Source organism: Hyla sarda, chromosome 6 (assembly GCF_029499605.1).
Source record: "Hyla sarda isolate aHylSar1 chromosome 6, aHylSar1.hap1, whole genome shotgun sequence".
Taxonomy (NCBI): Eukaryota; Metazoa; Chordata; class Amphibia; order Anura; family Hylidae; genus Hyla; species Hyla sarda.
In genome coordinates, this window is record NC_079194.1 from 179,987,741 (window position 1) to 180,059,829 (window position 72,089).

The following is a 72,089-nucleotide window of genomic DNA, read 5'->3' on the forward strand; positions in this document are numbered from 1 at the left end:
GATCTTCTGTCAATGGTTAGACACATCACATACACCACTAAGGGGGATCTCAGACCACTCAGCTCTTATGCTTACTCTTTGTTGGGCCCTAGTCGTTCCTCTAGATTTTGGCGTATGCACCCTGGCTGGTTGCAGGGGGAGGTGGTGGCATCAGCTTTGCTTGAAGCCCATAATTATTTTTGGGAACACAATGGGTCCCACCCTGAAAAATTAGTGCAGTGGGATGCTTATAAGGCACAAGTTAGGGGTGCTTTCATGGCAGGAGTTGCGGGGCAGAGAATTGCTTATTCTGCTAGGGAGAGGGCATTGCAGGTGGAGATTGGGGCTTTGGAGGCAGAAATGGTGAGAGACCCCTTCCCCGAGGTGAAGAGCCAGTGGGCTAAAGCGCAAAGGGCTCTACTGATTAGTCAAAAGGAGAGAATTCAGAAGAAAATGGTGGAAAAGGAGGCAGCCTTTTTTCATTTTGCTGATAAAAATTGTAAACTGTTGACATAGTTAGCTAGAGAGAGTAATATCTATTCCTTGTATTAAGGGTGAGACTGGGGTGTTTTAGACGGACCTTTTTGATTATTAATGGGGTCTTCCGGGCCTTTTATAGTAATCTATATGCCTCCCGTTTTTCATGTCCCAGAGGGTTTACTCTTGTTTTTGAGGGGACTCCCGTCTCCCTCTTCAAGCTTTAACTGAGGCACAGGCATCTGCTCTAGATGCTCCTTTTTTTCTCACAAGGTCTCTCAGACTATTGCTTCATTGCAGACAGGGAAAACTCCGGGTTTATATGGTATGATTGGAGATTGGTACAGGGTGAATGAGGAGCGGCTGGTCCCTATTTTGCAAAATCTTTTTAGTGCTGCTGCAGAGGCTGGAAGGCTTCCGGACTCTATGAGGAAAGCCCTCATTGTAGTTCTCCCCAAGCCAGGAAAGGATCTGACTTTACCGGATTCTTACAGACCTATTTCCCTTCATAATGTTGATATTAAATAGAGATTAGTGAACTTTTGAAAAATTCGATTCGGCTGATTCGCCGAATTTTCTGAAAATTTTTTGGTTAGGAACTAATTTATTTGCGGCGAATTGTTACTAAAAATGGCTATTTCTGCCCTACAGAGAGCTTCAATAGGGGTGTACAGCACTTTGCCTTGTCCTAATACGCATAGGGAGTGTGCTGTGTTAGTGAAATAATACTGTTATTAAAGGGTTATTCCAGGAAAAAAAAAATGTATATATCAACTGGCTCCAGAAAGTTAAACAGATTTGTTAATTACTTCTATTAAAAAATCTTAATCCTTTCAGTACTTATGAGCTTCTGAAGTTAAGGTTGTTCTTTCTGTCTAAGTGCTCTCTGATGACACGTGTCTCGGGAACCGCCCAGTTTAGAAGCAAAGCCTCTTTTAAATTGGGCGGTTGCCGAGACACGTGTCATCAGAGAGCACTTAGACAGAAAAGAACAACCTTAACTTCAGAAGCTCATAAGTACTTAAAGGATTAGGATTTAGTAATTTACAAATCTGTTTAACTTTCTGGAGCCAGTTGATATATAAAAAAAAGTTTTTTCCTGGATAACCCCTTTAAGTATGACATGCAGATTACAGGCATTGCTATTAGAATCACTGCTGCAGAGCGTCGATGTGGCAGCAGGGAGACCATATGGTGTCATAATTGAAGAGAATAAAGAGATTTTTTTTATTTAATTTATTTACATTTTTTGAGTACCCATTCTGGTGAGCATCGAGCTGGCGGTCCTCCGCCAGGCGAGATACCACCTTTTCCAGCCCCTGCCTCTCAGCGCCCCCCTGACCATGAAAGTGCAAATGTTTCATTTAATCAGTTATGCTTTGTTATCGCTCTAAGCTGTTCCATTGGTTTCTTGTGATAATTCCACAGATAATATGATGCAGATGACCATAGGGCCTCAGTCTTGAAAAGATTACATTGATTGTTTTAATTTAGATTTATATTAGATTCCCAAGTTTAATGTCCCAGTGTTTACTTTGAACTAATACTGTATGACCACAAAACCCAATCTAACAAGTAGTCACATGGCGGCACAATGACAGAGCCTAGAGGTGGCAGCAGCATGAGGAGACCATAATCTGGCAGAATAACACAGCCTGGAATTGGCGGCAGCACGAGGAGAACATATAGTGTCAGACCCAGTCTGGAGGTGGCAACAGCCTGGCAAGACCATAGGGCCTCACAATAGAGAAGATTAAAGATATTTTTCAAATTTTAAATTGAAGATTTTAGATATATTAAAACTTTAAAAGTTTGATGTAAGGTGCCAACAGCATAAGGAGACCATATGGTGGCACAATGACACAGCCTGGAGCTGGCGGCAGCATAGGTAGACAATAGGGCTTCACAATCCCTAAGATTAAAAAATTAATTTTGAAATTGAAATTTAAGATTACACTCCCAAGTTTTAATGTCCAGGGCCCCGGCTTGTGGTTGCAGAAGACCAAATCTAACAAGGTGTCACATGGCGCCACAATGACAGAGCCTGGAGGTGGCATCAGTATGAGGAGACCATATAGTGTCTGAATGGCACAGCCTGGAGGTGGCTGAAGCATGAGGAGACCATATAGTGGCTGAATGGCACAGTCTGGAGTTTGTGGCAGCATGAGGAGACCATATAGTGGCTGAATGGCACAGCATGGAGGTGACTGAAGCATGAGGAGACCATATAGTGGCTGAATGGCACAGCCTGGATATGGCTGAAGCATGAGGAGACCATATAGTGGCTGAATTTCATAGCCTAGAGGTGGTGAAGCATGAGGAGACCATATAGTGGCTGAATGGCACAACCTGGAGGTGACTGAAACATGAGGTGACCATCTAGTGGCTGAATGGCACAGCCTGGAGGTGGCGGAAGCTTGAGTAGACCATATAGTGGCTGAATGGCACTGCCTCGGAGTTGGCTGAAGCATGAGGAGACCATATAGTGTCTGAATGGCACAGCCTGGAGTTGGCTGTAGTATAAGGAGACCATATAGTGGCTGAATGGCACAGCCTGGAGGTGGTGAAGCATGAAGAGACCATATAGTGGCTGAATGGCACAGCCTGGAGATGGCTGAAGCATGAGGAGACCATATAGTGGCGGAAAAGCACAGCATGGAGGTGGCAGGAGCTTGAGTAGACCATATAGTGGCTGAATGGCACAGCCTGGAGGTGGCTGAAGCATGAGGAGACCATATAGTGGCTGAATGGCACAGCATGGAGGTGACTGAAGCATGAGGAGACCATATAGTGGCTAAATGGCACAGCCTGGAGTTGGCTGAAGCATGAGGAGACCATATAGTGGCTAAATGGCACAGCCTGGAGGTGACTGAAGCATGAGGAGACCATATAGTGGCTGAAGGGTACAGCCTGGAGTTGTCTGAAGCATAAGGAGACCATATAGTGGCTGAATCACACAGCCTGGAGGTGGCTGAAGCATGAGGAGACCATATAGTGGCTGAATGGCACAGCCTGGAGGTGACTGAAGCATGAGGAGACCATATAGTGGCTGAATGGCACAGCCTGGAGTTGCCTGAATCATGAGGAGACCATATAGTGGCTGAGTGGCACAGCCTGGAGTTGGCTGTAGTATTAGGAGACCATATAGTGGCTGAATGGCACAGCCTGGAGGTGGTGAAGCATGAGGAGACCATGTTGTGGCTGAATGGCACAGCCTGGAGTTGGCTGAAGCATGAGGAGAAGATATAGTGGCTGAATGAGACGGCCCGGAGGTGGCAGCAGCAGTATCAGGAGACCTGAAAGTTAACCGGTGACGATGAGTGGTGCGGTGGGTGGCAATACCAGTACCCAGTGACGAAGGTGGGTGAAAAATGGTCTGATGCGGAGGAATGTTTGTAACTGGGGATCAGTGCCTTAAATCTGTTTGGCACTATCCATATTTGTGAAGTGTTGGTGTGGTACCATGGTCAATCTACTCTGATGCATCAGGCATTGATGGGCGGAAATCCTGGCTGATCCATGCCTGATTCATCTTCACAAAGGTCAGTCTCTCCACATTTTTCATCGACAGACGAGTTCTCCTTGGGGTGACAATGTCCCCGCCTCACTAAACACTCGCTCTGATGGCACACTACTGGCCGGGCAGGACAGCTTTTTCAGGGCAAACTCTGCTAGTTGCGGCCACAAATCAAGTTTGGCTGCCCAGAAGTCCAGTGGATCTTCAAGGTGTGTTGGCATGGCCAAGGTATGCCACCACCTGTTGGTTCAGGTCCTGCTCCAGGACCTGCTGCTGATGAGTTGCTTCACTATGCAGGTGAAGAAAGGTACTCATCAGCGACTGTAGACTCAGGCTGCTGCTGATGGAGCTGGTACTGCTCCTGCCACCCCACCCCTCCCCAGCAGCCATGGCAGTGGAAGGTGAGCGCAGAGGACCACCCGAGTCAGACCTGCGAGAGTATGGGTGATGGCCCTGATGGGCATCAGCCAACTGACTAAGTAGGATGTAGTAGGTCAGTTTGTCCTCCCCCTCAGTGGGTGTGAAAAAGGCCTCCATTTTGTGCCAGTAACGAGGGTCCAATAAGGTGGAGAGCCAGAAGTCATTCAGCTGCCAAATGGTGAAAATTCGGCTGTCACTACGCAAGCAACTGAGCATCCATCGTGCCATTTGTGCAAGTGACTCTGAGGGACTCCCTGCCTCCATCTCCACTGCATACTGCCACGGTGTGTCTGGGTCCTATGTCTCACCTTCCTCATAACCCTCTAGCTCCTCTGGCTGCTCCTGTCAGATTACTAGAAAAACCGCCCATTTGGCGAAACCTAAACTGTGCTCCATTGTGCCCCACCCCCCTCCTCCTCCTCCAGTTCAGCCCCCACAGGGCTCATGTGGCCGTGAGATGTAGGCGCCACGTCTCCATTGCCCTGACCAGCCATCGTTTCCAACAAGTGTTGTAAGAAATGAAGCAGTGGAATGACGTTGTTCATCCCGTAATCCTGGCGACTTACTAATAATGTGGCTTCCTCATAGAGCTTGAGCAAACTGCAGGTGTCACGTATGAGCTGCCACTGGTTGACATTGAAGTTACACAGGGGGGTACCTCTATCCGCTTGAATCATCAAGAAATCAGTTATGGCTTTTCTCTGTTCGTATATTCAGTCCAACATATGGAGGGTGGAATTCCAACATGTGGCAACGTCGCAAATCAGACTGTTGGGGGATACCGTTCTGACACTGCAGTTCAAGGAGGGTGTCCTTTGCGGTGTACGGGTGGCTGAAGTGCATGCAAAGTTTCCTTCCCATTGTTAGGACGTCTTGCAAATGGGGGGAACACTTCAGGAACCGCTTAACAACCAGATTGCACAAGTATGTCATGCAGGGCGCATGGCTCAGCCTTCCCAGTTACAGCGCAGACAAGATGTTCTTCCTGTTGTCAGTCACCATGGTTCTCATTTCCAGTTTTCGTGGAGTAAGCCATGCACCGATTTCTTTACGAATGACACAGCAGTTACTCCCCTGTGTGACTCCATTCGCCAATTCAAACCATGTGATGAACAGCGTGACATCGCCGTGCCCTGCACACATAGCATGCTAAAGTGGCCAAGTTGCTGTTGTGGCTGTACAGGAACCACATTCACCCAGTGAGCGGTAAAGGACATGTATTGTCCCTGACCATAGTTACAGCTCCAGACGTCGGCGCTGCCGTGCACTTTGGTACACACCAACAGGCTCAAGGACTGGCCCACCTTCTCTTCCACAAAATTGTGCAGGGCTGGTACTGCCTTCTTCGCAAAGAAATGACGGCTTGGCACTCTCCACTTCTGCCAGGCACAAGCCATCAGTTCTCTGAAAGGTGCAGAGTCCACCACTTGAAAAGGGAGGGACTGCAGCACCAGCTACTTCGACAGGAGCACATTCAGCTTCTGCGCCGTTGGATGAGTGGGCGCATACTGTTGTCTCTTGGACATGGTTTCGGCGATGGATTGTTGGCAGAATGACTGACTAAAAGTAGGAGGTGCAGGAGCATCTGGAGCGACAGAAGGAGAGTATGACACACAGCTTCCTTCGGCTGAGGTGGTGGAGCCTTAGCTGGCTGAAAGAGGGAGTGGCATGCCACTGGGTGATGCAGCAGGCTGGACCACCACTTCGGAGCCACTGTTCTCACAGGCCGCTTTATGGTGGTGAAGCATATGTTGACGAAGGGCCATGGTGCCAACATTGGGACCCTGGCCACGCTTCACCTTCTGCCAACACATCTTGTATGTGGCTATGTTAACCTCCGGATGCTTAATGAATAACTGCCACACCGCCGAGTAGCTGATTTTCCCACCAACAGTCCGCACTAATTGACTGCTACTGCCGCCGTCTCCAGGAACCCCTGTTCCACTACCTCCCGGGAAGGTAGGCTGTGGCTAAGCAGGTGGTTCAGCCGGTGATTACTTTTGCCTGGCCTTTCACAGTATCTAGGCCCTTGACAGATTAACTGGTAGAAAATAATACACTACTTAGATGTAGGTATGTGGTATGCACTTATGAGGGCAGAAAAATGTGCTACAGTACGCTTTAAAAAAAAAGATATTTTTGCACAACACCAGCAGTACACAACAGTGCTGGAGCACACAAAAGCTGGGTACAAAACCCAAAATTGCACTCTGTAAAAGACTATTAGGAATGGACTGCTGGTTATACCGTCTACAGACTAGTATAACCAGCAGATGATTTGTTGTGGAACAAAGACACAGAATTGCTCTGAAAAATTATTCCTGCCTCCTCTGCTAAGGTTTATGAAGTTGAGGCAGCTTGTTGAAATGTATGAGGCAACACACAGCTCTCTGCCCCTCTCTGTAATACCATGCTGTAAAAAGTGACTGGGAGGTTAATGGCTGCAGTAAAAATCCTTTTCAGTGGAAAAAAAGCACTGCTCTCTGTCCACCAGAACGCTGATGTGACTAGGAGGTGAAACGCTGCTGGAAAAAGCTTTTCTGTGTAACACACACAAACAGGCTGTCCGTCGTATCTCTCTGCAGTGTAACGAATTAAGTGACTGGCCGCAATAGGGCTGTGAAATCACTGCATGTGATTCAGGGTCATCCCGCCTACCACTGTTCCAGCCTTCCCAGAGTTCCTTGCCCTATGTCATCACATGTGGATCCGTGATTTTAGATGCCCTGGAGCCTAGACCACACTAAATAGAGTTTAATTAAGCGATCGCACGATAGAATCGTGGCGATATTCGCGTTCGTTGCGAATCAAATTTTCCATGAAATTCGTAACAAATTTGGATTTGTCAGCTTCGATTCGCTCTTCTCTAATATTAAACTTATGGCTAAGATTTTAGCTAATCATTTGAAGGGGGTCATAGCATCCATTGTTCACCGTGATCGGACAGGATTTATGCCTGGGTGAGCCACAGACATTAATGTTAAAACGTTTACATCTTAACCTCTTAAGGACCAAGGACGTATGAGTGACCCCACATCATATCACGGCGGGCCCGGCGTCATAGTGAAGCCGGGACCCGCCGCTAATAGCGCGTGGCACTGATCGCGGTGCCGCGCGCTCAAAGCTGAGCCACGCGGCTTAAAGTGAAAGTCAAAAGTGCCGGTTAGCTCAGTGGGCTGTTCGGGATAGCCACGGCGAAATCGTGGCATCCCGAACAGCTTACAGGACAGTCGGAGGGTCCCTACCTGCCTCCTCGCTGTCCGATCGCCGAATGACTGCTCAGTGCCTGAGATCCAGGCATGAGCAGTCAAGCGGCAGAATCATCGATCAGTGGTTTCCTATGAGAAACCAGTGATCAATGTAAAAGATCAGGGTGTGCAGTGTTATAGGTCCCTATGGGAGCTATAACACTGCAAAAAAAAAGTGAAAAAAAAAAAGTGAATAAAGATCATTTAACCCCTCCCCTTTTAAAAGTTTTCCCATAAAAAAAACACAGTGTAAATAAAAATAAACATATATGGTATCACCGCACGCGGAAATGTCCGACTTATAAAAATGGCGTAGGCGCAAAAAAATTCCAAAGTCCAAAATAGTGAATTTTTGGTCACTTTTTATATCATGAAAAACATGAATAAAAAGCGATCAATAAGTCCTATCAATGCAAAAATGGTACAATTAAAAACTTCAGATCACGGCGCAAATAATGAGCCCTCATATAGCCCCATACGCGGAAAAATAAAACAGTTATAGGGGTCAGAAGATGACAATTTTAAGCGTATTAATTTTCCTGCATGAAGTTATGATTTTTTTCCAGAAGTACGACAACTCAAACCTATATAAGTAGGGTATCATTTTAATCGTATGAACTTACAGAATAAAGATAAGGTGTAATTTTTACCGAAAAATGTACTATGTAGAAACGGAAGCCCCCAAAATTACAAAACTATGTTTTTTTTAAACATTTTGTCTCACAATTTTTTTCCGTTTCACCGTAGATTTTTGGGCAAAATGACTGACGTCATTACTAAGTAGAATTGGTGGCACAAAAAAATAAGCCATCATATGGATTTTTAGGTGCAAAATTGAAAGAGTTATGATTTTTTAAAGGCAAGGAGCAAAAAACGAAAGTGCAAAAACGGAAAAAACCCCGGTCCTTAAAGGGTACCTCTCATCAAATAAACTTTTGATATATTTTAGATGAATGAATGTTGAATAACTTTCCAATAGCATGTTAATGAAAAATATGCTTCTTTCTATTGTATTTTTCCCGATCAGTCCTGTCAGCAAGCATTTCTGACTCATGCTGGAGTCCTAAACACTCAGAGCTGCCAGCCTGCTTTGTTCACAGCCAAACAGACTGTGAACAAAGCAGGCCGGGCGCTCTGAGTGTTCTCCTTTGTGAACAAAGCAGACTGGCAGCTCGTAGTGTTTAGGACTCCAGCATGAGTCTGAAATGCTTGCTGCCAGGACTGGTAGGGAGACCCCTAGTGGTCATTTCTTCAAAGTGGAAAATTAAATAGAAAGCATATTTTTTAATAACATGCAATTGTGAAGTTATTCTGCATACATTAATCTATAATATATCAAAAGTTTTTTTGATGAGAGGTACCCTTTAAGGGGTTAATATTGCTGCTGCGGAGACTGATACTTCTGCGGGCTATGTGGTTAGTCTGGATGTGTATAAGGATTTTGATTCAGTGGAATGGCCTTATCCCTGGGCTGTGCTGAGAATCCTTCATTTTGGTCCAAGGTTCAGAGCATGGGTGAGGCTGCTTTACGATAACCCGAGAGCTAGAATACGTACAAATCTAGATATCTCTGACTCATTTCTACTGGGAAGGGGTACTAGGCAGGGATGCCCGCTGTCCCCGTTTGTTTGCCTTAGCAGTGGAACCATTGGCAGCGGCCATCAAAGCTTCACCTTATATCCATGGGGTCCCTTGAAGAAAAGGTCTCCATGTATGTAGATGATACTTTAGTTTATTTGGCGGATGTCTGTGGTTCCCTGGGGGGCATTATTTAGTCTACTGGATGACTTTGCTACCTTCACCGGCCTGAGGATTAATTGGGCGAAAGCTTCCCTGATGCTTCTGTCGGTGGCGGCTGAGCCTCTGCCCTCTCTTCCTCATGGTTTGCAGGTGGTCACTCAGTTCAGGTACCTGGGTGTGGAGGTGACTGCACGTTTGGGGGATTATATGGCACTAAACCTAGACCCTGTGCTGGTTGCAACGGCTAGTAGATTGGCGGGAAGAATTTATATTTTTAAAATGATCTATCTACCTAAATTGCTGTATGTCTTTCATTTGTCCCCTTTGATCCCTCCTAAGCGCTTCTTTGTGAAGTTGGGTGGTATTCGAAGATCCTTCTACTGGCAAGATAAGCCTCCAAGACTGGGTCAGGTGCTGCTCCAGGCATCAAAACAACGGGGTGGTCTTGCTGCGCCTGCCATGCATAATTACTTTTTAGCATTCCAATTGGTGTATGCTGTCTGGTGGATTGACCTGGATCTTGTGAATGCAGCCACGGCACTGGCAGGAGCTGTTATGGGTTTGTATAAGACTCTTATTAATACCTTATACAGATGCACCCCATCTTCTAGGTTACATCTCCTATTAAAACTATAGCAGAGGTGTGGGCGGTGGTCTCCAGGCGCTTCCCGTTGCCGTCATTGTGTCCTAGAGCACCCCTATGGGGAAACCTCACTTTGAGCACCTATGGGAGTTTGAGGTGACCGTCTTCTGGAGCGATCATGGTATCAGGTTTGCTGTGCACTTATTTGGGGAATTTCCATCCTTCCCCTCCTTTCACGACTCGTGTGAGCGCTTTCATGTTCCGCGGAGTACCCATTTTAGGTACCTCCAGTTGAGACATGCAATTGTGGCACAATTTGGCTCTCTTGCTGTCACTCCAGCATTTTTTGATGTGGATTTGCTGTTGGGCACCACCGACCCCACCAAACCCCTAACACAGGCTTATGCTTTACTGCAGTCGGTGGGTCCTGATCCCTTTGCTTTGGCGTTTGTAAAGTGGGTGATTGATATCCCAGAATTGACAGAGGATGATTGGGAGGAAGTTGTGAAAACGTATTATCCTACTGTGGTGAGTGCCAGGGATATGCTTATCCAGTCTAGATTAATACTTCATCTATACTATACTCCTGTTAAACTATTTCGTAAAGGTGTCTCCTCTTCTAATACTTGTTTCCGTTGTCAGTCGGATGTGGGCTCTCTTCTTCATGCTATGTGGAGTTGTCCGTGTGTCGAACCCTTCTGGAGGGCTGTTATGCAGTTCTTGTCTGACCATCTAGAGTTCCCCTTTGTGTTTTCACCAGTGGCTTGTTTGTTGGGAGTAGTCAATGAACTGGAATCGGGTTTGCATAAATGCCTGCTGATTAGTTTCCTATTGTTTTGTTCATGTAAGGTTGTGATCATGGCGTGGAAGGAAACTAGCATTCCAACCAATTTCTTGATGGTTTAATCTGGTCAACAAATATATCCCCTTGTACAGAACATTATGTGATAGTGTGGATGCCATGGTTGATTTTAGGTGAGTCAGTGGTCCATCAGGAGTGAGTTAGTTCTTCCCAGTAATACATTTTCCCTTTGAGGCCAGGGCTGGATGGGGGTGCTTCTCTGGGTGTGTAAGTGGGGTATGTCTGGATGTCTGTATGTTGTGCTATTGTGCTGCCCAGTGCTGGGCTTCAGGATTGACCGCTATTTTATATACTTGTTGTATATCTTTTTTCTGCATTTATTTACTGGTCACGATGCTCGGAGGAGCTCTGTACTTGTAGTACTGTTTTTGTCCACTGTTGTTAATTGAAAAAAGTTTTAAACAAATACTGTAAAAAAAAAAAACAGATATAAAGACATATTCCCTTTTAAATGGCATCTATCTGGATGTGGACCTGCTGTGCTACTCAGCCATGCTTCCCCCAAAGCACTTCAGTTGTACATTGATGGCAGATGGGCGTAAATAGGTAAAAGGTTACTTCTTGGTTATTGTGATTGCTTTACCCTTGCCTGTTGCCTCTATGTGCCCTTTAGAGGTGTAGCAACCAGTCAATTATAGTGAATAACCCTATTTGTGTATATTTAACAGAGGTATCACTTATCATATTGCTCTATTAAGATCACGACCTGTAATTACAAGTGCTAAAACAGTATGATCACATTGGCACGTATAGCCACCACCCTGGATAATTGCATGCCATGCCCATTTTGACCTTTAAATGTTGTGACTGTTGGAAGCCAAGCAATTCACCTATCCTATGCCGTTCACCATTGTCAGTTTCTCTAATAATTTATTGCATTCACTATATTATACAGATGTCATTTAAAACATAGTATAATGGCGAAAAGAGTAGTTGAAAATATAACTGTGGACTTGACCAGATCAATGTCTGTAGACACCCCTTAACAAAACTTTGGATGAGATCCTATTGCTTAAGAAAGTGAAAATAGCTTAGAAAAGGAAAGGTTAGAGATGTCAGACCTGCAATACAACTCTAAAGGTACCCATACACATTAGAGAAAAGTCAGACAAATTCACAGATTTTGTATGAACAGCCAACTAAGTTTGTGTATGGGGGGCCTCCAGCAGGTGATGTTAGGGGAAAAAAGGACTGAATATGTTATATTTCGGTGACCAAATATTTCCTTTTTCCCAGAGATAAGCTGCTTCCAGAATCTTTCTCCTCATTCAAAACATATACAAGCTTGGCTGCACCTGTTAGGATTCGGCAGGTTGGAGGTGGATCCTCTGTGTCAGAGAGGGATTGGCATGGACCGTGTCGGTGGACCGGTTCTAAGTTGCTACTGGTTTTCACCAGAGCCCGCCGCAAAGCGGGATGGTCTTGCTGCGGCGGTAGCAACCAGGTCGTATCCACCGGCAACGGCTCAACCTCGCTGACTGCTGAGAAGGCGTGGGACAGAAGGACTAGGCAGAAGCAAGGTCAGATGTAGCAGAAGGTCAGGGCAGGCAGCAAGGATCGTAGTCAGGGGCAACGGCAAGAGGTCAGGAACACTGGAAATGGCAAACAGTGATAGCTTTCTCAAGGCACAATGGCAACAAGATCCGGCAAGGAAGTGCAGGGGGAGTGAGGTTATATGAGCATGGAACAGATGCAAGCTAATCAGACTGATTGGGCCAGGCACCAATCATTGGTGCACTGGCCCTTTAAATCTTAAGGAGCCGGCGCGCGTCGAGACAGCACAAACGGGGAACGAGTCTGGTAAGCGGGCCGGGATGCGAATCGCAAGCGGGCGTGTCCCGCATCGCGGATCGCATCACGGCTAGGGAAATTATTGCAGCGCTCCCGGTCAGTGGGTCTGACCGGGGCGCTGCGAACAGGAGAACGCTGCGAGTGCTTCGGGGAGGAGCGGGAACCCGGAGCGCTCGGCGTAACAGCACCAAGCGTGCATGAGCATTTTCGGGTCAGGGAGAATTGTTGTAAGCTACACAAGTATTCAGCTGACAGCTTTTAAAGGTATATGGAAACCTACAATTTAAAAAGCGTAAAGACTTATTATAAAAGGCTGTGTAAGAGAGATGAACTATTGTTCAGATTTCAGAAGTAGTGTCTACAAAAGGGTACAGGAAACCCACAGCCCTGTTGGCATACCTGCACTACAACTCTTTCCATCCTGAACATATTAGAGCAGCAATTCCTTATAGCCAGCTGCTACGTCTCAAGAAAATTAACAGTGACCCCGTCGACTTCAAAGAGCAAGCAGATGAATTATGCACCCACCTTAGTAAAAGGGGTTACCAGGACTGGTTCTGCATAGTGCCACAGAGAAGACAGATGCCCACTCACGTAATGATTTTATTAATAAAACCTATCGTACCAGAAGGTTGCAGGAGAAACGCTTTACATTCTCTTTCAAGTACAGCACTGTGGCTGACGAAATTCGGAGGGCCATCTCCAAGCATTGGCATATCATTGAGAAAGATGCGACACTGAAAAATGTGGCTGTGAACAAACCGCTAGTAACTTTTATGAGGAGTACCTCCCTCAAAAATTAATTAGTGAGCAGTAAGTTTTCCACTATGAAGAGAGGAAGGACCTGGCTGGAGACTTCACCCCCAGAGGGCAAACATAAGTGCGGCCAATGTGGCCAACGGAAAGTTCCTGATGTCATCTATTGCCTTACTTCCCCATGCGGGTGTTTTTACATGGGATCCACTATACGCCCTTTGTTGAACAGACTCCGTGAACATATATATCTCAACAGCAAAGGGTTAGGGGTCCCAAGGATCGCTCATCACATCAGTGAGGCCCACAGAGGCTGTGCAGAAGTGCTTAGATTCTTTGGCATCACTGTCGTGAGGGACCCACGCCCGGGACTGGACTCTATCACTAGATTACGGCAAGAAGAAGCCCACTGGATTTCCAGGCTGAGAGCAACTGGCACTCTCTGGCTCAACGAACGGAATGAGCTGAACCATTTTAACACAGTCTATTTCTTTTAACACTGTCTATTTCTCTTATGCGTTACTTGCCTACATGTCCTTCGTGATTTGCCTTCCCCCTTTTCCCTTTGTTCCCTGTTTTTTGTCTTTTCCAGGTTATGAACTGCATGCAGATGCTCTACAGATTGAATGCTGTCAAGGAGAGCTCCCCTGTCGGGTTGAGCCACTTATTACAGGCGAGGAATATGACACCTTTCTGTTTACCTGTTGCCATGACAGCACTGCTCGTCAGCTGTCAGACGCCCCGCAGTGACCGAGAGTACTTACTCGGAAACTGAGCCGTCACCGCTTCTCTGAGCTCGGAGGAGCCCATATTGTTTTCTTCTCTCTGTCCCTGCCTATACCTGTTGTAATGTTTTCCAAATAAAGGATCTTTGTTCCTCTGCACTGTTGGGGAAAGTTATGGTTATTCCTATTTCTATGGAAATTACTTATTATAAAAGGTTTTGAGGAAAGTTATGGTTATTCATATTTCTAATATACAAGTTAAACTTCCCATTTGAACCTATATTTTAAAAGCATGAAAAAGCATAACACTGTATGTATAAAAAACAACAACAACACATACGCTAGATAAAGATACCTGTTACCAGTATATGGAGAAATATGCACTTTCAGCTTCTACATGCATAATTCACTGCTTCTTGCGTGGGATGCAAATTTAATGAATCATTGTGTGATCTGGACACTTGCAGGTAAGTGATACCACATAAGTATCCTTCACGCTTTCTTGCTCTTGCAGAATCCTCAGTCAGATTCATTACAATCAGTGATGTTTCTACAAGTGTCTGCTTTTTACCCAGTATGTGGGTATTAGAGCCTATAAAAAGTAAGTAGATACATTAAAGTAGTTACCTTAGATACTCTATAGTTAACAAATCTTTTACATTCTGGCATCTTTTCTTTTTAATTCCCAGCAGTGTTAAAAAAAATTTTTTTTTTAAATCTCTGGCTACCTGGAAGAAGTCAGCAGGCACGATAGCTGCTGGAGACCAATAGACCAAATGTACCATGACATATGGAAAACAGTCGGGCTACAAATGGAATTGAACAAATTAAATGAGCTGTTTAGAAAACTCATTTTCAAGTATTAGGGACATCTTAAGTAATAGAGGGGTCTCCCAGTCAGGACACTCAGCTATAAGTGAGACAAAAGCACTTGACTTGATCTGGTGAACCTGGGACATTTGTATGTTATATAGACAGACAATTTATTTATTTTTGGGGACTATGCAATGCCTCATTTGCCCTGCAATGGTTCTGCAGGGGAACTGACCACTTTATTCCCTATTCCCAGATTAGGTAGGGGGCCCAACAGGAGAAAAACGTATCCTCAGGGGACCTTTTCAACAAATCATCTACTCACCATTGTGATGTGTTGGGTAAATCCATACTGTATGACCTAACTGTTGTTTCCTTTTGGTCAAATGAAAAATAGGCAAATAAAATAAATAAAAATTGGAGAGTGGTTGTAGACTGGTATAAATACACATTACTTCAATAAGTAGTTTGGGTGTACTTGCGAAAATCATGTAAGTGACAACAAAAATATAACCCTGCCCCACCTAGTTTACACATAGGCCTACCATAAACAATATAGTAAATAGAGAAGACTGAAATTATGTCATAATAATAATACACATATACCCTGATGTAATGTGAAGAGTGTAATAAGCATTTATTAGATTCAGACGTTTATCTGCCTGAAGCCGATGAGCATTAACTTGTAGGCTTCTAGTGGGATTTATCTCCTGACATCTTATCACGGTGTTGAGTTACGGTTTTGAGTGCATTAAGTGGACTTAATCACAAACATGGCCCTATACAGAGTTTATCTATGGGTCTGAACAGGCAAACGATGTGAGAGGGTCCAGAACATTATGCAAGTAAAGTCAGGCTTGTTCTGAAAATACATATGTTGCATATTCAGTTAATTGTAGATAATTAGCAGCATCTAAACTAAGAATAACAACCTGTTTGTCCAGTTTCCCAGTACTGTATATTCTGGCATTAGAGTAAATCACTGCCTTTGTGCTTACAGCTCAGGCTGTATTCGTTCGTAGGTCAGTGTGTCGTCTTTTTCTTACCAGCTCTACCATGAAAGAACTTCTCAAAAGATTTCTTTCCAGTGAAATGCCTTCTCCCAATCCCTTCTGTTAAAAAGCCCTTGCTGTTCCTAACAGGGAATTCCTGAATTCTATTGTATACTGGTCAGGAATCACAGGCTTACATTTTAGGGAAGTGGAGTGAAAAACTGTGTATCCAGCACACATGTGTATTGATATGCATTCAAATTGCATCACATGAAAAAGACATTAAAAAGGCATCTTAGATACAGGAAAAATTTAAGATTGACTTTTTTTTTCATAATCACTCACATGTTTCTCTCGTGTCTAATGTGCAAGTTTCATCAACTTTGTGTGCTGGATATATTACATTTTTCATCTTTGGAGGATTTGGAATCCGTAGGTGAGACAGTTAGAACTGTTGTCTTATTTAGATTTTAAGGACTATTATTGCAGACAAGAATGACTTGCATCAGTATTAGGCAAACCTTAGTAGACAGCAGAGCCCACTGGGCTTAGAAATCCCATGGCCATATAAATATTCATTCTCATTGCCTTACAAGAAAAAACCCAAACAACCCTACAGATTGCTTTTTTAACTCAATAAAGTGGGCATATCCATGGGTTCTTTTCTCAAAACTCTACAGATTTGCTTTTAACAACTACAGCAAAATGCAGTTTTTTCTGCACAAATCTTTAAATGGTCAGAAAAATCCACCATAATTGTGTAGATAGGCAAAATGAATGTGCGTTTTTATAATTTTTATGTCAATAGTTTAAAGTGTACCTGTGTCTTCAGAACACATGTTCTAGAGACAATTTTTCAAGGTGTAAGAAAAACACGAATAGAACAGCTGGAATACAACGAAAATACAAAAAGGGGCAGAACACATTCACTTCATGTGCATGCAAGCAAATAATAAAGCCATCGAGGGGGATAAAGGACATGCAAAATATAAGAGGATTATAAAAAGGAAGACACCAAAATTAACCCACTACACGGAGGCCTAAGAAGGCAATGTACCAGTCAGATTGCTTTGATACATCTCCCCAAATGTATTTACAAATTTACACATGTACCTTCCAGTCACGAGAGTACACACTCTTTGAATTTTATGCTTTTATATGACATCTGGTCCCTGGGTGGTCTTAAAATTAGGTAACTACAGCATCATATGAACAACAACACACAACAGATTCCACAATGTCATTTATTTAACAAAAATAAAGCCAAATAAAAAAGCTGTATATAAAAACGTAAGTATAACACATCCGTCAATAGCTTGTAGAACCACCTATAGCAGCAGTGACTTAATATAATGTTTTCTGCGTGATTTTATCAGTCTCTGAAATCATTTTGGAGGAATTCTGGCCCACTCTTCTTTAAAACATTGCATCAATTTGAGTTTTGTGCACATTCGTATATACACAGCTCTATGCCGAAGCATTTCATTTGTATTGAGGTCTAGCGTTTGACTGGCCCATCACAACATCTTGGTTCTTTTATTTCTTTCAGCAGTTCTGTTGTAGATTTGTTTGTGAGCTTGGGTTCATTGTCCTGTTGATCCACTATCGGCCCAACATTAGCTGTTGGATAGAGGGCTTCACATTTGACTCTAGAATATTTTGGTACACAGAGGAGATCACGATTAACTAATGGGGTTTCATAATGATCTACTTTCCACAACAAACTTAATATCTTGTTAGGTTGCATAAAATGAAATATTTGCCACTAAAAAATATGGAGACTTGACCTTATTCCCTTGTCTCTGCCTTCTTTTAATGCTATTTCTTTTGTATATGAAAATCCTTGTTGTGGGTGGAGCTTCTTTGTCACATGATCTGATTTGAACTTCATTATTGCAGCTGCTCATTCCCATGCTGCATTTATCAGGAGAATTTTATATGCATAATGGTAAAGTTATCTCTTCTCTCCTCCCAGAATGCAGTGTTATTCATTATTATAATACCCTCCCCCTTCCCTCCTGCCAAGTGACTTTATTGTTATGGACTGTAATATAGATGGCTATAACATTATATGAGCAGGGCCGGTATTAAGGGGGGGGGGGGGCAACCTGGGGAGTTGCCCAGGGCCCCCATCCAAAAGAGGGCCCCCTAAATATATTTACAGCTATACTCGCAATACTGTATTTTGCTGCAATTTTCTGTAAAACCACTGCGTTTTTGATCAAATCGCGGCAAAATAAAGTCAGGGCTGGATCTGTCTTTTTCCAGGCCCTGGCAGGGCCAATTACAACCCTGAGTGGCAGCAGCTATAAGACCCATGGACGCACTTACATCCCTTTGCTCTACGGCCACAGGCTGGAGCGCGTTGATGTCACAGGTCTGACGCAGGCAGCAGGATGTAACCAGTTAATTGCACCCTCTGTGTCAGATCTCAGAGGTCACCTGCGTGCTCCACCTGTCTCATAGGCTGCAGGTGTAAACCAGCCTGTGGGGAGACACGAAGAGAGGAGTGCTGAGGAGAGCCTGCAGAGCAAGAGGGAGATGACAACTCTTCTCCCTCTGCTCGTTACATGTTAGGTGAGGACGGCCCCCTCCCCCAAAACGAGCTGCACTGCAGGTAGTGACAGTGATGAATGTAAGTACTTGTCACTGTCTGCCTGTGATTAAATGTAAGAACATTTTACTTATGGGGAGGGGAGGACACTCTGACAGCCTTTCTAGTACTACTACTCCCATCAGCCTGCTGCATTAGGCTGAGTCTATTAGCCCAACATGAGCTACAGTACAGCAGAGAGTTATGTTAGTGTTGCTTGAAAGAGTGTAAATGTACAATATAAACTACAACTCCCAGTGTGGTCTTTCTGTGTGGCCTATGTAATTACCACATCCCTTTAAGGCTGGGGGAGGGAGCACAGACAGGGAAACCACACTGGGAGTCCTATGTTGTATAATAAAATGTACCTCTACAGTCCTTTTTAACATATGACTTTGGTGCAGCACTGCATGATATTCATTTGTCTATATATGATTTATATAGCTGTATATCGCTGTGCCGTGTAAGAAGAAGTTACCACTGCGTCTCCATAGGTCCCATCTCCAGTGATGAGACCCAGTGCCGTAGAATTACATTATGCTGGTTCTCATCACTGGAGATGGGTCCTATAGAGACACAGTGGGAACCTCTTCTTACACGGCACAGCAATATACAGCAGAAAGCATCCAGGAGAAAAGCTTACCTTTAGGCTTTTTAGGTGCTGATTTTAAAATATAACATATTTAGATGCATGCACAGTATCATAGTCATATGTGAAAAAGAACTCAAGAGATACATTTTAACACTCTGAAATGCAAAGTTAACTTGTGGCTCTGCTGCGCTTTAACTTCTGTGGGATTAATAGACTCAGCATTACCCACTTGGCTTCTGTGAGAATTAAGTGCACTACCAAGTTGGTGCCAGCTGGCTGACTTTTATGGGTGCTCTCTGATATAGAGGTTCCCTGGCTGACTTTTATGGGTGCTCTCTGATATAGAGGTTCCCTGGCTGACTTTTATGGGTGTTCTCTGATATAGAGGTTCCCTGGCTGACTTATGGGTGCTCTCTGATATAGAGGTTCCCTGGCTGACTTTTATGGGTGTTCTCTGATATAGAGGTTCCCTGGCTGACTATTATGGGTACTCTCTGGTATAGAGGTTCCCTGGATGTATTGCTGTGTGGAAATGTATCATTTAGTTTTCTTTTTTGCAAACTCAGAGGTTTTGTAGTCATCATGGGGGTTTGGGGTGGAGTGTGAAGATGGGAAAAGAAAATAACTCTTGAGGGAGTATTAACACTAACCGTATCCTGCGCATATTTGATCCACATAATTTGAAGCTGCAGATTTCAATGTAAACTGATTGAACACAGCTTCAAATCTGCATTTTTAAATCCTGTGTATCAAACATGCGCAGGATACTGTACATGTGAATAGACCCTAACAGAGAAGATTATTCTGCTCCTGAATTTGTCTGATCAGAAATATATTAATTTATCCAGCACTGATTGTTGTGACATTCTACAGGCCACCATGTGCTATCTGATATTGATATATTGTATGTGTATCAAGTCTCAGTATGGTGGCAATATTGGTATTCTTATAGTTGTTTTTACCTGAATCACTGAATGGTGGCGTTATTTAGTCATGGCATGGTGGTGTTATATACGGTAGTCTTGGTGTGATTTATATGGAGCACAGGGGGCTTAAAGGGATTATCCAGATGGAGGGTTTTGTTTTTCTAGAAGCATGCCCATTCTACATTATATATGAAAACAAATTTACATACCCCTGCGCTCCCGCAGTGCCTCGGATGTCCCGCTCTGGTCCCTGGCTACAATACTCTTCCTATGTATACTGGTATTAGTGGTAACATTGGTCTCAGTATACAGGATTTAGACAGTGTATATTATATATATATATATATATATATATATATATATATATATATATATATATACACACACACAGAAAAAAAGAGGAATACGTCTGTGTCCCGATGCCAGTGGCTGTATGGCTAATTTGCTATTTTTTCCAGGGCTGGCTTTTATTCCCAGTCCAGCCCTGAATACAGTAGTGAGAATACAGCCCGAAAGCTGTCCGGGCTGCACAGAGCCCATAGAAAGCACGCACACTTACTTTGGATCTTTTAGGACTTTGGTGACATCATCAGGACTCTAAGCCAATAGGAGTCATCCTAGGTCTTGGAAGATACTGTACATAGTAACTGTCTATGGGTTCTACAAACATAGGATAGAAGAGTAGAAGGTAACAGGGGAAAGGATGGGTGGGGGCTACCATAGGGAGCAGTGTATAGTTAGACCTTAGAAATGGGGAGTGGGGTGTGATTTAATATTTTAACCCCTCAGGACACAGCCAGGTTTTATTTGAGCATTTTCGTTTTTTCTTCCTCATTTTCTGAGAGTCATAACTCTTATCTTTCCATCCACAGACCCATATGAGGCTTTTTTTTTTTACCAATTGTACTTTGTAATGATATTGACTATATTGAACAAACTACCCTAGGGTAGTAAGGGGCCAAATTCAAACTCAATAACTAAACCCAAGGCCGAAGCCCGGGGTGTAAACCCCTATTGCTTACCCCTTAAAAATTAGCTTTTATTATTTATGGTTAAAAAATAATTCCCACAACAAAAAGATTAAAACTGACAGCCATGTGATCCAAATATAGCAGTAGGTGCATTAAATAGGATCAATGTCCTCTCGAGTACTAGGTAGCCCTGCAGTGGCTGCCTATTCAGGGGATCACTCTGGTGTCGCTTAAAAGATACACACAATTGCCGCCTCTACATGTTTCGCCGCCTCCGCGGCTTTCTCAAGAGGCAATGGTGTCAATGGCATGTAGAGGCGTAACATGTAGAGGCGGCAATTGTGTGTATCTTTTAAGCGACACCAGAGTGATCCCCTGAATAGGCAGCCACTGCAGGGCTACCTAGTACTCGAGAGGACATTGATCCTATTTAATGCACCTACTGCTATATTTGGATCACATGGTTGTCAGTTTTAATCTTTTTGTTGTGGGAATTATTTTTTAACCATAAATAATAAAAGCAAATTTTTAAGGGGTAAGCAATAGGGGTTTACACCCCGGGCTTCGGCCTTGCGTTTAGTTATTGAGTTTGTAATGATATTGCTCATTTTTCCATAAAATGTACAGCGACCCCAAAAAAATATTATTTTGTGGGTAAATTAAAAATAATACCACAATTTTGCAGCCTTTGGGGGGACATCATTTTTATGCAGTACACTTTACATTAAAAAGTCCATATTTTCTTTATTCTGTAGGTCAACACAAATAAAATTGCCCTATTCTGACCCCTATAACTTTATATTTTTTCCATATACGGATATGTATGAGGGTTGTTTTTTTTTGCACTGTTATTTGTAGTTTTTATTGGTTTCACTTTTGCGTATATATGTGACTTTTGATCACTTTTTATTTCATTTTCTGAAATAAATGATGTGACCAAAAAGCAGCAATTTGAGGTTGTTTGTTTCACTATGTATACACTGTTCACTTTACGGGATCATCAACATTATGTATTATTTTAATCATGTACCAAAAGCCAGAAGAAGACCAGGACCGGAGGACGAGACTGCGATATTGGCGGCGGTGAAAAGTTTAAAGTATATAATTTTTATTCTCTGGCAGCCCGGACATAGTGGATAACATTTATTTTACTGAAGTTAGCAGCCGGGTTTCCATTGGGGAAAAACCACTGCGGGTTACGCTTTCATTCATTTCAAAGGGTCTGCAAATCTGCCATTATTGCGGACTGTCCATTTGCCTAAACAAGTGGATGGTAGCATAACTCGCAATGGAAACCTACTGCTTGTTACGAACATGTGAACGTTCTCTTAAACACAGAATATATTAATAGATCTTGAATTTGAACCCTATGATAAGTTTGTGTTATAGCCTTAGATGCTTTTCCCCTCATCTGGATCTCAGGCCGTATTCACATGATGCATGATCAGTAGCCTAGTGCTGTGTATTCTGTATCACAAAACAGAGAAAACTAGGAAAATCTTTGGTCATGCAATTTGGGGGCCCCATTTTAATTTTGCCCACACTCTAAAACCGGCCCTGTATATGAGGTATATTTACCTCATCCTGGACAGTGAATATTAGGTCAGACTCCCTCATGCATATTTACTGCAGTAAATGATGTACATCTAGAAGCCAGTGTAGAAGATGTATGCTGCACTCTATGTGGCTGTATATTCATTGTGTGTGAGGAAAATTGAACAACTGAGCATGCCTGACCAGAAGAGAGCCCCCAACCTTTATTGGTAGAGCTGCCTTTTCAAAAACTGTTCATTTCTAATAATAACGTGTATTTGCAAATATGTTTAATATTACATAATGCATCAGTTTAGACATTTATATTTATGGTAAAACCCCTTTAATGACTTCAAGTTACCCATGTCTTGAGGCTGCAAAACAAATCCATCATCCCACTACCACTGTGCTTGACAGTTTGTATGAGGTGTTTTTGTATGATGTGCTGTGTATAACTATATACAGGTTGCGCTGTGCATTATGGAAAAACATCTTCACTTTGGTCTCATCAAATCTTGTGGTTTGTTCAGAGGCAACTTTACTAACTTTCAAATTTTACTGTCATAAACGTTTAAACATTTAACATGCAAACTAAAACCTGTAGAATATGCGATGTAGCTCCTTATTTTTTTTTTTTGCAATATCTCTTCGCATCTCTCTGCTGACTGTTTGTCATATGCATATATGCTGTTTAAAATGTTTACTTGTAACCCAGTGGATTGGCATTCTGGATTTCTGTTAAGTACTGTATTAAGTCTATGGTATTGCATTTGATTCCTTTAAAAAACCATAATAAAAACTTGTAAACCATAGAGGGTGTACGTACTTTTTGTCATGACTGTATATCATGTATATAAACTATTATATGCCTAATACAACTAAAGCATTGACTGTATCAAACTATATAATGTTTAGAAGTGCACTATATCACCCCTTACATACTGCTTCTTGCCCATTCCCTTCATCAGGGTAAAGGGTACCAAGTCGGACCTGGTAAGTATAGCTCCCTGCCAAAGAAACTACTTATGGGGTCGTAGGGGGGTTGGTTGGGTGGAGGATTTTACTTTACGACTTCATCCCTGGGGGTAAAAACGTTCCCTGGGGATGGTGAGGAAAAAGATTTAACCATATATAACGAGTTGCCAAGGTAGAATGTATTGCTTGGTTCCCTTTAAACCTAGGGGCCATGTATGTCCAGCTTTATTCATTAGCACGTTCAAGTACAAAAATGTACACAATCTCTTATGTTATGAGAACTTTGGATTACCAAAAATGTATCCCCTATCCAAAGCATAGCGAATAAGTGTCTAATTGTGGGGGGGTCCAACCAATCAGACCCCCCATGATCTCCTTTACAGCGCCCCAGCTCTCTGATACGCTTTCTCTTTATGCATCTCTATGGGAGAGTAGGAGATCTTCAGCTCATCCATAGTAGTGCATGGAGGGGGGCGTGTTGACCACCGCTTTGTGCTGTGGTGGACACAGCTCTATTCATGCAGAGAGCCAGGGCACCATGCAGATCGTGGGGGTCGAAGCAGTTGAAAATCTTAGTAAACCGGAGAACTCCTTTAAGAAAGATTTATGGGCTTGTCTATGATTATTTTTTTACCTTCTTTTGTATAAAAACACTAAAGGGGTCTCTAACATTCTAAACTGTGCTTGGATTAATAAACCCTGGCCCTTGTCAGCTTTTTTTCCTGGCACCATAGATGACCCTTACAGTAATATTGTGTGATGAGTTGCACATAATAATATATTTATATTGAAGATCTTAGGAGAGTGGAAATCTCAGGGTATGGATTATTAACATTTAGACCATGGATGACCAATTTATAAGTCAAATTTTATGCATATTCACTACACCCATGGACACTTTCTTCACATAGCCTCAAACCCTGAGAGCAGCTTTTAGGGACCAGACTGACAAATAAAATTATGTTTCTTACCTCTCCTTCTTACACCCGGAATAAGACCACCATGTCGCCATCGACTTGGAAGCCGTGGAGCAGAAAAGATGTCCTCAGAGAGGGAGCGCATAACGCTGCTGGTTCTTGGAACGCCTGACCCTTGTCGGCTTCTCTAGGTAAGAGCAATACTTATAGGAATAAATAAGACTTTTTGTTGTCTCTAAATCCAGAAACAGCAGTCCGTTCAGCGTCTCACGAAGAGTCTTGATCGATTCGGCTATTTTGGCATGGGCACAGTAGCACTGTGTTAGTCCTTCACTGCCCTCTCTTTATGTACAGGTTCAGATCTTTGTGACCATAGGTCATACAGAAGCACTCTCAAGCCTGCACGCTGCAGCTTATCAGAGCCAGAAGCTGTGCTTCATTAAAGAGAATCCTTCTCTGTTACCCTGCCTAAACCTGTCTGGCAGCTCTCGGGCTGTGTCCTTCCAACTTAAACACGTTGGTCCTTCTCCCTTTTGTCTTTGCTAAAAATTAACCTCTTGCACAATTCTGTCTTTTCCAAGCGCTGCCAAGCTTTGGATGTGAAATAACTGGCTCAATGTCGGGCACAATGCCTGGTCAATTAAGACTGGGTTAATATTAATGTGAGCAAAAAATAAATAAGAAAAATGGACAATGCTACCATTTTGGGACAAAATCACAAATGCATTATTATCATATATGACTGTATATTTAACCCCTTAAGGACCCGGGGGGTTTCCGTTTTTTGCATTTTCTTTTTTTCCTCCTTACCTTTAAAAAAAATCGTAACTCTTTCAATTTTTCACCTAAAAATCCATATGATGGCTTATTTTTTGCGCCACCAATTCTACTTTGTAATGACATCAGTCATTTTACCCAAAAAGGTAAAGGCTAAATGGAAAAAAAAAAAATCAATGTGAGACAAAATTGAAAAAAAAAAAGCCATTTTGTAAATTTTGGGGGCTTCCGTTTCTACACAGTACATTTTTCGGTAAAAATTACACCTTCTCTTTATTCTGTAGGTCCATACGGTTAAAATGATACCCTACTTATGTAGGTTTGATTTTGTCGTACTTCTGGAAAAAAAAATCTAAACTACATGCAGGAAAATGTATACGTTTAAAATTGTTACCCCAATAACTTTTTTTTATTTTTCCGTGTATGGGGCGGTATGAGGGCTCATTTTTTGCGCCATGATCTGAAGTATTTAGCGGTACCATTTTTGCATTGATAGGACTTCTTGATTTTTTTGCGCATACGCAATTGACCGTGCGGTTTAATTAACAATATATCTTTATAATTCGGACATTTCCGCACGCGGCGATACCACATATGGATATTTTTATTTACACAGTTTTTTTTAATGGGAAAAGGGGGGTGACTCAAACTTAATAGAGGAGGGGGTTAAATGATCTTTATTAACTTTTTTTTTTTTTTGCAGTGTTATAGCTCCCATAGGGGCCTATAACACTGCACACACTGATCTTTTACATTGATCACTGGTTTCTCATAGGAAACCATTGATCGATGATTCTGCCGCTTGACTGCTCATGCCTGGATCTCAGGCACTGAACAGTCATTCGGCGATCGGACAGCGAGGAGACAGGTAGGGATCCTCTAGCTGTAATGTAAGCTGTTCGGGATGCCGCGGCTATCCCGTACAGCTCCCTGAGCTAACCGGCATGGTTTCACTTTCATTTTAGACGCGGTGTTCAACTTTGAACGGCGCGTCTAAAGGGTTAATAGCGCGCGGCACCGCGATCAATGCCGCAAGCCATTAGCCACGGGTCCCAGCCATTGTTAGAGGCCGCGCACGACCGGCTATGACGCCGTGGCCCCGCGTTATAGATCGGGAGCGGACTCAGGATATACAGGTACGCCCTGGGTCCTTAACCCCTTAAGGACCAAGCCCATTTTGGCCTTAAGGACCAGAGCGTTTTTTGCACATCTGACCACTGTCACTTTAAACATTAATAACTCTGGAATGCTTTTAGTTATCATTCTGATTCCGAGATAGTTTTTTCGTGACATATTCTACTTTACCATAGTGGTAACATTTTGTGGTAACTTGCATCCTTTCTTGGTGAAAAATCCGTAAATTTTATTAAAAATTTGAAAATTTTGCATTTTTCTAACTTTGAAGCTTTCTGCTTGTAAGGAAAATGTATATTACGAATACAGTTTTTTTGATTCACATATACAATATGTCTACTTTATGTGTGCATCATAAAATTTACATGTTTTTACTTTTGGAAGACACCAGAGGGCTTCAAAGTTCAGCAGCAATTTTCCAATTTTTCACAAAATTTTCAAACTCGATATTTTTCAGGGACCAGTTCAGTTTTGAAGTGGATTTGAAGGGTCTTCATATTAGAAATACCCCATAGATGACCCCATTATAAAAACTACACCCCCCAAAGTATTCAAAATGACATTCAGTCAGTGTTTTAACCCTTTAGGTGTTTCACAGGAATAGCAGCAAAGTGAAGGAGAAAATTCAAAATCTTCATTTTTTACAATGTTCTTGTAGACCCAATTTTTGAATTTTTGCAAGTGGTAAAAGGAGAACATTTTTACTTGTATTTGTAGCCCAATTTCTCTCGAGTAAGGACATACCTCATATGTCTATGTAAAGGGTTCGGCGGGCACAGTAGAGGGCTCAGAAGGGAAGGAGCGACAAGGGGGTTTTGGAGAGAACATTTTTCTGAAATGGTTTTTGGGGGGCATGTTGCATTTAGGAAGCCCCTATGGTGCCAGAACAGCAAAAAAAAAAAAAACACATGGCATACCATTTTGGAAACTAGACCCCTCGGGGAATGTAACATGGGATAAAGTGAGCCTTAATACCCCACAGGTGTTTCATGACTTTTGCAAATGTAAAAAAAAAAAAAAAAAATGTTTACATTTTTAAAAAGGGTAATAGCAGAAAATACCCCCAAAATTTGAAGCCCAATTTCTCCCGATTGCTCTCCCGAGTGCTCTGCTGGCGCACTACAGGTCTCAGAAGAGGAGTAGTCACATTTGACTTTTTGGAAGCAAATTTTGCTCTGGGGGCATGCCGCATTTAGGAAGCCCCTATGGTGCCAGGACAGCAAAAAAAAAAACAAAAAAAAAAAACACATGGCATACTATTTTGGAAACTAGACCCCTCAGGGAACGTAACAAGGGGTTAAGTGAACCTTTATACCCCACAGGTGTTTCACGACTTTTGCATATGTTAAAAAAAAAAATAATAATTTTTACCTAAAATGCTTGTTTTCCCAAAAATGTAACATTTTTAAAAAGGGTAATAGCAGAAAATAGCTCCCAAAATTTGTAACACAATTTCTCCCGAGTACGGCGATACCCCATGTGACCCTAAACTGTTGCCTTTAAAATACGACAGGGCTCCAAAGTGAGAGCGCCATGCCCATTTGAGGCCTAAATTAGGGACTTGCATAGGGGTGGACATAAGAGTATTCCACACCAGTGATTCCCAAACAGGGTGCCTCCAGCTGTTGTAAAACTTCCAGCATGCCTGGACAGTCAGTGGCTGTCTGGTAATACTGGGAGTAGTTGTTTTGCAACAGCTGGAGGCTCCGTTTTGGAAACAGTGGCGTACCAGACGTTTTTTCATTTTTATTGGGGAGGTGTAGTGTAGTGTCATTATTTTGTGTTAGTGTAGTGTAGTGTTTTTAGGGTGCAATCACACGGGCGGGGGTTCACAGTAGTTTCTCGCTGGCAGTTTCAGCTGCGGCAGAAAATTTGCCGCAGCTCAAACTTGCAGCCGGATACTTACTGTAAACCTCCGCCCATGTGAGTGTACCCTGTACGTTCACATTGGGGGGGGGGGGGGGGGGGGGACATCCAGCTGTTGCAAAACTACAACTCCCAGCATGCGCTGACAGAATGTACATGCTGAGAGTTTTAGTTTTGCAACAGCTGTAGGCACACTGGTTATGTATCACTGAGTTTGTGACCTAACTCAGTGTTTCACAACCAGTGTGCCTCCAGCTGTTGTAAAACTACAACTCCCAGCATGTACGGTGCATGGTGTTCGGTGACTGCTGAGAGTTGTAGTTTGCAACAGCTGGAGGCACACCGGTCGTGAAACACTGAGTTAGGTAAAAAAAAAATCTGACTTTCACAACCATTGTGCCTTCAGCTGTTGCAAAACTACAACTCTCAGCAGTCACCGACAGCCCACGGGCATGCTGGGAGTTGTAGTTATGCAACCAGCAGATGCACCACTACAACTCCCAGCATGCACTTTAGCTGTTTGTGCAAGCTGGAAGTTGTAGTTATACAACAGCTTAAGGTACACTTTTCCATAGAAAAAATGTGCCTCCAGCTGTTGCAAAACTATAAGTCCCAGCATGCCCATAAGGGAATGCTGGGAGTTGTGGTTGTCTGCCTCCTGCTGTTGCATAACTACAGCTCCCAGCATGCCCTTTTTGCATGCTGGGAGCTGTTGCTAAGCAACAGCAGGAGGCTGTCACTCACCTCCTACTGCTGCTCCGGGACACAGTTCAGTCCCTCGCCGCCGCCGCTCCTGGGGCCCCGATCCCAACATTGACGCCGGGGATCGGGGTCCCCAGCTCTTGGGGTCTTCTTCCCGCACACCCGCAGCACACCCGAATCAGGGCGATCGTGAGGTGGCACCAGTGCCACCTCACCCCTGCTGGCTATGGCTGTTCCGGCCCTGATCAGCCAGTAATTCCGGGTCACCGGAGACCCGATTCACCCGGAATCGCCGCAGATCGCTGGGCCATCACCGACATGGGGGGGCATAATAACCCCCCTGGGCGATATGCCGCGATGCCTGCTGAACGATTTCAGCAGGCATCCGGCTCCGGTCCCCAATCGGCTAGAGGTGGGGACCGGAATTCCCACGGGCGTATGGATACGCCCTCGGTCCTTAAGGACTCTGAATGCAGGGCGTATCCATACGCCCTATGTCCTGAAGAGGTTAACAGGTTAAAGATGGGGTCCAATGAAATCTTGCCCAATTCAGACTGATAAAATAATGTCTGGGACATGAGGTTCATTCTTGAATACATGGGTTATGTATATTGTAATTCAATTGGGCATATAAGCTATTAAATATTAGGGATTTGTAGACAGATAATGGGATCGAAATAATTGCTTCTTACCAATAATGTTTGAATCCATAGGAAAAAAACTAAGAACTGATCTTCTTTCTTACATGAAGTGCATTCACATGGTTTGGTGGCTTGCATCTTCTTGAATATTATATATTCAATTGTGTGACTAATATAAAGATTGTTTCTTTAGGCCAAGCAGGGTATTAAAAGGTTTCCTCAAAAACACCTAAATGATCTTCTGTGGCAAACCATGTATAGAGGCAGAGCACGCAGCTGCTATCATGCCTGCTCGACACTGGGGCTTTGCTGGATGAACTGCAGGTAGGTAGATAAATGTATATAAACAGTGGAGGATACACATCACTACTTGTACAGTACACTAAAACACATTATAGTATACATGCATTAATACTGTATATCAAGTGAATATATTATATATATATATATATATATATATATATATATACACAGCAACAGAAGAATGCAGCAGCACACTGCCAGCACAAGGATATAGTTGAAGCATGAACATGCAGATAAAACATGGAGAGCTATACAGCTATGGTGTAATAGATGCAAATGTGAAACTATGAAATAGTGAGGCACTTAGCTCGCAAATTTGTCTCCGCCGGCGGTATCAACTAAAGTGCTGGCTGACTTATTCTTTGTCTGTATTGCACATACGGGGGAGTGGCTACCTCCTTGTTGGCCTTGCACCCCACCCACCTCTATCAGGTGTATATAAGGTGGCTTGGATGTTCCAGATCCTGCCATGCTTACTGAACTGTTCACACAGAGGCATATTCACAGTGTAGGGTCCGTCCCAGGAGGCTACCTTATCGCGGTGGGACGGTCCAAGCTATTTGACCGCCGGCGTAGACAAATTTGCCTCACTATTTCATAGTTTCACATTTGCATCTATTACACCATAGCTGTATAGCTCTCCATGTTTTAACTGCATATTCATGTTGCACCTATATCCTTGTGCTGGCAGTGTGCTGCTGTATTCTTCTGTTGCTGTATATCTAGCCTAGTAGCGTGCACCTGTGGGCCAGGTCCATATAATAGTTTGGTATCAACTAAAGTGCTGGCTGACTTATTCTTTGTCTATATATATATATCTATATCTATCTATCTATCTATCTATCTATATCTATATATTAGTGTGTGGTGACATGGGGGTGCAAGGATTCCTTATCACTTCGTGATGCCGGGGCACCGTTAGCCTATACACAGTCCGAGGTGGAGACAGCTTCTCCTGGGCCAGACACAGGGAGTAAAGAAGCCTTTTACTGAGCAGGGTACAGATGTTATTACACACAGACAGTATGGAGCAGAGTGGAAGAGATGCAGTGTAACCCATTGGGAGCCCTGTTGCTTTGCTGGGACTTATGGTGCTTTTCACCCACTTGATTAATAATACTGATTTGAGATAAGAGACTGACGATTCTCCAGGCCGGCTAGGGTTGTGACAAGGTCCAATTATTTTCTCGGCCAGGGCTTGACTTTCCTCTGCATGGGGGATCACTTGCAGAATGGCTGGTAGACTTTAGAAGAGTTATTTTTTTAGGCTTCCCTCAGAGTTCTCCATGCAACTTTTCCTTTCCACACCGTGGCTCAGTTTACAGCTCTAAGCTGTCTGGGACTAAACTGGGGCAACTTCTCCCCCACTACACTACACTACAGTGGGGATCAAAAGTTTGGGCACCCCAGGTAAACATTTGTATTAATGTGCATAAAGAAGCCAAGGAAAGATTGAAAAATCTCCAAAAAGGCATCAAATTATAGATTAGACATTCTTATAATATGTCAACAAAAGTTAGATTTTATTTCCATCATTTACACTTTCAAAATTACAGAAAACAAAAAAAATGGTATCTGCAAAAGTTTGGGCACCCTGCAGAGTTAATATCTTGTATTGCCCCCTTTGGCAAGTATCACCGCTTGTAATTCTTGTTTGAGGTATCTTTGCCCATTCTTCCTTACAGAAGTCTTCCAGTTCTTTGAGATTTCTGGGCTGTCTATCATGCACTGCTCTTCAAAGGTCTTTCCAAACATTTTCAATTATGTTGAGGTCAGGAGATTGTGAAGGCCATGACAAAACCTTCAGTTTACGCCTCTTGATGTAATCCCCTGTGGATTTCGAGGTGTGTTTAGGATCATTATCCATTTGTAGAAGCCATCCTCTCTTTAACTTCAGCTTTTTCACAGATGGCATCAAGTTAGCATCCAAAATTAGCTGAAATTTTATTGAATCCATTATTCCTTCTACTTGTGAGATGTTCCCTGTGCCACTGACTGCAATACAATCCCAAAGCATGATTGATCCACCCCCATGCTTAACAGTTGGACAGAGGTTCTTTTCATTAAATTCTGTTCCCCTTCTTCTCCAAATGTACCTTTGCTCATTCCGGCCAAAAAGTTAAATTTTAACCTCATCGATCCACAGAACTTGTTTCCAAAATGCATCAGGCTTGTCTATATGTTCATTTGCAAAGTTCAAACACTGATTTTTGTGGTGAGGACGTGGAGGAGGTTCTCTTCTGATGACTCTTCCATGAAGACAATATTTGTAAAAGTATCTCTTTATAGTGGAATAGTGTACCACAACTCCAGTGTCTGACAGATCTTTCTGGAGGGATTGTGCAGTCAAATGTGGGTTTTGAATTGTTTTTCTCACAATCCTGCGAGCTGTTCTGTCTGATATTTTTCTTGGTCTTCCAGATCTTGCTTTAACTTTCACTGTTCCTGATGACTGCCATTTCATAATTACATTCCGAATAGAGGATATTGACATCTGAAAATGTTTTGCTATCTTCTTGTAGCCTTCTCCAGCTTTGTGAGCGTCAACTATTTTCAGTTTCAGATTTCTAGACAACTGCTTAGAAGAACCCATGGTGCTGATTGTTGGGGCAAGGTCAGATGAGTCTGGACATTTAAAACCTTTGAGATTGATCTCAAATTGGTCTTCCTAGATGATGATTGACAACAATCCATGACACTAGCAGGTCTCAGCTTTGCAAAGGGGGCAGTGCATGCTATAAATTCCGCAGGGTGCTCAAACTTTTGCAGACACCATTTTTTTGTTTTCTGTAATTTTGAAAGTGTAAATGATGGAAATAAAATCTAACTTTTGTTGACATATTATAAGAATGTCTAATCTATAATTTGATGCCTTTTGGAGATTTTTCGATCTTTCCTTGGCTTCTTTATGCACATTAATACAAATTTTTACCTGGGGCGCCCAAACTTTTGATCCCCACTGTATATACCTAACAATTTACAGTTTCCATTGGGCAGGAAAAGTCACATGGCTTACACTGCTCCTCAGCTCTTAAAGGTATAATACACATAAATAACACATTTTACAGTGCACATAAGAAACAAATGAATGTGATAAAGTGCTTAAACATATTAAAGGAGAACTCCAGACCATAAAAATTGTCCCCCATAGTGCCGGCAGTAAAAAAAAAAAAATAAAGATGTACATACCTTCCTCTGGTATGGGGCAGTGTCCGTTTCGTGCAGCAAGTGCACTTAGTCTAGCCAAAGCGAAGTGCACTTGCTGCACGAAACGAACACCGTCCCATGGAGGCGCCCACGCATCTGAATCTCCTGTACCTGCCGTAAATGCTTCAACAAAGAATTCTGAGCTGATGTTGTGAGTGCGATCTCCTATATTCTATTTTTCTCCGAACATTGTTACATGCTTCATTGACGTGATCTGCACCTCCAAGCTCAGACACCTGTGCTGATATCCACCTTTGCACCTACATCTACAGGGATCATATATATCTTACACAAATTTGTGTCAAAAGGATATAGGAAAAAAAATAGTGGAAAAGGTGGGGACAGAAGTCGGTAAAATTAACAGAGGATTTAAGACAGAGTAAAAAAAGAGTGCGTCAAAGAAATATGAACGTGTTATGTATGTTGAGAGATACGATAAACGGTCTTTTGTTATTCAAAATGCCATTAAAAAGTATTGGAAATTGCTATCTACAGATAAAAAATATGGATCATTGTTTCGTGATCCCCCCATATTTAAATACATATAAAAAAGGGTAAAGCTGGGGGGTGATAAACTAGTGAAAAGTGATATTACAAAAAAGCATAAGGATAAACAAACATTTATGGCTGCCAGAAAAAATGGTACATTTTCATGTCTCTCGTGTACTCAGTGTAATGGTATTATAAAATACCATTTTATATTATAAAAGTTTACATCCGATTAAGGGCCACAAAATCCCTATTAGAGGATCTCACACATGCAACAGCAGTAATGGGATTTATCTCTTAAAAGGCCCGTGCGGGTTGTATGTAGGACAAACCACATGGATGATCAGAAGAACATAAGTCTGCAATAAGACGGTATTCACACAAAGACTCTGCAGCATGTGCGGTACCTCAATATGGAGAAACAACTGTGGCCAGACATTTTAAAGAATATGGTCATGTGGCGTCTGATCTAAGATGGCAAGTTATTGAAGAAGTAAGAAAAAACAGTGATGTGGATGTGGTAAGCTTGTGGGGGTATAGGGTATATGGGGTGTAACTGCAGTGATGAAAGGGTGCTGGTTTAACCCTTAACTGTCGTGATGCCAGGGTGAGGGCTCGTCTGTATATACTTGTCCTATCACCACCCGTCCCAAGAGCGATAGGGAGGAATAATAAAGGATTGTCCACAACTGGAGGTTTCAGAAAACATCAGTATACAGTATCACTTACTGACAGGATTATATATCAGTACACAGTACAAGGTGATCATACAGCATCACTACTGACAGGATTATATATCAGTATACAGTATAATGTGAGCATACAGCATCACTTACTGACAGGATTATATATCAGTATACAGTAATGTGAGCATACAGCATCACTACTGACAGGATTATATATCAGTATACAGTATAATGTGAGCATACAGCATCACTTACTGACAGGATTGTATATCAGTATACAGTATGTGAGCATACAGCATCACTTACTGACAGGATTATATATTAGTATACAGTATAATGTGAGCATACAGCATCACTTACTGACAGGATTATATATCAGTATACAGTAATGTGAGCATACAGCATCACTACTGACAGGATTATATATCAGTATACAGTATAATGTGAGCATACAGCATCACTTACTGACGGGATTATATCAGTATACAGCATTATGTGAGTATACAGCATCACTTACTGACAGGGTTATGTATACAGTATAAGGTGAATATACAGCATCACCTATTTACAGGCTCCTCCGGGGCCCCACTCGTACCCGGGAGCAGCTCATGTACACACATATATATATATATATATATATATATATATATATATATATATATTTTATATCTATATACATACATATATTTACACAGCCGGCTCAACCAGGGAGTAGCTGAACATCTGTGACCGTACAGACAGCAAATAGTATAAGCTGAAAGACATAACCCGCATAGTCACCAATACACAATCTCATGTGAGGTAACCGCACAGAAATACTGCATGATAGTGTATTAGTGCGCGCAGCATTACACACTATACCAGCAATAACATGGCAGGGATTTACAATATGAGTGATATGGGGAGTAAGGCATCATCACCACGTACACTGTATAAATAGTGAGAACCATCATCACAATATACATAGTATATACTAAGTGTCACACACTTATCCTGCCATAGAGTATTACAGTGAGAGACTCTGCACACTGCTGCTGGGGGAGGCTGAGCCTAATTACACAGCCCACACAGCTGAATCCCTCTGTCTGCCAGCAGCTATTACCTGGAGAGAAACAGCATAAGATAGGGAGACTAGCAATATGCAACACTGCAATAGCCTAGTATATGCACATAGCAACAGACTAGCAATATGCAACACTGCAATAGCCTAGTATATGCACATAGCAACAGACTAGCAATATGCAACACTGCAATAGCCTAGTATATGCACATAGCAACAGACCAGCAATATACAACACTGCAATAGCCTTGTATATGCAGAACACCAAACAAAGATTGACTATGAATATTATGGCCTCCATGTACATTAATACAGATACTAGCTGGCAGACAGCCCTCCAGAAGTAACCCCAGCATACGCAATGTGCCCCCACATACCTTATAGAACGCGCGATCCGGCTGCCCAGCACTGCAGGTGCGGGCGCCATGATCGGCGCTCTGACGTAGGGCTTCCCCTGGAACTCCCATCCTCCACCGGCGCTCCCCGCCGCAGCACCCCACTGCCACATAGCGCATGGATGCGCTAGCAAGTGAAATCAATCACCGGGAGCCCCAGGGGATCCTATGCTGCACTGTAAACAGGTCAGCTCTCCAGGGGGGACGGCCTAGCCAGGCTCACCCAGCACCAGCAAACAGGGGGGGGTGGAGGGATGGATAGTAACCCTGCAGTGGCTGAATTTAACTGCATTTAAGGCCAGACTTGCTCAGCCATGCAGAGGGGTCCCACGAGCCAGTACCCCCAAGTATGGCAACCCTGCAGGTTTACCGAGACTGCGCTCAGGGGGCCAGGGCTTCCCAATGGCCCCATCTAAGAGAATAGGAAGGAAAAGACAGATATTAGTTGGTGAGCTTGGAAGGTATATACACCTTACACCTGTCCCAGAACTGAAGGACAGAAAAAAACACAAGTGGATGAGGTTCTGATGGATATTTATAGCCAGGCTTGGCCTGAGGCTTGTTAATTCTCTTAATTGTTTGCTAGGTGGGCGGTCCTGGGATAAACTGAAAGGAGCTATTAACCCTTCTGTGCTGCCTGAAGACGAAATGGAAAGTGGTTTTATTCAGTAAAACATTTTCAGTTTTCCACCTACAGAGCTATATGAGGGCTTTACCGGGATCAATTGGTTTTGATGATTTTTTCATCCTATTTTTGGTTCTTGGTAGTGTGTATACAGAGGAGCTGTTACAATGTTTGCATTTGCACTATTTGGTGAGGTTGTCAAATCTATTTATATTATATTTGTATTTGCTGGGTATCCCCTTCAATTTATTGCCTGTTGTTAAATAAATGTTATTTACAATTGTAAGTTTTATTCTCTAAATGTAATTTTTTTGTGCAATATAGGAAAGTTCCCCCCGCATATATATTGTATCCATCCCATCCCCTGTGCCATTTCTTTACCCCCCCATCCCCCATGCCATTTCTTTACCCCCCCATCCCCTGTGCCATTTCTTTACCCCCCCCATCCCCCATGCCATTTCTTTACCCCCCCATCCCCCATGCCATTTCTTTACCCCCCATCCCCCATGCCATTTCTTTACCCCCCCATCCCCCATGCCATTTCTTTACCCCCCATCCCCCATGACATTTTTTTACCCCCCCCCGTCCCCCATGACATTTGTTTACCCCCCCCCCATCCCCCATGACATTTCTTAAACCCCTGATCCCTCGTCCTCTGTGCAATCGGCCCCTCCCCTTTTTTTAGCTCCACCCCCACATAGCCACACCCACGACCTGTATTTTTCTGAGGGAAAGGTGGCAACCCTAGTTCTTGCTCTTTAGGTGGTTTATTAACATCTTGGGGATGCAGGCAGTGGCGTAGCGGGGGCTAATGCAGCCCCTGCGGATCCAAAGAGGCCTACTCAGCTTCAGGTACTGCACTCCTTCCCCTCTACACCTCTTTGTCCCCCTCTGTCACCCCTGTACACCCCTCTGTCACCCTGTACATCCCTCTGTCACCCCTGTACACCCCTCTGTCACCCCTGTACACCCCTCTGTCACCCCTGTACACCCCTCTGTCACCCCTGTACACCCCTCTGTCACCCCTCTGTCACCACTGTACACCCCTCTGTCACCCCTGTACACCCCTCTGTCACCCCTGTACACCCCTCTGTTCTCCTTGAATGGTGCTGAATCTCAGCTAATGTAAGTAAATGTGGTCACACTAAGAGAAATTCAGCACAAATCACTTCTTGCTCTTTAGGGGATGCAGGCAGTGGCATAGTGGGGGCTAATGCAGCCACTGCAGTGTGGGGGGGCCCCCATCTAGGTAGGGGCCCCCAGGTAGTCAGAATGTACAAATACTGTACTTTTTTCCCCTGCCTGGGACTTACTGGATGCTGTAGGACCTATGGGTAAAGGACCTGTGATGAGGTCACCATCATGTGACCAGGCGGAACTCAGCCATTCAGGATGGTTGTTGAAGGACCTGATGACTTGTGTGTGCAGAAATCTGCACCTCTGTATCACCAAAGCAGTAAGGAGATTACATGGGGAGGAGTTTTGTTACACTGTGTCACTCAAGCAGTAATGAGATTACATGGGGAGGAGGTTTGTTACAGTGTGTCACCAAAACAGTAAGGAGATTACATGAGGAGGAGGTTTGTTACAGTGTGTCACCAAAACAGTAAGGAGATTACATGAGGAGGAGGTTTGTTACAGTGTGTCACCAAAACAGTAAGGAGATTACATGGGGAGGAGGTTTGTTACAGTGTGTCACCAAAGCAGTAAGGAGATTACATGAGGAGGAGGTTTGTTACAGTGTGTCACCCTAGTAGTAATGATATTACATGAGATGGGGGTTTGTAAGGGTACGTCAGACAAGCGGATCCGCTGCTGAAGGACCACTACATGGTGCCTTTAGATGTGCCTGCTCAGAGGGGCAATACGCTGCTACGAGCAGACACACTGCAATGTGCAAGTTGCAGTGCGCATGCGCAGTATACTCTCACATTGCTGCAGCTCTCGGCCTAGCTAATGGAGCAGGGGAGTGCCCGAGATGTGTGCGAGTACACCGCGCATGCTTGGTGACTCACACATCACTTCAGTGTGTCTGCTCGTAGCGGCATATTGCTGCTCCTAGCAGGCACATCTAAAGGCACAATGTAGTGGTCCTTCAGCTGCAGTAAAATACACTGTGAATCCGCTCGTCTGAATGCACCCTTACAGTTTGTCACCCCAGTAGTAAGGAGATTACATGATGACGAGGTTTGTTACAGTGTGACACCTCAGTAGTAAGATGATTACATGAGGAGGAGTTTGTTACAGTGTGTCACCCCAGTAGTAAGGTGATTACATGAGGAGGTTTCTTACAGTGTGCCACCCCAGTAGTAGGGTGATTACATGAGGAGGAGATTTGTTACAGTGTGTCACCCCAGTAGTAAGGAGATTACATGAGAAGGGAGTTTGTTACAGTGTGTCACCCCAATAATAAGGTGATTATATGAAGAGGAGGTTTGTTACAGTGTGTCACCCTAGTAGTAAGGTGATTGATTACATGAGGAGGTGGTTTGTTACAGTTTGTCACCCCAGTAGTAAGGTGGGGTGTGCCAAAGGGTGGAGTCCAAGGGGTGGCAAAATTAGCTTTTGCCTAGGGTGCACACGCTCCAGAACGCGGATGCTGCAGCTCTGACCCCCATATGTCCAGGCGATTTTCCCTGGTCCCCAGCAAAATGATGGGGAAAGAGAAGGTGCGGCGCTTCTGAGCATGGATCCAGGATCCAAAGAGGCCTACTCAGCTTCAGGTACTGCACTCCTTCCCCTCTACACCTCTTTGTCCCCCTCTGCCACTCCTGTGCACCCCGTACACCCCTCTGTCACCCCGTACACCTCTCTGTCACCCCTGTACACCCCTCTGTCACATCTTAAATATAGATATAATACTATTAGGCTAGGGTTACATGTACTGGATCTTCTGCGTATATGATGTGCACTATTTGAAGCTGCAGATTTGAAGCTGTGTTCAGTCAATTAGTTTACATTGAAATCTGCAACTTCAAATAGTGCGCATCAAATATGCAGAAGCTCCGGTACGTGTGACCCTACCCTTAGTGCATTCCTCAGGATGAATAGAGGAGGAACGGGGGCATTTTTCTATATCAATAGTATTTTATATATCTAATCTATGTGTTAGGCTATGATAGCCATGTTTGTGGGAGGGGCGACTCTAACCATAAATACCGGGGGGCGTAGCACCATATTTGCTTAAAATTAAAGTCTATGGGGAGATTTATCAAAACCTGTGTAGCGGAAAATTGGAGCATTTGCCCATAGCAACCAATCAGATCGCTTCTTACACATTTCAGAGGCCTATTTAAAAATGAAAGAAGCAATCTGATTGGTTCCTATGGGCAACAACACCACTCTTCCTCTACACAGGTTTTGATAAAACTCCCCCTATATATTTTACACTACAGTAGAAAGAAGATGGAAGACAGCACTCCAATAATGTGGTGTCCAAAAAGCGTGACTTTTTATTGGCCCATCAGTATACAAGGTGACGTTTTGACCTGACAATAAGGTCTTTCTCAAGCATCACCTTGTATATTGATGGGCCAATAAAACTTCATGCTTTTGGACCACATCATTGGAGTTTTCCATCTTCTTTCTACTTGTTACATAGCCTTGGTCAAGCTTGAGGACTGGCACCCACAAACTTGGAAGTCCCTAATACTGTGCTCTATTCCATACCTTCTTTCTATATATTGTAAACTACAGTGATATTTAAAAGAAAAAAAAAAAGTATTATTACTTACAGTTCTTATGCTCTTCATACGTCCAGAGAAAATGTCTATGGGCAGTGCATATCAGTATGGGTGGAGCAATTTGGTATGGGTCGGGTATATTGGCATTGGTGTGGTATACCTTGTGGGGGAGAAGCTTAGGGGCCTCCTCAGTAGGTCTCGCAGAGTTTATCGCAGCGCCTAAAATGAAAGTAAAAGTGTCCCGGCAGCTCAGTGAAGCTGATTGGGACTAGCGCAACGAAAAATAGTAAAAAGTGAATTAATGTGAATAAGCCCCTCCCCTAACACAAGTTTGAACCCCCCCCCCATTTCCCATTTTTTAAATAAAATAATATAATAAAAAATAAAAATATTCATATGTGGTACCACCGCATGCATAAATGTCTGAACTATTAAAATATAAGGGTAGCTAAACCGCACGGTCAATGGGGTACACATGAAAAAATACCAAAGTCCAAAATTGTGCATTTTTTGGCCATATATCATAAAAATATTAAATAAAAAGCTATCAAAAAGTCCCATCAAAACTAAAATGGTACCAATAAAAACTGAAGACCCCGGTTAAAAAATGAGCCCTCATATAGCCCCCTATGCAGAAAAATAAAAAGTTATAGGAGTCAGAAGATGACAATTTTAAAAATACAAATTTTGGTGCATGTAGTGATAATTTTTAAAGTAGTAAGTGTAAGGATTCCTCCTTGGGGATTAGCTCTGGGATCGTCCTGGTCACTTGCCATGGGACACGTTTCCTCGCAATAACTCGCCAGACAACCGTTCAGCATACAAGTCTGGCTCATATCCAGCTTTATTTATACTGGTTACAGGTAGAAAAAAAAAACATAACACAGGAACAAACCGAAGTCCTAGACCATCTGGTCACTGACTACACATGTAAGCAAGCCCTGAATACTAACTGGTGAGCTACCTTCAGCCAGCATAAAACATGTGTCCTAGACCATCTGGTCACTGACTATACATGTAAGCATGCCCTGACTACTAACTGGTGAGCTACCCTCAGCCAGCATAAAACATGTGTCCTAGACCGTCTGGTCACTGACTACACATGTAAGCATGCCCTGACTACTAACTGGTGAGCTACCCTCAGCCAGCATAAAACATGTGTTCTAGACCCTCTGGTCACTGACTACACATGTAAGCATGCCCTGACTACTAACTGGTGAGCTACCCTCAGCCAGCATAAAACATGTGTACTAGACCGTCTGGTCACTGACTACACATGTAAGCATGCCCTGACTACTAACTGGTGAGCTACCCTCAGCCAGCATAAAACATGTGTTCTAGACCCTCTGGTCACTGACTACACATGTAAGCATGCCCTGACTACTAACTGGTGAGCTACCCTCAGCCAGCATAAAACATGTGTCCCTGCAACCTGTTTTACTCACAGTTCACACTGTCACTTGGGGCCACTCACAGCTTCCAGCTGTGTGCTTCCTCAACAGGGCCCGAGTGTCTCCCCCTACAGCGACATGCTGTTTCCAAGGGAGAGCACCAACTATTCTGTTTCCTTTCTTTTTAAACACACTTCCCCTTCCTGATACCTCATTAATCAGGCCACATGTGGAGGATTCTCCAGAGTTAGCAAGGGAAATGCACCCTTTCCTTGCCACACTGCCACATAAGATAAAATAAAACCTACATAAATTAGGTATCTTTGTAACAGTATGGACCTACAGAATACAGATAAGGTGTCACTTTTATCGAAAAGAACACTGCATAGAAACAGAAGCTCTAAAAAGTTGCAAAATGGTGTGTTTTTTTTAACCCCTTAAGGACTCATCATTTTTTCCGTTTTTGCATTTAAATTTTTTCCTCATCACTTTTTAAAAATGATTACGCTTTCAATTTTGCACATAAAATTCCATATGATGGCTTATTTTTTGCACCACCAATTCTACTTTGCAGAGACATTAATCATTTTACCAAAAAATCCACGGCGAAACGGAAAAATAATTCATTTTGCGACAAAATTGAAGAAAAAAATTCATTTTGTAAATTTGGGGGCTTCCGTTTCTATGCAGTGCATTTTTTGGTAAAAATAACACCTTATCTTTATTCTGTAGGTCCATACGGTTAAAATGATACCCTACTTATATAGCTTGGATATTGTCGTACTTCTGAAAAAAATCATAACTACATGCTGGAAAATTTTATACGTAAAAAATTCTCATCTTCTGACCCCTATAACTTTTAAATTTTTCCGCGTATGGGCCGGTATGAGGGATAATTTTTTGCGCCGTGTTCTGAAGATCTGAAGTACCATTTCTGTATTGATCGGACTTTTTGAACGCTTTTTATTCATTTGTTCGTGATATAAAAAGTGACCAAAAATACGCTATTTTGGAATTTGGTATTTTTTTGTGTGTACGCCATTGACCGTGCGGTTTAAGGTTTAATTAACGATATATTTTTATATTTTATATGGCGAGGCACAGCTCTCGCAGGCTTCAGTGACGTCGCCCCTGTGGTTTCCTGTGACCATACATTTTATGATGCCATTTTGTGCTGGATTTCCCTGTGTCCTTACAAGTTTCTGTTGTTCCATAGCTGTCCGTGCACTTTGTTCTTACAAAGGGGGGGAGCTGAGCTGATTTGCACTAAATGGAGTCACATTGCGACCCCCAAATTACCGCAGCCACATATTAATTCTGGATAGAATTATTACGTTTCTCATGTTGTAGTCACAGCCATTTGCGGTTTGCAGCGCAATCTCATTTACTCATATTAGCTGAGATGCAGCACAATTCAAGGGGGGCAACATAGTGATCTTTGGTCATGCAATCTGGGGGCCCATTTTTAATTTTTGCCCAGGGCCACACTTAGTCTAAAACTGGGCTCTGTCTCCATCTGTTGATAAACTACAACTCCAAGCATGCCTGGACAGTCAAAGAATGTCTGGGCATGCTGGGAGTTGTAGTTTTGAAAAAGCTGTAGTCACACAGCTGAAGGCAACACTGCTGCAAAAAAGAGTTATCCAAACAGTGTACTTACAACTATTCCAAATGACATAGGAAACCACTGTACTTTTAGCACTAAACCTTTGCACTAATTAAGGAATAATATACACTCACACACTTCACTCGGGTGCAGGTGGCGCTGACAAGTGACATTACCACCTGTGCCAGGGCAGAGATTATGCTCTGCTCCCGCTGTAGGATACAGAGTGAAGCTGCCTACTGCCTACACCAACAGATTGATGATACTCGCTGCTGGGCATCTGAGACAAGTGTCCTGGACTCCCTTGCTAGCAAGTGGATTATAAAGTGGGTTGTATGACTTGCTGACTGGCTGAATTAATGTGAATAAGCCCCTCCCCTAATAAAAGTTTGAATCCCCCTCTATTTCCCATTTTTTAAATACATTTTTTAAATAAAAATAATCATATTTGGTACCGCCGGTGCGTAAATGTCTGAACTATTAAAATATAAGTGTAGCTAAACCGCACGGTCGATGGCGTACATGTCAAAAAACGCCAAAGTTCAAAATTGTGCATTTTTGGTCACTTCATATACCATAAAAATATTAATAAAAAGCGATCAAAAAGTCCCATCAAAACAAAAATAATACCAATAAAAACTGAATACCACGGTGCAAAAAATGAGCCCTTATATAACCCCGTATGTGGAAAAATAAAAAGTTATAGGGGTCAGAAGATGACAATTTTTAAAATACTAATTTTGGTGCATGTATTTATAATTTTTTAGGTAGTAAGATAAAATAAAACCTACATAAATTAGGTATCTTTGTAACAGTATGGACCTGGCGAATAAAGATAAGGTGTAATTTTTTAATTGTTCCTCTGAAGGAGAATGCAAACAACAACTATCCATTCTATATAACCGTTTTAGGCAAAAAGGGATACCCCCAACCTTTAATAGAAGGGGCCCAGCGAATAAAAGATATGACACAGTTAGACTGCTTTCCAGACAGGACAAAAGAAATGGATAAATCACAAGGAGAGGGAGATTTCAATATAGCCTTTATTGCGATATATAATACCTCACATTCTGAGATCAGTAAAATATTATGTGCCAACTGGAGCTTGATTAAAAGTGACCCTATCTTAGGTAAATTTATCATGGACTAGCTGAGTACCCGGCGTTGCCCGGTTTTTCCTTCCTAATCCTTGTTGGGGGCGGAAAATAAACAAAGGAGGAAGCTTTTGACTTCATATGCAGTCCTCATATATTGTTGTCATATCCCGACCCCACATCCCGACCTCCTATCCCCTCCTCCTATCTCGACCTCCTATCCCGACCTCCTATCCTGTCCTCCAATCTCGAGCTCCTATTTCGGCCTCCTATCCTGACCTCCTATCCCGTCCTCCTTTCTCGACCTCCTATCCCGTCCTCCTATCCCGTCCTCCTATCCCGACCTCTTATCCCGACCTCCTATCCCGACCTCCTATCCTGACCTCCTATCCCGACCTCCTATCCCGACCTCCTACCCCGTCCTCCTATCACGTCCTCCTATCCCGTTCTCCTATCCCGTCCTCCTATCCCGTCCTCCTATCCCGTCCTTCTATCCCGTCCTCCTATCCCGTCCTCCTATCCCGTCCTCCTATCCCGTCCTCCTATCCCGTCCTCCTATCCCGACCTCCTATCCCGACCTCCTATGTCGACCTCCTATCCCGACCTCCCATCCCGTCCTCATATCCAGACCCTTAATATGTGTACCAAGCATTGAAATAGCTACAGCCGTACGGTAATTATATGGGAAAATACATTTCCCATTGATTTGCATGGGACTTCAAACAAAAACCCTGACCCTCACAAATGGGGGCAGTTAAGGGTTAGATTAACTATCCTATATTTTAAGTGGACATATAAGTAACATGTGACCAAGTATTATCGAAATATCTCCAGCCGTTTGGAAGTTATGCGGTAACATATATTTCCCATTGACTTGCATGGGACTTTAAACATAAGCCCCGCCCCTGGCAAATGAGGGTGAGTAAGGGTTAAATCACCTATCCTATGTTTGTTGTTGACATATAAGTAACATGTGTGCCAAGTTTCATGTTAATATCTTTAGCTGTTTGAAAGTTTTTGTGGAACACACATACATACACACATACATACACACACACGTTGAGTTTTATATATATAGATAAACCTAGATGCATTTTAGAAGAAGCAAAACATTGAAAAATATTCTTGCCACCTCAAAACCTCATAGACAAAGAATAAAACCCAAACCAAAAATTGGAGTTGTGGGGAGATATTAGAGGGGCTTATAAGTGCGGTGTCAACTGATGTAAATGTTGTGCACATATTTGCAATAAAAGAACAGAAGTGATGATCCCTGGTGAACCCAAACCTTATTATATTAATTAATATCTCAGTTGCAGTAGCAATTTTATTATTTATATGATTGAGTGTCCTTGCAGACTAAGATATATAGGTAGGACTATTAATAGTCTGAGAATACGAATTAATAAACATCGGTCCAATATCAATAATGGATACACATTACATAGTGTATCTCATCATTTTTTAACCCACCATGAGAAAGATTCTACAGCCATGAAGGTTACTCCGTTTGAGAGATTCTTAAACCAGGATTTTAAAATGCTCTGCAACAAGGAGATGTATTGGATTTTTAGATTAAACACTTTATTTCCTCAGGGCTTAAATGAAATTTTAGAGCAAGTGTATTGATTGTTTTATTGTTACACAGTTTCTATAATCCATCACCTTTTATATTTTTATATATAATTGTGTAATGTACATGATTAGAGCGTATTGTTACATGGAAATAATGTATGTTATAGAGGATATATATCCATTTTACACTCTAAGTGGTGTATATATCCTATTTTAAACTTAATATGATAATAATTGCAATTTTAATACCCACTGTATGACCCTTCTGGTTCCAGATATCCGATTTAACTATGCGTTCCACCGTAAACAGGAAGTGACATCACATGGAACGCATAGCATGTTATGTGATCGTACTCCGACCGGAAGTTCGTCAGTCACATCGTGATGCCGGATGGAATGGAGGCACAGTGGCGGGAGAATGGGTAAGAAACCTGGGTATAAATTGTTTGTATTATAACCGATTAATATGCCTGATGAAGGAGGTTGCAAATAGCCTGTAATACCTCTGAAATCCATTGCAAATAAACTTTTAACTATAAGGATTGCAGTCCATATTTGTATTGTGTGGAAGACCTGAGCCTGAGTCCTGCATGGCATTAAGATACACCTACCTGGAGGGGGGTATCTAAAAAGAAGTTTGCACCCCCCCCCCCCCCCCCCCCCCCCCTTGTGGAGTAAGTGGCAGCTAACTATGGGTTTCCTCCAAACTGGGATAAGAAACATTCCTCTGAGCGCAGATATATATATATGTTTTTTTTTTCCTATGATTAGTGGATTGTGAGGTATGCTTGGGATCACTGTTCAGTTGGAGGGTCCTATGACCTTTTAGCGCCCTTGATTGAATCCATCTTGCCTTCCACACTCTGCAGGTTTCCAGTACTAGAGAAAGCCAAACAGCCCAACAGTATCACCAAGCCACTACTATGATTCACTGAAGGCAGACTGTTCTTTTCACCATACTCTTTGTTCTTCCTTCTCCAGACATACTGCTGATCTATAGGCTCAAAAGAACCAGATTCATCTCTTTCTGGACCAGGTTTCTAACACGCCATCAAACAATGCAGTCAACAAAGCCTTTTCCAACTGTAATTCATTCTAATAAATGAAGGCATTATTTCACAAACAACATGTATTTTACAATGGCACTCTTTTAGGTGAATGGCTTAAACAATCGGGGTCATTGATGAACTTGTGACGTCTAATGTTTAGTAACTACAGTATTATTCTTTTATTGGCAATATCCTAAGCTGCTGTATGTATGTATTCCAGGATGTCATGATTGGAAAACTGATATAGATCATTCTAGGACAAGGCAATGGGATTGAGGCAAATACTTTGAGACCATTCTAAAATGCAGGTACTTGTAGATTTTCAGGACCCATCTACATTCCCTTTGCTGTAGAATTTATTGATACTGCTTGCATAAATACCCTGGTCCTCAGCTGTGCATGTAATTAAATAATTGCAGCACATGCCCCTAGTCACCAGCAAAACAGGGTGTGCTGGGGCTTGGAGCTGGAAGGAGGAACTTCTGTCATAGAGGCTGGGACCAGTGCGGGACTGTGCAGGATTTGCGGACCTGCAGGCATAGCTCTTGACCACCTGCTCCCGACGGCAACAGCCTCATTACCACCCGCATGTTTTGGATTGAGCCACGCGGGATCCCAATCCCATTGCAGGGTTCTATTCTGTACCCCCATGCATGGATCCAGGCTCCATCCTCCAGTATTTTAGCAGCCAGTCTGCCTCTGAGCAGGGCCCTCACAGCTCCAAAATGGCAGCAGTAGCTCGGTCCTCCTCATGCAGCACAGGCCGTGCTGGAAATTAATATCCCTCTTGCTCTTAGGCTTGTTTGCTTCACCTTTATTGTTGAAATTCACGGCCCCACGTAGGGACACTGTTCAGCTGGCTGACCATCTCTGTGCTTGTTATCCCCATTTTTCAAATCTGACCTGTCCCACTTTTGTTATGATAACTTCGAGACACTTTAAAGGACGTCTGCAGCCTAAATACACTTTTTCCCGTATCCACACGATAGGGGATAAGTGTTTGATCGTGTTGGGTCCAACCGCTGGGACCCCGCAATCTCCCGAATGGAGCCCCGGCATTGCCGTGCTGTGCTGAGGTCGACGGTACGCCCCCTCCTCGCCCCCACCACGCAGGGCTGTAGCTAGCTCCTTTTGCTCTTGAGGCAAGCCCAGAAAATTGCCCCCCCCCCCCCACACAAATAAAAATAAACCAATAAAAAAATGAAATAAATAAAAGTTATAAAAAGTGGTTCTGGAGGGTAATACAGGCATTAACTCAAAAACAGTACAGGATAAGTAATGTAATGTATGTACACAGTGACCCATACCAGCAGAATAGTGAGTACAGCTCTGGAGTATAATACAGGATATAATTGAGGATCAGTACAGGATAAGTAATGTGATGTATGTACACAGTGACCTCACCAGCTGAATAGTGAGTACAGCTCTGGAGTATAATACAGGATATAATTCAGGATCAGTACAGGATAAGTAATGTATGTACACAGTGACCTCACCAGCAGAATAGTGAGTACAGCTCTGGAGTATAATACAGAATATAACTCAGGATCAGTACAGGATAAGTAATATATGTGCACAGTGACCTCACCAGCAGAATAGTGAGTACAGCTCTGGAGTATAATACAGGATATAACTCAGGATCAATACAGGATAAGTAATATATGTACACAGTGACCTCACCAGCAGAATAGTGAGTACAGCTCTGTGGTATAATACAGGATATAATTCAGGATCAGTACAGGATAAGTAATGTATGTACAGAGTGACCTCACCAGCAGAATAGGGAGTACAGCTCTGGAGTATAATACAGGATATAATTCGGGATCAGTACAGGATAAGTAATGTATATACAGAGTGACCTCACCAGCAGAATAGTGAGTACAGCTCTGGAGAGAGGTTGTGTTCTGCTGAGCTCCTGAGTCTTCCATTGAAGCAGTGATTTCCATCCGCCCCTCCCCAGGTGTGTGGCAGATACCTGGGTAGAGGTTTTTCCTGCTATGGAGCCCCAGGAGGCTTCATCTTGCACTCCCCCCGTACCCGGCCGGCGGGGGGTGCAAAGGAAAATGCGACGGCCAGCAGCTAGGATGGGGTGAGACGATCCACCAGGGCCCATCGCCATGTGGGGCCCCCTCCCCCATCCCCAGCTGGGAGCTGCAAGGTTTCCAGCAAAAGTTCCTCTGGGAAAAGAAGCACATCCAGGCAGAGGAGTGGAGTGAAGGCTTCTACCTCAGGCTCCTCAGAACCCCAGCAGTGGGGGGGGGTAAAGGGGCCAAGGGAATCCCTGGAGACTTTCGGATCTAGAATCCAGGCAAAGATGGCCCAATATGAACGGCTTGGGAAACAGCTACGAGGTCTAAGAGAAGACATAAAGTTTACAACTTACCAGGCGGATACAGCAGCCAAGGGCAAGAGAGCAGCATTCACTGCAAAGGTGAGAGCACTAAAGAAAGAGGTGGAGGAGATTGTTCAGCTGAGAGCGGACATTGTGGCTGGAGCCGGCTTCTTCAGTGAGAAGATACTTAATGAGGAGAGGTTCCCCAAAAAGGGGGTCTCCAGAGGTTCAGAAAAAGATTGTCACCAAGATGACTGCCAGAGCGAGGAGGAGGAGATTGAGGAAGGTGAGGAGGGGGATGTGAGTGAGGGGATATGGACACGGGTTCTGTTTGTACCACCACTGTTACCCCAGACCCCCCACTTACCCTCAGTGAGGACTATATAAACCCGGCTCAGGTGGCCTTACCTCCCTCCAGTGAGGATGATGATGACGGCAGTGACTGCAGTGATGGCAGCAGCTCGGCAGATGGGGGTCTCCTGCGGGCAATTGTTATGCAGGAGTCCCCCACCCGTCTGGAGAACTTCACTTTCGGTGATGATTTAGGCCCAGAAGAGAAGGGAAAGAGGAAGAAAGTGAAGGGCAAGAAGAGGAAGAAGGCACAAGGAGTGAAATTTGTATTTTCTTCTTTCCAGCAACCTGGGTTGGCTGAGAAGTCGGCTCAGGGTGCTGGGTCCCCCAATCTGCCAGACCCCGTTTCTGTAGTGGAGTGGGGCCAGCATGGGGGATACAGTAGTGCACCCAAAATGGCCGCGGGTGCTATAGAAAAAAAAGGGCACCCTCCTGTGAGGGGGGAGGGTGTCCAGGCACCAGAAAATAGCGGCAGATTCACCCGTCCGGGGGGGTGGTCCCTCGGTTGAAGTGGGCGGTACAGGTCCTGGCGCTGCAGGGCACTCCTCTGTGAGGGGGGGAGTGTCCGGGCGCCGGACCTTGTTGGTTCAGGGGGCGGTCCCCTAGGTGACGTGGACGGGGCGGGAGTGCGTCTGGAGGGACAGCTCCCGCCAAGATGTACGGCATTTTGTGGGGGGGCGTGGCCACCCATGTCAGAGGCGGAGCCTGTCTCTGCGTCCCAGGAGACTGGAGGGAAGAACTCTACAGCGCCAATCCGAAAACCGGCAACCCTTGTACATGAAGCAAAAGACCCAGCCAGCCCAGCCTGTAATACAAGGGAGAGTGTAGGCAAGAGTGAAAGTGAAAGCAAAAATGGTAATGTGCAGAATGTGAGTTATGGTAGTGCGCATGGTAGGAGTTGTGGTAGTGGTGTGCAAGGGAGGGGTGCAAGTGGTGTGCAAGGGAGGGGTGCAAGTGGAGTGCAAGGGAGGGGTGCAAGTGGAGTGCAAGAGAGGGGTGCAAGCAGAGCGCAAGAGAGGGGTGCAAGCGGAGTGCAAGAGAGGGGTGCAAGTGGAGTGCAAGAGAGGAGTGCAAATGGGGTGCAAGAGAGGGGTGCTAGCGAAATTCAGGTGAGGAGTGGTAGTGGAATGGCAGAGAGAGGTTTGGTGGCTGACACCTCTGTTAAGAATAAGGGTCCTGGCTTGGTTTCTGGTTCGACTGCCAGGGGGGATCCCCATCTCCATCTGGCTCTGGGGGTCACTTGCAACAGCGCCTCCTGGAGGCTCTACGTAGGGAAGACAGATCAATTCATGTAGAGGGGAGGGGTGAGGTTGACCTGTCTTTTTGGATAGAAAGACATGGCTTAGGCGCCTTCCGAGAACAAAACGGGGAGGTGGTCTGGTCCCTTCCGACATCCGGGCAGGAAAGTGGCCGTAGGAATGTGGTCCGTTTAGTGTGGAGGGGCGAAGATGCGTGTCCGCCTCGGGGAAAGGTGGTTGAGCTCCTCCTCCGGATGGAATTCAGGGCAAGTGACATCTTTGCCCTGATCCACCCCTACGGTACTTCCGAGTTTGACATCAGCTTCGTTCGGCCAGAGGGTTTGGAACTCTTCTGGTCGAACTATGAGGTGGTGAAAAGCGAGCCCGGCTGGCGGGATTTTGCCGTAAAGGCGATATCCCGTCAGAATTTGGTCAAGAAAGTGACCGTTTTGACACGTAACGAATCACTTTCATGCTATGATATCATGACCTGGCTCAGCAGATATGGTGATGTGACGGACATGCCGAAAAAGAACTACGACGAACATGGGATCTGGTCTGGGGCCTGGACGTTTTCCGTCAAACTGAAGCGTTCGGGGAGCACTGTTGCCCACATCCCATCAGCCGCTTTTCTTGGGAGAGACAGAATCCAAATTTTCTACCAGGGGCAACCCAAGGTCTGTCACAGGTGCGGCAGCCCCCCTCACTTTAGCGCAGCCTGTACCGTGCAGGTCTGTGCACTGTGCGGTGGGGTAGGTCATCTTGCCGCATCCTGTAGGCAGATCAGGTGTCATCTGTGTGGTGTCTTAGGACACCCTTTCAGCCGTTGTCCTAGTGCCTTTGCCCGTGCGACGGTCACTTGGGCTGGGGAGAGCAGTAATGTTGCCTCAGCTGGGGAGGGCACGAGTGCGGGTGAAGGTGCAACAGGGTCAGTGAGGAGGAAAAGTCCCGCCAAGCTGAGGCGGGAGGCTAATCGGAGAAGGAGCAGGGAACTGGAGAGTTCCCATGTGGCAGGGGTAGCTTCTGGCCCTGCTCCAGAGGTTAGTCCTGAAACTGCTGAGGCCCTGGAGGAGAAGGTGCTGGATGAGGAAATGGGGAGAATCTGTAGAGAAGAAGGCAGCAAGGCCGATCTTTCCGATTCCTCCCACTGTGAAAGTGTGGAAGAGGAGGGTGAAGAGAGGCCAAAAAAAGAAGGGCAGTAAAGGGAGAAAGAAGAGGTCGGAGCCCTCTAGTCCCCGTGCTGCGGACCAGGTCCAAAGCGGAAGCTTACCTGCCCCCCCTCTGATTGATCTGTCTAACTGGTACTCTGTACTCAATGCCATCTCCTCCCCCTCCTTGAAGGGGGGGGGGTCGAGGATGGAGTGCCTGAAGTGGGGGAGCCTCCAGGGGGAACTGGGCCTTGTCCTGATGGGGCTGTTTCCTCAGGGGATGGGGCCAAACCAGAGCCAGGCGGAGATGGGGATTCAAAAATGGACCAGTCAGAGTCTAAAAAAAGGTCCAAAGGGAAAGAAGCCTCCTCATCTGGGGATGAGGGGGTGAAAAAAAAACAGAAATGAGGGGTTAGGGCCGTCTAACTCAATCATCCATGATGGCGGCACTCACCCCATTGACGCTGGCATCTATTAACTGTGCCAGCATAAAGTCGGATACGGCTAGATTCGCAGCCTTTGATTTTCTCGGCCGCGTTGAAGCCGACATTTTCTTTTTACAAGAGACCAGGTTGTCAGATCTAGCCTCCCTGGTAAAAGCCAGGAGAGAGTGGAGGCGCGGTCCCTTCCACTGGTCTCGTATAGTGGGGTGGCGGTCCTTTTTACCGCTCCTGTTGAATGCAGAAGGGTTATTGAGTTAGAAATGGGGAGGTGCCTGATTTTAGATGTCCTCATGAAGGGGCAAGAGCTTCGGCTTATTAAGATCTACTCCCCACAAACAAAGTGGGACCGTAAAGATCTCTTTATGAGGATTAAGCCCTTTCTTTTTACAAGCAGACAGGTGATCTTTGGAGGGGACTTCAATACTGTCACGAGATCCCAAGATAGGAGAGGCTCCAATGATCGGTTGGCTTATGATAGCATAGCTCTCAATAGTATAGTTAGGGAAGCTCGCCTAGAGGATGCCCACATCCGGAGCCCCTCAGGCCACGCGAGTTTCACCTATCATCGAGGTAGCTGCAGGTCTAGAATAGACAGGTTTTATTTAAAGGAGGAAGCCGTCTCTTCCGCAGTGTCCGTGGTTGAGGTGGAGTTCTCCGATCACTGTATGATTTTGTTTTCCCTGAATGTTTCAGAGACCCCCCGGATGGGTAAAGGTTATTGGAAGCTTAATTCGTCCCTCCTGGAGGAAGCGGAGATAAGACAGTCCTTTGAGGATTTTCTTCAGAGTCAGGTACCTTTACTGGACCTATGTAGTAGTAAGTCAGAGTGGTGGGAGATATTCAAGAAGAGGGTTGCGGGGTTCTTCCGCCAGCTCTCAAGCCTCAGGTCCCTGAACAGGTATCGCTTGTATCAGGGTCTGAGGAGGAAACTCGAGCTTCTCGTCTCGACTGGAGGTAGCCGGGAGGATATCTCCAGAGTGAAGTCCTTGCTGATGAGGTGTCAGTACGATAGACACGCATCTTTGGTTTTTGAGAGGGATTTCGGGAAGTACCGCTCGCCCGACCCTTACAGAAACTGTAAGATGTCAGTGAGTAGTAAAGTCATTTCAGGAATGATTGATAGTACAGGATCTCTGAATCGGTTCAGATCAGGGATCTTGGAGGTCGTCAGATCCTTCTACTCGCACCTGTTGGGGAGGAAGGATCTAGATCGAGACAAGATGTCGGTTTTCCTGGCTGAAACCATTCCTGAGCATGGGGTAGACCCCTCTCTTGATGTTTTGGCAGAAGAAATCAGGGAAGAGGAAGTGAGACTGGCGATCGAGGGGCTTGCCCCTAAGAAGTCGCCAGGTCCGGATGGCTTAACATCCGAGTGGTATAGGACCTTTAAGGAGTCTTTAGCTCCCCTCTTGACTGAGGTATTCAATGAGTGTCTCTCCTACGGCACTCTGCCGAAGTCAATGAGGAGGTCAGCCCTGATTCTCCTGTCAAAGGGTAAAGATCCTAACCGGATTGAGAATTGGAGGCCCATAGCTCTTCTCAATACGGACAGGAAGCTTCAAGCCAAGATACTGTTTAATCGGCTGGTGAAGTTTGCACCCCGACTCCTTTCGGGGGCCCAGCACTGCTCTGTTCCAGGCCGAAGCACCTTAAGTGTTTTCCTTAGTGTCAGGGAGGCAGTGGAGCAGGGTAGTGCGGGTCTCTGGAAGGGGTACTTGCTGTCCCTTGATCAGGCAAAAGCATTTGATCGAGTGAACCACGAGTACCTCTGGTCCGTCCTTCTGAGATATGGCTTACCATGTGCTTTTATTAATTGGCTTAAGATCTTGTATGCAGGGGCAGAGAGTTTCCCGCTGGTGAACGGGTGGTCTGGCCGCTCATTTGAGGTGGGGTCCGGAGTCCGTCAGGGTTGTCCTTTGATCCCGCTTTTATACGTGTTCGCAATTGATCCCTTCGTCCGGAGGGTAGATTGTGGGCCGTTGGCGGGAGTCAGGATGAGTCTGGCGGAGCTGGACGTTGCTCAGAGAGTGGTGGCGTACGCTGATGATGTCACCATTTTCGTGTCCTCGAGAGAGGAGGTCGATGTGGTGATGTCGGAGGTGGAACGCTACTCGGAGGCATCCGAGTCTAAGATCAACCGGGATAAGTGTGAAAGTCTCTGGCTGGGAGGGGGAGATCCCACGTTTGATCTCACGGACACCCTCCCAGGGCCCCAAGACTCAGCAAAAATTCTGGGCATCACATTCGGCCAGGATGATTATCCCACCAAAAACTGGGATGGTAAGCTCCAGGATGCCACTCAAAAGGTGGATCAGTGGAAGGGTTGGTCTATGACCCTCAGGGAAAGGGTACACCTGATCAAATCGTACCTGCTCCCCTTGTTTATCTATCTGGGCAGCGTATGTATCTTGCCAGAGGCTTACTACACTAGGATCTACAGCCTGTTTTTCCAACTGTTATGGGGGAACAGGATGAACCTAGTCAAGAGGGAGGTTACGTACCGCACAAGGAGACTAGGGGGTTTATCTATGGTAAACCCTGTGGTGTTCTTAACAAACACCTTCTTGAAAGCCAACATCTCAAACCTCTGGTCAGAGAGGGCTCCTCCGTGGGTACTCTCCTGCAGGGAATGGTTTCGGCCTTTCTTCCAGGAATGGGAGACAGGAGGGCAAGTGAAGGACCTCCGTACGCCCCATGGGCATCTTCCGGCTTACGCTACCCCGACTCTGAAGGCGATACGTTGGTGGGGTCTGGGAGTGTGGGAGATCAGGACCCAGTCAAGGCAGTTCCTTGACAAACGGGTTCTGTTGACCCACTTCCAGAAGCCTCTGGCACTCAGGGACTGCCCAGGTCAGGATCTGAGGGTGGGGTTGTATCTTTTAAATATGAAAAGGATCCCCCAGAAGTTTTGGGACTTGGCCTGGCGTTGCTTTCAGGGGAAGCTATATGTGAGGGACAATTTGAAGTGTAGGAGATCTGATGACCGGGGATGTCCCCGAGAAGAGTGCGGTGACACGCTGGAAAGCATGGACCACTTCCTGCTTCATTGTCCCTTTAATATAGGGGTCTACAACTGGGTGGGCGCTTCCATCGGCTGGAGTCAACTTGCTGGCCTTACCTATCCAGAGTGGGCTTATGGGGCATTCAGGACCCTGGGTGGCCGAGACCGGGGCACTTTGTTTTTAGTCAGCTTAGTGGTTAGGTACTACACGTGGAATGCACAGTGTTTAGTGTCTACACAGCGAAAAGTCCTCTCCGAGGTGGAGGTCTGTAGGAACATCACTGGTGACCTCGGGAAGATCAGGTCTTTGGAGTATGGCAGTCTTGGTACCAGTAGGGCTTCTCTCCTATGGAGAGGGTTTTCTTTTGATGTGCCCTAGGTACTAGACCTTTTGGGTAGAGTACCCTGGTTTTGGTTAGGGACAGTGATGTAGGGACAGGGTTAGGGTGATAGTAGGGTCAGTTTATCTTTAGGGATAATGGTAGGGCAAGAGGTAGGGTGCAGTTAGGGAAAGAATGTAAATCTTGTATGTATCAGGATTGCCATCCTTCTTCCTGGTGGTGGGCTAATGCATGTGCACCATAGCTTTTTGTTTTGTCTTCAGATGTTATGGTTATGAAGGGCTTACAGGCACCAAACTTGGGCCTAAAGTATGTTGTATTGTTTGCTTATGTATGTTAAAGCTGGTTATGGTTAAGTTTGTTGGGAGGAGTTCTAGGTTGGGAGGGTATATTTGTGGGTGGTGGTGGTCTTTTCTTTTGGTGGACCTGGCATGGGTCAGATGTGGACTGGACATTGAGGACTACGAACTGTATGGACTCTGACCCATGTACAGGAGGGCGGGTGGTGTGGGTGAAGGGTCAGTTTAGTGTAGAATGTTCTTTTATATATGTAGGTGTGTTTTCTGTTCATTTATAGGTGTATATAGTTTGTGTATAGTATTGTATATAGTAGTGTATATAGTTAGTTATGTATATAGTATGTATAATATATGTTATATAATTTTTTTTATTTATTTATTTTTATTTTTATTTTATTATTATTATATAATATTTATAGTAGAGATAGACATGGCAGTCGAACCAGTTTTTGTTTTTGTAGTAATGTTTCTTTAGTATCCCGTTGTGGATTTATTTTCTTTGTTTTATATATGTAGTATGTAGTAAAGATGTGTGTATTGTGTTTTCTGTGATATTTTCCCGAGTTTGGGTATTTTGAGTTGTAGTTGTAATTTTACTTGTTGTTGGTCAAATGTAGTTAATATATATATATATATATATATATGTGCATGTGTGTGGTATAGTGTTATTATTATTATTATTAATAATATTATTTATAAAAAAAAAAAATCATGGTGTGCAGTGTGAGTGCTTGTTGTGTTTTCTATTTGTAATGTATGATTTTTCCCGAGTTTGGGTGTTTTTGAGTTAAAGCAAAATAGTGCTATTTTTATGTTTCTTATGAGTGTGTTGTTTGGCTATGAAATGTGTAGTTATAATATTTCTAGTTCTAGTAGGAAAGCTGGGCTGGCCGGTTAGGCAGTATTTTTGTTTCTTTTATTTAAATGTAAAGTTTGGGTTTATGTTATTTCATGTTGTTGTTTTCCGTTATGGCAAAGTTGTGCTGGTTTTGTGTTTGTTATGATTTATATTTTTCTAATAAAAAAGATTTACAGGATATACGGTAATTCGGGATCATCACAGGATAAGTAATGTAATGTATGTACACAGTGACCTCACCAGCAGAATAGTGAGTACAGCTCAGGAGTATAATACATGATATAACTCTGGCTCAGTACAAGATAAGTAATGTAATGTATATACACAGTGACCTCACCAGCAGAATAGTGAGTACAGCTCAGGAGTATAATACATGATATAACTCAGGATCAGTACAGGATAAGTAATGTAATGTATGTACACAGTGACCTCACCAGCAGAATAGTGAGTACAGCTCTGGGGTATAATACAGGATATAACTCAGGATTAGTACAGAATAAAAAATTTAACATGACCTTGCATTCACTGAAATAGTGAGATTTTGTCCGATGAAAAATCTATTTTGCCAATTTGTGAAAAATCTATCCATTGCTTTCCGTGGAATATAATGTATGTACACAGTGACCCCACCAGCAGAATAGTTAGTACTGTTCTGGGAGTATAATACAGGATGAGGATGTAACAGGGAGTTAGAAGAATTAGAAGGATGCCCATACTACACTATATTATATATAAAAAAAAAAAAACCCTGTACCCACCTTCAGCGCTCCTGCTGTGCCCTGCTCCGGTCCCCTGGTGTAATCCTCTTCCTGAGATGCAGCATGTTTTGGGCCCGGAGTGACATCGTGGTCCTGTGTGTCATACTGCTGCTGAGCCAACCACTGACCGTAGTTATGGCCCGCCTCGGCCAGGTAAGCAGCAGTATGACCCACTGGGGCCTGGTGTCACTCTGGTCCCAAGCATCCCACTGCAGATCAGGAAGAGGATTGCACTCGGGGACCAGAGCAGGGCACAGCGGGAGTGCTGGAGGTGAGTACAGGTTTATTTTTTTAAATTCCTGAAGAATGGACATTTGTCTAAAATGCACTCTGAGCTGACCATAGCAAAATTGCAGTGTCTGATCAGTTCATATGTGGTGTGGCCGCATGTGTAACTGTCCGAACAATTAAAATATGTCTTTAATTAAATAAAGCGCATGGTCAAAAAAAAATGCCAAAGTCCAGAATTGATGATTTTTGGTCATTTTATATAAAATAAAAAATGTATAAAACATGCTTAAAAAATCCCATTAAAACAAAAATGGTAAATCTAAAAACTACAGATCATGGCACAAAAAGTGAGTCGTCTTACATCCCTGTATATGGAAAAATAAAATAGTTATAGGGGTCAGAAGAGGACAATTTTAGGCACACTGATTTTCATACAAAAAGTTTTGTATGGAACAAAACCTATATAAATTTGAGTATTGTTATAATCCTATGGATCTATAAAATAAAGATAAGGTGTTATTTCTTTTTTTTACTGAAAAGTGCCCTGCGTAGAAAGGGAAGTCCCCAAAACATGGCTTTTTTTTTAAATTTCACCCTACAAATAATAATTTTTTTGCTTTGCTGTATATTCTGTGGTATAATGAGTGATTTCATTACACAGTACAATTGGTGGCGCAAAATACTTTTCTTCCATTATGCCTGGGCTTCCGGCATCTGGAAGAGGTGGGGGGGGGGGGGGGGGGGGGGAGGGCCTGGCTGACATTCTGCAGCAGAGCACAGAAAGTCAGTCAAGCAGTGCCACGGCGGTGCATGAACAGATAAGGTACAACTGACAGCGTGCCCCCTTTGTAGTGACTGCCTCGGTCACCTCATGGCAGCTACAGCTCTGCCTCCATGCCCCCTCCCCATACAGCTCTATGGGGGAGGCGGGGATACATGAACGCTGCATCTCCACCTCTTCCATAGAACTACATGGAGGAGGCGTGTCGGCCGCGGAGTCTTGCTGCGGCCGGCACGCCTCCCACACGGGAGAGCCGTGGAAGAGCCAGGGCCCCGTGAATAGGGAATCAGTGTATATGGGCTGCAGGTGTCCTTTAACTTATCAAATTGATTCTGAGATTAGTTTTCTCGTAATATATTGTACTTAATTTTAACCCCTTAAGGACTGAGCCCTTTTTCACTGTCACACGCTGCGCTCCGGCCTCGAACTATGGCCGTGAGCGCAGTGTCCCGGGGTCCCCGTCTGTTGACGGGGCTGGGATTCGTACCGCGGGACGCGCCCGCATGCGAGTCCCAGCCCATCACTTACCCCGCTCTGCTGCTTCTGGCACTAAGCTCCACCGCGCTCGTCCCCGTCTCCTAGGGCGCGCGCGCATCGGAGCTCTGTAATTTAAAGGGCCAGTGCGAACTTAATTAGTATGTACACCTGACAACACATTATAAGTTCCTGCACCTCCCACACCCCCCCTGCTGGATCTTCAGTGCCTATTGCCTGAGAGAAAGCGTACCCTATTGCCTGTTTGCCATACCCGTGTACCCAGACCTTCCCGCTAAGTTTTCTTACTACGAACCTTTGCCGCCTGTCCTGACCTTCTGCTACGTTGACTACGCCTCTGTCTCATCCTCCTGTACTTCGCCTTGCCCTGTTACCTGTGTGGTCGAGCCATATTGGGGGTAGCGACCTGGGTGTCACCTGCCGCAACAAATCCATCCCACTTTGCTGCAGGCTCTGGTGAAGACCAGCGGCACCTTAGACTCCGCTACCCGATACGGTCCGAGTCATTAGCCACACAGGTAGAGGATCCACTACCTGCTTCGTGACTTCAGCATCCAGGTGCGTGACATTGCCCTTTTTTGCAATTCTGACCACTGTCACTTTAAGCATTAATAACTCTGGGATGCTTTTACCAATTTTGATTCCGAGATAGTTTTTTCGTGACATATTCTACTTTAACACAGTGGTAAATTTTTGTTGTTACTTGCATCCTTTCTTGGTGGAAAATCCCCAAATTTCATGAAAATTTTGAAAATGTAGCATTTTTCTAACTTTGAAACTCTCTGCTTGTAAAGAAAATGAATATTCCAAATAAATTATATATTGATTCACATATACAATATGTCTACTTTATGTTGGCATCATAAAGTTGACATGTTTTTACTTTTGGAAGACATCAGAGGGCTTCAAAGTTCAGCAGCAATTTTCCAATTTTTCGCATCGGAATTTTTCAGGGACCAGTTCAGTTTCGAAGTGGATTTGAGGGGTCTTCATATTAGAAATGCCCCATAAATGACCTCCCCTCCAAGTATTCAAAATGACATTCAGAAAGTGTGTTAACCCTTTAGGTGTTTCACAGGAATAGCAGCAAGGTAAAGGAGAAAATTCAAAATCTTCATTTTTTACACTCGCATGTTCTTGTAGAGCCAGTTTTTGAAATTTTACAAGGGGGGTAAAAGGAGAAAAAGCCCCCCAAAATTTGTAACCTAATTTCTCTCGAGTAAGGAAATACCTCATATGTGTATGTCAAGTGTTCGGTGGGCACAGTAGAGGGCTCAGAAGGGACGGAGCAACAATGGGATTTTGGAGAGTGAATTTTGCTGAAATGGTTTTTGGGGGGCATGTCACATTTAGGAAGCCCCTATGGTGCCAGAACAGCAGAAAACCCCACATGGCATACCATTTTGGAAACTGCACCCCTCAAGGCACGTAACAAGGGGTCCAGTGAGCCTTAACAACCCACAGGTGTTTGACGACTTTTCGTTAAAGTTGAATGTGTAAATGATTTTTTTTTTCCACTAAAATGCTGGTTTTCCCCAACTTTTAAGAGGGGTTATAGGAGAAAATGCCCCCCAAAATGTGTAACCTCATCTCTTCTAAGTATGGAAATACCCCATATATGGATGTAAAGTGTTCTGCGGGTGCACTACAATGCTCAGAAGAGAGGAAGTCACATTTGGCTTTTGGAAAGCAAATTTTGCTGAAATGGTTTTTGGGGGGCATGTCGCATTTAGGAAGCCCCTATAGTGCCAGAACAGCAAAAAAAAAAATACATGGCATACTATTTTGGAAACTACACCCCTCAAGGAACGTAACAAGGGGTACAGTGAGCCTTAACCCCCCACAGGTGCTTGACAAATTTCCGCTAAAGTTGGACGTGAAAATGAAAAATGTGATTTTTTTTTTCACTAAAATGCTGGTTTTACCCCAAATTTTTCATTTTCACAAGGGGTAATAGGAGAAAAAGCCCCCAAAATTTGTAACCCCATTTCTTCTGAGTATGGAAATACCCAATTTATGGATGTAAAGTGTTCTGCGGGCAAACTACAATGCTCAGAAGAGAAGGAGCGCCATTGAGCTTATGGCGAGATAATTTTTTTGGAATGGAAGTCAGGGGCCATGTGCATTTACAAAGCCCCCAGTGGTGCCAGAACAGTGGACCCCCACACATGTGACCCTATTTTAGAAACTACACCCCTCACAGAATTTAATAAGGGGTGCAGTGAACATTTACATCCCACTGGCATTTGACAGATCTTTGGAACAGTGGGCTTTGCAAATGAAAAATTCAAATTTTCATTTTCACGGACCACTGTTCCAAAAATCTGTCAGACACCTGTGAGGAGTAAATGCTCACTGTACCCCTTATTACAATACGTGAGGGGTGTAGTTTCCAAAATGGGGTCACATGTGGGGGGGTCCACTGTTCTGGCACTATGGGGGCTTTGTAAACACACATGGCCTTCAATTTCGGACACATTCTATCTCCAGAAGCCCAATGGCGCTCCTTCTCTTCTGAGCATTGTAGTTCGCCCGCAGAGCACTTTACATCCACATATGGGGTAGAAATGGGGCTACACATTTTGGCGGGCTTTTTTCTATTCTCCCTTGTGAAAATGAAAAATGTAGGGTAACACCAGCATTTTAGTGAAAAAAAATTTTTTTTTCATTTTCACATCCAACTTTTGTGGGGTGTTAGGGCTCACTATACCCCTTGTTACATTATGTGAGGGGTGTAGTTTCCAAAATGGGGTCACATCTGGGTATTTATTGTTTTGCGTTTATGTCAAAACCGCTGTAAACTCAGCCACCCCTGTGCAAATCACAAATTTAGATCTCAAATGTACATGGCACGCTCTCACTTCTGAGCCATGTTGTGCGCTCGCAGAGCACTTAACGCCCACATATGGGGTAGTTCTGTACTCAGGAGAAATTGCGTTACAAATTTTGGGGGTCTTTTTTTCCTTTTACCGCTTGTGAAAATTAAAAGTATGGGGCAACACCAGCATGTTAGTGTAAAAATAATTTTTTTTACACTAACATGCTGGTGTAGACCCCAACTTTACCTTTTCATAAGGGGTAAAAGGAGAAAAAGCCCCCCAAAATTTGTAACGCAATTTCTCCCAAGTACGGAGATACCCCATATATGGGGCAAGGTAGGAGACCCCTGCCGGCACCGATCTCCGCCATCTTCGCTGTCCCGATCGCCTCCCAGCAGCGTCGTGATTGATCGGTCGTTCCGACCGATCAATCACGCGATCGTGAGGCGGCACCCATGCCACCTCACTCCTGCTGGGTAAGGGTGAATGGGGCTGTCTCGGACAGCCCCATTCACCCTTTTTTTCCGGGTCACCAGAGAACCGATTGACCCGGAAAAGCTGCAAATCGTTGGTCTGAATTGACCAATCCTGGGACCCCCCCCAAGGGTTTGCACGGGGGGCCTGCTGATAGATTTCAGAAGTCACCCCGGTCCGGTCTCCGCCCAGAGAGCGGTGGGGACCGGAATTCCCACGGGTGTAGCCATACGCGCTCAGTCCTTAAAGGAGAACTCCAGAATATAAAAATTGTCCCCCAAAAAATAAAAATGTACATACCTTCCTCCGCTCCCCCGGGGCCTCCGGTAACCGGCTCCGGCCTCCGCCGCGATCCTCTTCCTGGTTGCCGGTGGTTGGAGAGTCATACTGCACTCAGCCAATCACCAGCCGCAGTGAAGTCCCCACTCGGTCGGCGATAGGCTGAGCCAGGGGCGGACATATCACCTGTTCAGCCGGTTCGGCTGCACAGGGGCCCAGCGTGTTAGGGGGCCCACCTAGTGGCCCAGGTCACAGCCTGGGCCTCACAGTCTGGGCCCCCCTGCCAGTACTTCATACTATATGCTGCAGCAACAGGTTCTGGACCTGCCGCTGACAGCAGTAATTTACCTTTAAACCGGCCGGGCGAGACAGACAGGCCAGGGCTGATGGGAACAGACGTGCCCCGCGCAGGCACGCACGTATATTCCAAGCCCCTGACATCACGTGTCATGGCCTCTGACCCCGGCAGAAGCGACAGGAGCAGCAAACCCTCCGCCTCACACGGCCGCATCGCTGAGCAGATGAGGTGAGGAGAGCGACTGGGGTGGGGGTGGGGGGATTCTAATGATGATGAAGAGGACAGGAGGGGTGTTGAAGAGGTTGGTGGTGTAATAATAAGGAGGATTGGGGGTCTGGGAGAGCGTAGTGTTGATAAGGAGGACCAGAAGGGGGGTCAGGGGTGTAGTGATTAGGGGGTTTAATGTTTATGAGAAGGACCGGGGGGGTGGCAGCTGTGTAATAATGATGAGGTGCTTAAGGTATATGGGGTGATGAGGAGACTGAGGATGGAGTGCATGGGGTGATGAGGAGACTGAGGATGGAGTGCATGGGGTGATGAGGAGACTGAGGATGGAGTGCATGGGTGATGAGGAGACTGGGGATGGAGTACATGGGGTGATGAGGAGACTGAGGATGGAGTGCATGGGGTGATGAGGAGACTGAGGATGGAGTGCATGGGGTGTATGGGGTAATGAGGAAACTGAGGATGGAGTGCATGGGGTGTATGGGGTGATGAGGAGACTGAGGATGGAGTGCATGGGGTGTGTGGGGTGATTAGGAGACTGAGGATGGAGTGCATGGGGTGTATGGGGTGATAAGGAGACTGAGGATGGAGTGCATGGGTTGATGAGGAGACTGAGGATGAAGTGCATGGGGTGTATGGGGTGATGAGGAGACTGAGGATGGAGTGCATGGGGTGATGAGGAGACTGAGGATGGGGTGTATGAGGTGATGATGAGACTGAGGATGGAGTGCATGGGGTGTATGGGGTGATAAGGAGACTGAGGATGGAGTGCATGGGGTGTATGGGGTGATGAGGAAACTGAGGATTGAGTGCATGGAGTGATGAGGAGACTGAGGATGGAGTGCATGGGGTGTATGGGGTGATGAGGAGACTGAGGATGGAGTGCATGGGGTGATGAGGAGACTGAGGATGGAGTGCATGGGGTGTATGGGGTGATGAGGAGACTGAGGATGGAGTGCATGTGGTGTATGGGGTGATGAGGAGACTGAGGATGGAGTGTGTGGGGTGTATGGGGTGATGAGGAGACTGAGGATGGGGTGCGTGGGGTGTATGGGGTGATGAGGAGACTGAGGATGGGGTGCGTGGGGTGTATGGGGGTGATGAGGAGACTGAGGATGGAGTGCATGGGGTGATGAGGAGACTGAGGATAGAGTGCATGGGGTGTATGGGGTGATGAGGAGGTGAGGAGACTGAGGATGGGGTGCGTGGGGTGTATGGGGGTGATGAGGAGACTGATGATGGAGTACATGGGGTGATGAGGAGACTGAGGATGGAGTGCATGGGGTGATGAGGAGACTGAGGATGGAGTGCATGGCGTGATGAGGAGACTGAGGATGGAGAGCATGGGGTGTATAGGGTGATGAGGAGACTGAGGATGGGGTGCGTGGGGTGTATGGGGTGATGAGGAGACTGAGGATGGGGTGTATGGGGTGATGAGGAGACTGAGGATGGAGTGCATGTGGTGATGAGGAGACTGAGGAAGGAGTGCATAGGGTGGTGAGGAGACTGAGGATGGAGTGGATGGGGTGATGAGGAGACTGAGGATGGAGTGCATGGGGTGATGAGGAGACTGAGGATGGAGTGCATGGGGTGATGAGGAGACTGAGGATGGAGTGCATGGGGTGTATGGGGTGATGAGGAGACTGAGGATGGGTTGCGTGGGGTGATGAGGAGACTGAGGATGGGGTGCATGGGGTGTATGGGGTGATGAGGAGACTGAGGATGGAGTGCGTGGGGTGTATGGGGTGATTCAGTGGTTGGTACAGTATTTGGCAGTATTATATTCAGGGGTATAGTATTTGGCAGTATTATATTCATGAAGTACAGTGGTTGGCAGTATTATATTCATGGAGTACAGTGGTTGGCAGTATTATATTCAGGGGTACAGTATTTGGCAGTATTATATTCAGGGGTACAGTGGTTGGCAGTATTATATTCAGGGGTACAGTATTTGGCAGTATTATATTCAGGAGTACAGTGGTTGGCAGTATTATATTCATGGAGTACAGTGGTTGGCAGTATTATATTCAGGGGTACAGTGTGTGGCAGTATTATATTCATGGAGTACAGTGGTTGGCAGTATTATATTCAGGGGTACAGTATTTGGCAGTATTATATTCATGGAGTACAGTGGTTGGCAGTATTATATTCAGGGTACAGTGGTTGGCAGTATTATGTTCAGGGGTGCAGTATTTGGCAGTATTGTATTCAGGGGTACAGTGGTTGGCAGTATTATATTCAGGGGTACAGTGGTTGGCAGCATTCAGGGGGTACAGTGGTTGGCAGTATTATATTCAGGGGGTACAGTATTTGGCAAGGTTAAAATGATTATTGTCATCATACAGAGGATGAAGATCTACTGACAAATTAAGGAACCAATGATGTCCAGGTGTCAGACTCTGCAGAGAAGATGGAAGAAATCCTGGTGTCTGGACCAGATGAAGAAGAAAAGTAAAGACAACAGAGAAGACATCACTCAGGTCAGTGATATCATTGTGTAGTCTCCTGACTGTCCCATCAGCTGTAGTCACTTCAGACATGATGGGAGTTGCAGCTTTCCAACATCTGGGGAGCCACTTGAACCAAGGTGATTGGTGGGGGTCCCATGAGTCAGACCCCCACCATAAAAATGGGCTCTTTATTTTAAAATGCCTGGGCCTATTTTTGGTCCCAGTCGGGCCCTGCCTGTAAGTCACTTCTATCACTAAGGAGCCAAGGATCCAGGGGGTGCCAAGGGGTGTCGTGCTAAGTCCAGGGCTGCGAGTGTAAAGAGGAGCACTGCCCTCTGCCTCCCAGCTAGATACGGGTCAGGCTGACCCGGGGGAGTACTCACCAGGCCTGGGCCACACACTGAGAGGGACAGGGGCCACCCGGAGCCCACCTCAGGAGCCGTTCCATCCACCTGTGGTGGACAAGGCAAGTGGCGACACTACACGCGCAGGGTAAGTGGAGGCACTCCGGTGGGGTCTAGGTACATGAGGGGGCACAGTGCGGGGGGGGGGGGGGGCAGGCACATTCTTTGCACAGGGGCCCTCTGCTGTCTGTGTCCGCCCCTGGGCTGAGCGGCAGTGTGACGTTTTCGGCCCCGGCAGCAAGTGCCGGTGTGAAGAATTTTGTGTCCTGAAGCGTTCTCACACTGCCGCTCAGCCTATCGCCAGCTGAGTCAGGCTGAGCGCAGTATGATTCTCCGACCACCGGCAACCAGGAAGAGGATCGTGGCGGAGACCGGAGCCGGTTACCGGAGGCCCCGGGGGAGCGGAGGAAGGAATGTACATCTTTATTTTTTACTGCCAGCAGTATGGGGGACAATTTTTATATTCTGGAGTTCTCCTTTAAGGACTTTAAAATGGGGGCGTATGCATACGCCCGCCGTCCTTAAAGGGTTAAGGGTACATTTTGGTCAATGCATTCTGCATTTTTGTGTGAAAATTTAGCATTTTTCTGAATTGCAGATTCTCTGCTTGTAAGAAAAATATTCATGCCATATAAATTAGTTATTCATTCATATTTACAATATGTCTACTTTTTGTTGGCATTATTTGTTAAATGTTCTTTTACTTTTTAAGACATTACGGGGCTTAGTGATTTGGCAGCAATTTTCCAAATTTTCTGATGTTTTTAGGGACCAGTTCAGTTCGAGTAGATTTGAGGGGCCTGTATGTAAGAACCCCCTATAAATCACCCATTATAAAAACTGTACCCCTCAACATATTTAAAATGACATTTGGGAAGTTTATTAACCCTTTAGGTGTTTCACAGAAATTAAAGAAAAGTAGAAGTGGAATTAAAAATGTATTTATTTTTTATTTTTTGCAAATATGCCATTTTCTCCATATTTTCTTTATAACTCAAACAACTCAATAATTTTTCCCCTAATTCTGATGTATTTAAAAAAATCTCATGTGGCCCTTGTGCGCTACATGACTCAAGCACAGGCCTCAGACATAATGCAGCACCGTGTGGATTTTGGGTCTTCCTTTTATTTAGCATATTTTGTAAATATCCTATCAAGATACAGAGGCATTTGGGTTCCAAAATATATTTGGAGAAAAAAATTTATGTTTTCATTGGTACCATTTTGAGGTACATGTGCCACTGACTGCTTTTTATTCCATATTTTATGAGGTGGTATGAATTAGAAAAATCGGTTCTGCCTTCGTTTTTTGTTAAATTTTTTCATTCTTCATGCAGCATAAATTACTTGTTATTTTTAATCTGCTGTTCAGTACCATTATGAAGATACCACATTTTTTTTGTTATGGTTTATCCGTTTTACATCCCAAATTTTTTTTTGTAGAACTCGCTCTGTGCGTAATGACGGGCGATACAGGAGCTGGAGCATTGTGGCATCACGGCTCCACCCCATCAATACAAGTCTATTGGAGGGGGCGTGGTGGCCATCACGTCTCCTCCCATAGACTTGTATTGGAGGGACGGAGCCGTGATATTACAAGAGGCAGAGCAGTGATGTCACGATGTTCCGGCCCTGTATCGCCCATCATTATGCACAGAGAGAGTTTGCTCTGTGCAGTGATGATAGCGGGGTGCGTTAGCCAAGATCACGGGAGTCCCCAGTGGCGGGACCCACGCAATCACACATCTTATCTCCTATCTGTTGGATAGGGGATAAGATGTCTAGGGGCGGAGTACCCCTTTAATGGTACTATTGTGGGGTATGTCTGACATTTTGATCACTTTTTATAAAAAAAATTGTGAGGCAGGATTACCGTGTTTCCCCTGAAAATAAGACACTGTCTTATATTTATTTTTCTTCAAAAAGACACACCATGGCTTATTTTCAGGGGATGTCTTATTTTTATTATGGTAAGTATGATACAACCCTGCATGTCAGCTGCCGTCCCGGTACCTATTGCCCCCGCCGTGGCACAGAAGTCATGTCCCGTTGATCAGCTGGGACACCCTGCCCTGCATGTCGGCTGCCATCCCAGGACCCGCTGCCGCACAGAAGTCACATCCCGCTGATCAGCTAGGACACACGGCCCTGCATGTCAGCTGACGTTCTGAGATAAGCTGGGACACAGGACCTGCCGCCGCTGCAAGGACATCCCTACGGTACGGTACCTGTAAAGAAGGGCCGGCCGTCTTTATTAGCTTCAAAAAGCCATGCCTACCACCATGGCTTAGATAGAACGTCTTATTTCCGGGGAAACATGGTACCAAAAAGCAGTAATTTTGGCAAGATCTTTTATTTTTTTTGTGTTCACCATGCGGTATTAGTGACATGGTAATTTTATTCTGCAGGTCAGTACAATTATGGCGATACCTCAGTTATGTACTTTATTTGACGGTTTATTACTTTTACACTATAAAAACTAATGTTGATTAAAAAAAATCTTGTTTGTGCATCGCCATTTTCTGAGAGCTGTATTTTTTTATTTTATTCAACAATGTTGTGTGATGACAAATTTTATTGTTTTTAGTGGTACCATTTTGGGGTACATGGGACATTTTGATCACTTTTTATTGTAGTTTTACAGGGGTATTGATATAAAGCTGTAAATTTGGCAAGGTTCTTCTTGATTTTTTTTTGTGTATGTTTATTTATTTTTTTTATTTATATTCATCATTTATTTTTTATTTACTGTATTCATTTTTTTACATTATTTTACTTTTTTTTTTACTGTAGCACTTGGGGACTTGACACATATAATACATTGCGGTACAGATCTGTACTGCAATGTATTATTATCAGTGTTATACTGATACCTGCCAGTGTTTCACTGACAAGCATAGCAGATCAGACTCTGCCTTGTGCAGAGCCTGATCGCCTTCTGTAGCCAGTTAACCAGAGGCTGTTCAGAGGTCTCTGGTTGCCATGGCTACCAATGGGCCCCCACGATCACATCGCGGGGTCTCAGTGGAGAACAGAGGAAGCTTCCTCCCTCTGTCACCGCGATCATTGCTGCGGGCAAACTGACCGCACCACCTAAGGGTTTAACTGTCAGGATCGGAGTGCAGCTCTGCTCCTGACAGTTGCGGCGGGTGCCCGGCGATATGCGAATAGGTGTGAATGGACATATATATACATCCATTTGCAGCAAAGCACCGTTATAATAGACATCTATATACATCCATTTGCGGGAAGAGGTTATACCTATAACACCGCTGGTTGAAAACCGCCGGCATACTATGTGTTCTTACCAGCATCAGACGAGAACTAAATTCTTTCCTGCTGCTTCAGGTTTTGCTGCAGTTTCTACTAGGGGCGCTCAAGTACTGCCTGCAACCTAATGGTGCACTTCCTAATGGTTTCCCCTCCAATCCCTGCTTGGTTCTCCCTGTATAAAGCAGTTCCCCCTGTTCCCTGATGCCTTAGCAATAGCGTTGTTTTCTGCACAGCTTAGGTCTCTGAATTATCTGCTAATCAAGTGTTCCTGACCATTGCCTGACTACTGGACCTAAAATCTAACTTTCTGTTTATGCTGCTATCTCTATGAGATTTGGATATATGGAAGTAGGTCCACACACTGTAATGTGTACTGTGTGATACACAAAGGCCAGTTGTGTCAGGCGGTAAGGGCCTATTAGACTTCAGCGCCTCATAAAACACCTCAGTTGTGATTACTGGTGAAAGCTTTTTAAACACATTAAAACTGCGCAACTAACACCAACCCACTTATGAGTGTAAGCATTTCATCTGGCAGCCAGTAACATATAGTTGGTTTGATTAGACTTGATACAACTAATGAAGCTCTTGTTATATTAGTTGTGTTTAGCTTTTTAACCATTTTTATGACCAGACGTGTTTTGGGCCTTCATGATCAGAGCAAACTTTTACCTTTATGAATGCTGCATCTGTGGTGGCCCAGTACAGGAGTTGCACCCCTGTGCCCTTGCTGTCCTGTATGGCGGACTCTACTGCAGTAACCCCTGAGTCCCCCCTTAAGCTGAGTAGTGTAAACGGTTAATAAGTTAATATGTTATCTATTGTGATGTAGTTATAATGTTATGTACCTTTAAATCTTGTTACCATGCCTTGTAACCAGGGAAGGTGTCAGTGACCAGATGACTTGTGGGTGACCTATAGGTGACCCTCCAGAGTCTCCCCATATAAACCCAGGGAGGAGCTAGTTCAGTCTCTTGAGTTTCAGTTCAGAGTTTGCTGAGGAACAGTCAAGTCCTGAAAGAGTGTCTGGTGTTCTGAGGAGATCCAAGGCCTACCATGCAGCCACGCTTCTACTAATCCAGTGCCCCACACGTGAAAGTCAAAACCTGGTAAGCTACAGACTGGGTGAAGTCTGTCTAGTCAGTCCCAGTTAAAGCGTACCCGTCAGATCCAACTAAAATGTTTTTTTTTTTAATATATGACTCAGTACCTAATCCTGACCATGTACATCTAATTTGTATGTGTCTAGCACCTTTATTTTATTTTTTTTATTACACTTTTAATTTAGCTCACTAGTCTGAATTCCTCTCAAAGGGAGGGGGCGTGGCCTCACTGTGCTGGTCTCCGCCCCCTCCCTCAGTATGCTGTCTGCTCACATCTCCCCTAGCATTAGCAAAACTACAACTCCCAGCTTCTCCTCACTGACAGTAGTGGGACACAAGCTGACAGTGGGAGGATTTTTCCTCCAGCCGTGAGCCCTGTGCTCACAGCCAGGGCTGCCATCAGAAATTTTGAGGCCCCTCACACAGCTCAAGGTGTGGGCCACCCCCCCCCCCCTCCCCCCTGTGGCCTGCCCCCAATATTATTTTATTTTCTAATTATATATTTCTAATTAGAGTGCAGTGTTGTATAACACTGTGCTATTAAATGAGTTGTGTGGTAAAAAAAATAACTTGCCCCCTATCCAAGGATAGGGGATAAGTTATAGATTGTGGGGGGTTCAAGCATTGGGCCCCCCGCTATCTCCTGCACGGGGTCCTGGCAGTTGGCTGGAAGGGGGGCATGCCGTACGGAGCTCCGGCTGACAAGCCCCTCCATGTACCCCATAGAGATACATGGAGTGGGTGTGTCGGCCGTGGCTTCCTGCGGGGTACAGATGTCAGCTTCCAGCAAACTGCTGGGGCCCCGTGCAGGAGATCGCAGGGGGTCCCAGCGTTTGGACCCCCCCCCCCCCTGCAATCTATAACTTATCTCCTATCCTTGGATAGGGGATAAGTTATTTTTCACCAGACTATTCTTTTAACAGAGGGGCCTACCCAAACTATATGGAAGCAACTATTAACAGAGGGGCCTACACAAACTATATAGGGGGCTCCATATAGTTTGGGTAGGTCCCTCTGTTAATAGTTGCCCCTATAGTTGTGGTAGGCCCCTCTGTTAATAGTTGCCCCTATAGTTGTGGTAGGCCCCTCTGTCAATAGTTGCCCCTATATGTGTAGCTAGAAACCACAGGGCCCAGATGCAAAAAATTACCTCGGGGCTACCTACCCCTCCCCCCTTTTGGTGGGGGTCCGACTGCTGAGACCCCCACCAATCACCTCGGTTGAAGTGGTTCTCCAGCTGTTGGTAAAGCTAAAACTGCCATGATGTCATGAGAGCCTCTGGCAATGGGAGTTGTAGTTTTGTAACAGCTGGAGAGACACAGATTGGACACAGTTTTACCTATCATCACTGCAGAATTTACATGTGACTACAACTCTGATGGGACAGTCAGAAGAATACACAATGATATCAGTGACCTGAGTGATGTCTTCTGACTTAAGTGATATCTTCTCTGTTACCTTTTTTTCTTCATCTGGTCCAGAGACCAGGTCTTCCTCCAGCTCCATCTTCTCTGCAGAGTCTGACATCCAGACATCATTGGCTCCTCACTGTCAGCAGATCTTCTTCCTCTGCATGAAGACAGTAATCATTATAACCTTGCCAGAAAGTGTAGCCTAAATAAAACACTGACTGGAATTCCAATTTAGTGCATACCGCCAGGGAGGACAGGGACAACTTGACTGGAGACCTGGACAGCGAGAGTGTTTAGTCGCTCTGGAACTGATGGCCATGAACTGGACTTTAGGCCTGTTTCCACTAGGTATGGGACAGGTGAACACAGAACAGGTATTCTCTAC

The 72,089-nt window shown here is 44.6% G+C and overlaps 1 long non-coding RNA gene across 3 annotated transcripts; it reads left to right on the forward strand.

Annotated features, from left to right (window-relative positions):
• The first annotated feature begins 24,483 nt into the window (after nt 1-24,483).
• On the forward strand, nt 24,484-46,761 carry LOC130276484 (uncharacterized). 3 transcript variants are annotated; one of them, XR_008845146.1, is made up of 4 exons: nt 24,484-24,598; nt 29,721-29,851; nt 45,917-46,063; nt 46,623-46,761. It is a non-coding gene; the product is annotated as an uncharacterized LOC130276484 (long non-coding RNA). The 3 variants fall into 3 exon arrangements; XR_008845144.1 differs by lacking the exon at nt 29,721-29,851 and having other exon boundaries at nt 24,523-24,598; XR_008845145.1 differs by lacking the exons at nt 24,484-24,598; nt 29,721-29,851 and adding an exon at nt 37,017-37,144.
• Nucleotides 46,762-72,089: the final 25,328 nt, after the last annotated feature.